General features: G+C 34.2%; 2 protein-coding genes across 2 annotated transcripts in view; both read left to right on the forward strand.

Annotated features, from left to right (window-relative positions):
- Positions 1 to 2,338: 2,338 nt before the first annotated feature.
- Positions 2,339 to 30,135, forward strand: LOC129230028 (protein arginine N-methyltransferase 9-like). Its single transcript, XM_054864413.1, has 11 exons — positions 2,339 to 2,372; positions 5,791 to 5,976; positions 7,824 to 7,950; positions 10,603 to 10,839; positions 17,676 to 17,837; positions 20,876 to 21,160; positions 21,867 to 22,032; positions 22,572 to 22,767; positions 25,098 to 25,584; positions 28,123 to 28,279; positions 29,695 to 30,135. The coding sequence occupies exons 2-11, from the start codon at positions 5,793 to 5,795 to the stop codon at positions 30,067 to 30,069; spliced, it is 2,376 nt and encodes a 791-aa protein (XP_054720388.1). The 5' UTR covers positions 2,339 to 2,372; positions 5,791 to 5,792; the 3' UTR covers positions 30,070 to 30,135.
- A 28,040-nt stretch (positions 30,136 to 58,175) lies between these two features.
- The window catches only part of LOC129229940 (sialin-like), a 22,894-nt gene continuing 8,980 nt past the window's right edge, over positions 58,176 to 72,089 (forward strand). Inside the window, exons 1-5 of the mRNA XM_054864322.1 lie at positions 58,176 to 58,240; positions 65,651 to 65,853; positions 67,929 to 68,159; positions 69,702 to 69,885; positions 71,966 to 72,089. The exon at positions 71,966 to 72,089 is cut by the window's right edge and continues 10 nt beyond it. Coding sequence (XP_054720297.1) covers positions 58,177 to 58,240; positions 65,651 to 65,853; positions 67,929 to 68,159; positions 69,702 to 69,885; positions 71,966 to 72,089 — 806 coding nt within the window. The 5' untranslated portion in view covers position 58,176. The remainder of the gene's footprint in view (positions 58,241 to 65,650; positions 65,854 to 67,928; positions 68,160 to 69,701; positions 69,886 to 71,965) is intronic.

Genomic DNA, 72,089 nt, shown 5'->3' on the forward strand with positions numbered 1-72,089 from the left:
ATTTTCAGGCTATTTGATAGTAACACAAGGAAAAGGGTTGTTTTGTGGACACTCCCCTAGATATTTTTGAAGCTTGAAAAACGCATTCGGGGCACCCCGGAAAATTTTGTTATTGAAGTTTTAAAACGCAATTTTGGGATAGATGTTAACATGTTAGGGGTGGAGGTGGTTGCTCTAACTCGGAAAATTTTCAAAGTTATAAGGTCTACGATTGATGACGCTGGGAGAGAAAAGAAATTCGGGGACTCTCAAATTTTGGACAATAAGATTAAAAACGCCATTGCAATTTTTTTTGGGTGAGTTTACGGGAAGGAGATGAAAATTCAGGAGTTTCCCTTCTTTAAACACATTCTAAAGTTCTGTTTGGGTAACGTTAGACAAGGGAAAAAGGTTCCCCAGGGAAAATTGTTTGCAATGGAAATCCAAGAAATATGATTTTTGATTATGTTTGGTACGAAGGTATAAGGGGCGGGTCAGCTGCTGTCCTCACGTAGATTTTCGAAATCAAAATTCTGAAAATGCAATTTTAAGTTACCTTTATAGTGATAGGGAGGATCATGATCCGACTCTCAGGGCCATTCCGAAGTCAAAAAATACATAGGAGAGGTGTATGAAATTGAAGGCTTCTTTTTTATATCAAATGTATCTTAAATACTGGAGCTTCTGCCCAAAAAAGTTTAAGGATTTGTAGTCTTGAAAATGCATTTTTGACGATCTTTGCTAATGTTAGAAGGAGAAGAGGTATGAGCGTATTTATATATCTCCAATCACTCGAATGTTAATAAAAGGGCGGTGCGAGAGCTCGCGAACGGTTTTTTTTTTTAAATTGTAGCTCTAAAAACGCAGTTTTAAAAGATTTTTGGTGATTTTAAGAAGAGGGGAGATTTCAGAACCCGACCCCGCAAATTTTCTTAATTTGTAGTTTAAAAAAATGCATTTTAGACAACTCTTCTTTAATGTAAAGAGAGGTTCAGAGCGCTCCCCCGGTCCTTTTTTGTAATTGTATATTTTATGCACCTATATTGTGCTACGGGAAGAGGGGTTCGGGGGCTCTCGGGGGGAAAATTTTAGAAATTATAGTTGCCAAAACGCAGTTTAAAGCGATCTTTGGTAATGTTAGGGAAAGAGAGATTCGGTGTCAATCCCCTGTAATTTTTTTGAATCTGAAATTTTCAGAATACGATTTGTAAGACCATAAGGGGACCGGCAATCTTTCCCAATTGAATTCATCGTAATTTTGGTTGACTTTTGATGATGTTAGGGGAAGAAGTTTTCAGAAACTCTCATCCGGAAAATTTTCGAAGTTTAAGCCATGAAAACTAATTTGAAAACAATTTTTAATGATTTTAGCAAGACAGAGAAGAGGGAGGGGGGGGGGGGCAGATAGACATTCCTTCAAAAAATTTTGAAGTTAGCTTTTAAATGCAGGTTTTAGAACAATCTTCGGTAATAGTAATATTTGTGGGAGGAGAGTTTTGGGAGCTCTTCTTCAGTAACTTTCGGGGCGCTTGAACGCGGAAATTTTTGAAATTGAAACGCTAAAAACGAAAGTTTAGACGACCTTTGATGATATTGGGGGGGGGGGGGGGGGAAACTTCAGTTTTTCCAAGTTGAAGGACGAAAAACGAAAATTTTGACAGCTTTTTTATAGCATGCAAGACTTTGAAAATTTCGGGGGCGGCGGCGGTTTTGACCCTCTCTGATCCCCCTTCTGGCTACGGCTTTGGGGGCATGGCGCAGACTGCGCCATTACGGTTCTTAAGGTGTGGGGGGAAGACTGTTTCCAGGGGATTTTTTTTTTATTGCTCCTGGTCTTTTGCGAAATGGGAAGTTTGAGAGCCTTCGATTGGGGGCACTGGGAACTGGGAACAATTCGAGACCGGACATACTGGGCGCCGGGCCGAGAACCCCCAGAGTTTTGACGAAATTTTCTTTTCCCCTGCCGTAATATATTTGAAACATGATTTCTCTATCAGGAAAATAAGCCTTATTTTCATACCGAAAGGGTCATATTGCCACCCCTTCCCCCCATGATGAGCCGCCGCTTTTGCCTCACCCTAACTACCCCATTGACTAATAAGATGTTACGTTCCGAAAAATCTAATCAAGACGGTTTCAAAGGATGTTTATTTTTCATTCTTTTTTTTTTTTTTTACAGGGAATCACTTCTTCGTGCATAGCCTTCCTAGTAGTAGCTAGCCTCCATATCTTCCGCTTCATTATTTTATGATTCTAAATGGCAACAGCTATTTAACTATTCGAAGCGGAAGGTGAAAGAAATCAAAACAAAATTATTGACATTGAAGAAAATTTTGCTGTGTCTCAGGTAGCGGCAGAATAAATATTTGAGATTTTACAACATAAAAAGTGAAGTAAGTTGTGCAGATAAAAAGTGTTGACTTCGGTTGCAATGTTTAAAAAATTTTCTCGAAATTTTTATATTAAACATTAATTATAAGGCAATTTAATTATTTAATGTTTTTCACTTATTATTGATCCTTCATGAAAGAAATAGGTATTGTAAGTTTTGATCACAACAACTTAAATTTGTATGAAAGCAAGTATAAATTTTCGCTTTTTCTTCTGTGAAATAATTTTTTACGACAATAGGTATTTAAGTTTTCATCTATTTCTAGCCCGAAATATATGAGCTTCGTAAGTTTTACATGTTACAGAGTTCAAAAAAATAATTGAAGAGAACTGATGTACAAACGTATTTTCATATCCATTAATGTCAGACTTTTCAAAAAATACTGCAGCGGAGCAGTTTGAAAATTTCGAAGCTGAAATTTGAAGTTTTCAACTTTTGAAGATAGTTTCCCTTCGTTAATTTCATAGGGTGTATTACCGCTCAAAAAACATAAGGTTCAAATTAATTTGAAAAAAAGGGAAATTTGAAGGAAAACATATTTATATGAATATTTAATAATATTACACCAAAATTAGGATTAAATATTTTTTATAGATATAACATCTTAGAATTTCTTTTTATAATGCTTTCCCATTTATAGTTTTGCTAACACAATGCACTTTAAACATTAGAATACATTTGTTCAAGTGTACAGGGTGTCCAAAAAGTCACGTTTTAAAAGCCCAGAGAAAAGCAAAAAATTGTGCTGTTTGCTCCATAATACTTCACTGGTTCAAGAATTTTTATGACATTGTATAAGAAAAAAGTTATTATGAGTAATTTTGCTGTGTCTTCACAGTAAATTCCTACTGTTGCGATACTGCGTTTAGCCGTTTACTTATAATTATCATATAATAGTATAGAATTAAAAAATCCATGTCGTTATAGGGGTGCCTAAGGCAACAAGAACTTTAAAATCTGCAAATTTGAAAGACACGTAAAAATGTGCCACGCCCCCTAAATTAAAAAATTTAATTTCCCAAAAACGGTAAGGCAGATAAAGCTCATATTTTGCACAAACATTACATTCATGATAAGGAACAACATTTGCAAAAATAAAGAAAATTAAAAATGTCAACAATCACAACCTGCCTGATCCTTACAGACAATGGCTCTTAAGCAAGGCAGAATTAAAAAAATGTCTTTAAATTTATCTCATGCCTTTATGTTCTAAACACATTGACTAATATTTAAATGAAACGACCTGATGTGTGTATCACATGACTTCCGTTTACTCCAATTTAATATCACTTTTCCATTACTGGCAATTTTAATGTGATTCATTAGTTTTCTCTCTAAATATCATCAACAGCGGCCAAATTGAAATAAGATTAAAAAAAAAAATTGCCAAGTTGCCGACAAAACTTGGCGATCAAAAGACTAGCGATATATTGCCAAGTGTCCTCCAAATTATAACACCACTTGAGTTTACATCGAAATTAATAATGATTTCCCTCCAAAAAGGAGCAAAAGATCAATTTAGAAACACCCGAATGCAACCAAAAGGGGATGTGCATAACTAGAGTCCACTAGGAGTAGTGATGTAAAATACCCGGGTATTTATTTTTAGGGATAAATACCCAGGGTATATACCCGGGTAAATACCCAAAATGGGTAAATACCCGGGTATTTGTTTCAAAAATTTATATTCAACTAAAATACTTTTCTGTATACAACCAACAATATACAAAACAATAAATTTTTGCCCAAAAATTGTATTTTGATCACATATTTAAAGAATTATTGTGTGAAACAGCTTAGCAATCTAATATGATATTCACATTAAATGTGTTGGATATGCCTGATCAATGTCGATAGCCAAATTTCAGACATAAAAAGCCATTCTACAAAAAGTAAAAAGATTAACTGGTTACAAAAAAAGCAAACATCAATTTTTTAAGGTCCTAGTCTTTTATAACGCAGTAATATGTCCCTGCATGACATCAAAATGTAACGAAATGTCGCTCAATTTATTATTACTATTTATTTACTTATATCTTATGCAGAAATTTCCTCCAAACTTAGTTCAATTGTTCAGGTGTATTCTGTATCACACACACACATAATATGCATAAACATTTAAAATTTTTAATCTTTTATTTTAGGATTTATGTTTAAAAAAGAAAATAGTCACCTTTTAATACCACCTAAATTTTTTTTGCAAAATGCGCAATTATTAGGGGATTTACCCTGCCTTCGGAAAAATACCCAAAAAAATATTTACCTTCCCACCCTACAGGGGAGCAAATGCAAATGAGCAAGGCAACAGAAAAGAATATTTTGCTTTTTTTTGCTTATTAATGTGAAAACTGTTTCTATATTTTCCATGTTATCACTTAAATATCAATAAAAAAAATAACACCATAGTGTCTTAATAACTTCTCAGTTTATTCTTCCAAACATCCCTCTTGCTTCCTTTTTTTTCATTTTGGATATGACTATCCTAGATTGTAATTTTGAAATCCTGAAGTTCATAATGAATTGCTTATACTTCTCCAATTATGACATTGAAAAGAAAGATTCTTTGGTTCACCATATGTTTCTTTCATGATTTCATCAAGTCTTTCAATAAAAAAATATTATAAACTGTGTAATACATATATGTATACACATATATGTATTACAGTTTTACCAATTATTTCACATTTAGATTTAAAAAAAAAATCCCATTCACTTTTTTGCAATTTTTGTAAAATACCCAGTTTTTGGGTATTTACCCAGGCTTTGGGTAAATACCCAAAAAATATTTACCTACCCGCTGGGTATTTACCCGATCCACATCACTAACTAGGAGTCTATGTACCAAATTTCAACTTTCTAGAACATACCGTTCTTGAGTTATGCAACATACGTAGGTACGTACAGACATCATGAGAAAACTCATTGTAATTAACTTGGGAATCTTCAAAATAAATATTTCGCACGTGTATATGTTCTTAGGCACTTATCCACGTGTGGTAGAGTTGAAAAAGAACTCAACATTCATTCGAGGGTGAGTAAAATGGAAATCAAGGGCGATTTTTGAGTGAAATTTTTTTCGCGAATACAATACTTCCTTTTTGTAAAAGGAAGTAAAAAATATTGATGGTTTTAGCTCCTCCCTTGATCTCTTTTCTTTCTGCCATTCAATTTACATAATTTGGAGATTGAGTGAATGGTGTATTCAAGTTACTTCATCTGATTTTATTGTTTTTTATTTAAAACTTTGGGTTTTTTATGTAGAAGAATTATATATTTTTGAATGTTAAAATTTTTGAAACTTCATGGGTCTTTCTGAATCTTGTATAAATATGTATAATTAAATATATTTGAAAAAATTATGTACCCGTCTAACCAATTTCACTTTCATTTATTTTATATCAAATTAATTTTTCATTCAGGTATGGATGCTGATTCAGAGCATTGGTCTTCTGGTCGACAACTTCTGCTTCAGCGCTGCAAGAGTCGTGCACTTTCTTGTCTAAATGAGCATGAATATAGTCGTGCATTTGCTCATTTTATTGTTGCTTTAACCGTTGAACCAGCTGTGAAGGGGGAATTGTTGAATGCTTTTATCTTTACCTTGGGTAAAAATTAAATTTTGGTTTATTTATTTTCATGTTCATAAAGTTAATTGCTTTAGTATAACTCTTTGGTTCTTTTTCATTTTGGTATGTAAAACTTCATGCCACTTTTTAAATCTCGGCAGTTATTTCTCATTTTATTTATTGTCACCATATTTAGTCAAAGTTACATAAATATTGCTTATTTTGCAATAAAATGCTTTGTATTTTTGGGGGACTTTTATACAAAACAAGCTTTGAAATAGGAATGAAAGTTTCATTAAAATGATAAATAATCCACCAACCATTTAATCCAATAAAAATGAGGTGACCTGCCGAATAGTAGTAATAAACAAGATTTTTAATTTTTAGCCCTATTAAAGTTAATTGTCTAAACGAACTTGAAATGCTCTATTAACATGTAATATTATAAGTAAAATGAATACAGTGAAACCTACGCTCCGTGAAAATTTGGCTGCTCAGAGGGGGTGGACACTCTTAAAGGGATTTAATTATTGAACATGAACTAAACTACTAATGATATAAATCATCGCTTTAAAATGATTTTTTAAGAAAATGAAATGCTTTATTTCATGATTTCTACTTTTTAGGAAAAAAATGATTCAGTTAGTGTTAGTATACAAATTTTTTTTATATACAACACAATAAACTACATGAAATACAATGCCAGCTCAGTCATTCCAGCTGAGGATTGCAGTTTCATGCTTATTAGCACTCATCAGCCCGGCATAGGAAGAGACTGAAGATTGAAGGCAAGGCTATTAATCTTGGAGTTGGAACCAAACCATTGTTTCGGTCACTCGTCTGGTCAGTGCTAATTCTATATTAGCAACCAGTGTTTGGCACTCTTGGCTTCCTTAAGAGGTTTTCCACCTCCAGCTCGGTCACTTCCTATGCTGGGCTGATGAGTGCTAATAAGCACGAAACTGCAGTCCTCCGCTGGAATGACTGAGCTGGCGGTGTATTTCATGTAATTCTGCCTTAGCCCTGGCTACAGGGCGGTAACTTACTGACAATAAACTATTTTTTTTTCCAAGTTTGTTTTTAACTTATGAATTTCGAATAGAGTCATCAGCTATGGCTTCCAAATTACCAATGATATTATTATTTTTTTCCAAGGTTTTGCTGTGTTGTAAACTTCACTTTTTGTTTGTTACAAACAATATTTAGGTGGAAACATCAATTGAGGCAGTGGAGAAGCAAAGGGATGTAAGTGGACATTTTCAAGTTTTGAGTAAAATGCGTATAAAAAATTACATCCTAGGTAGGCTTTCATTGAATTTTTTTTCTAAATCATGCTATACAGTAGCACCTACCAGGGCTACTAATATTATCTCTTGGCCCAAGACAGAGGAAGGGCTCACCTACCATTTGTACTGGTTATCTCCAAATTTTTAATTTTGCCACTTGCATCCCTTTGCTTCTCACTACCTCAATAGTTCTCAGAAATATTTGTGGTTAAAATTTTCTATTTCTTTTGATTTTTGCTGAAATATCCGCTCAGTAATAGAAAATTTTCTTGCTCTAACAGTTTTAAACTCCTTCAGTACAGTTCCATTTATGTCAATGAATTTCTGCTGTTGCATTCTCTTACCTGCAAAAATTCAAAGTTTTGTACTCTTTCAAAATTACACTTTTTACAGAAATTTTAATCTTTAGAAAATCATTCATTTTACTGAATAAAAAACTAATTACAATTGTATCATACATGAATGAACCTGTTTTGCCACAATTTTTCAGCGGTGCATCATATGAATTAAATGATAGGCTTAGTTGTAACTTTATTTTTCTGAAGTCAATGTTAATATGTGAAAATGTCTTACCTTTTCACGCTTTTAAATGTTTTTCAGAAAAAATTGCATCTGATTTGGAAAAAGAACAGCAAGTGAATGAAGTTCTTTTATGTTATCAGCAAGCTTTGGATGTTCTTCCAAATGATTCTCATGTCTTGCATGGTCTTGCTACTACTCTTTTCAGGTGTGTTAGTTTGTAATCGCCATAGAATATGTTTTCAATATTTTTCTCATAACTGGGTGATTCCACCGTGACGTGCGTGGGACATTTATACCCTATTTATTCTAATCTAAGTTCAGGTGCGCCCGTATGGGAGGGGCAAGTGGGGGCTCAAGCCTCCCCCTTAAAAATAAGAGCTTCCTTGCTTTTAGTACTTTTTCCTTTGCAAACATTTCTTTTCCGGCCATTAATAAATGGTTATTAGAAATGTCAAACTTTAATAACTCTAATCTGTACTGAAATCAGTTTCTATGGGAAAATATCTGGAGCCCCCCTTAATAGTCTGCATGTGAGCGCCCATGTCTAAGTTTGTTTTCATTAGCTCAGCATCAAAAAACCATGCATTGGTTAATATTATCTTGTTTTACAGTGTTGTATTAAATACAATTGCAGTAAACTCTGGATAGGGTGGCATGGTAACCGCGGATAAGAAAAAAATCACGTATAATCCGAATAATAGTTAAAAAACGATACTACTGTATACAATAGCTGAAAAATATGAGTAACACTCATACATACATTTAAATTATAGTTAAAAACATTGCTACATTCCATATACTAACTTTGAATATAAAAAATATACATATGTAAAAGCTGAAAATGAACAATAACACAATCGCAAGTTAAAAAACATTTAATGACTGTTAAAAGATATAGTGAAACCGCAGATAAGCCGAACCTCGGATAAACCAACTGCTGATAATTGGGAGTTTATTGTGCCTGCATCGTAAAATTATTCTCAGTTTTTTATAATTAATTATTAATAAACTTATAATGGGTGCAACAATTTTAGCTTTCAGCTGTCTCGCACATTACAGGTTTTATAAAATTAACTAGGTGCGTCCCCCGGCTTTGCATGGTCTGCCTCGAAAATAAAAGTTATGTCAAGTGACAGGTGTTCAACAATCAGGCTTGAATGAAAAAAAAAAACAAACAAAAAAACTAACACTTTGCAGCAGATTCCAGAAAAATATCCAAAAAGGAAACATTTTAAATCCCCCGATTGCAGGAAAAGCCTCAAAACAAAATCCAAAATTTTATTTGTTCATATTCGAGAAAAAAAACGGCAACAGATCTTTCATTTAATGATTTTCTTCATGCAACAAATTTTAATAAAAGTATTGTTATGGAAAGTTGAGATGAAGCACTGAACAATAATTTGAATGGAGGAAAGCCTTCAAAAAATAGGGATTTTACGTCGAAATCTAAGTATTATAATTAATAGTTTTTAATTGATATCTCCTCTAATTATTATGCGAGGATTATGTTAAATAGCCAAACATAAAGATGGGAATATTACGAATCCATCGATACCTGGTTCGATGGTCAGTTCATTGTTGTTCGGGAGAAGCAACTTGGACATACATATTTGCATAGGTACATATGCTCAGTTTTTAATTATATAAGATAATTAGTTATGAAAAACAGATTATATTGTGCATTCAATTGATTTATAAAAAGGTGTGAAATAAGATAAAATTAACCGTTGCTTGGTTTCCTAGATGCTGGGCTAATGGAAAAAACTTTGAATAGAATAAATAGTGTAAAAATGTCACACACATAATGGTGGAATCGCTCAAATATGAAAATTAACATAAAAACATCACATTATTTATTTAGTATTTAAATGAGACTAACATGCTGTTTTTGACAATATAATGTTGTAGAAACATTAATGCGCTTCTGGTGTGGATAAGTTTTAGTAAAATGACGAAATTAGGCATTTTCGTATGTATTTTGTTGTTTTTTCTCTGTAAAATATATTGACCACAGATCCTTTAAAAAATTTTGAAATGACATTCTTGTTTTCAAGGTGCAAAAAATCTGATTAAGGTTTAAATCTATTAAGATATATATTTTATTCAAAATATTTTTTACACATAGAAATAAATAAATACCTTTGTGCTATAAAGTTAAGTTAAAAACTATCCTTAAAAAAGCACAAATAAATTGAATTGGCTTTATTTGAATTTATTTACATCCATAAGCTCACATCTTGCATTGAAGCGGTAGTTCCTTGTAACCCCTAAACCAGTGTTTGCTCTTTTTACAAATTAATTTTTCTAACAGTTTTTTCTTTTTTGATGTATGTTTAGTTAATTTTCTGGCACATTCTTCAGCAATAATCTATAACAATTTATTTAATGAATTTGGCAGAAAAGTTATATGGTTATGTGCTTCCATAAAAATGTATTAACTTTCTGCAGCAGCTAATCCATGTTACACAATCACTTGTAAATAATTCTTATACACCATGACTAATATAGTTCAGAAAAGTAATTGTGTGGATTCATCTATTGTACGGAACATATTATGTTTATAAATGTAAAGTAATTAATATCTACAAATTTTTGAACATTTAAAAAAAAATTAAAAAATCTGATTTAGATAAAAAAAATCCGATTTAAATAAAAGAAATCCGACTTTTTCGATTTAAAAAATAAAAAAAAATAAAAAAAAATCATGAACCCTGATATAAAATCATGTCTATTTTTATCATTTTTGAATTAAACTCAAAGGGCAAATAATGTCCTTTGATGCTGATACATAATGTTTGTGTACTTTTCTAATATTTAAATATTGCTTAACATTTTCTAATGTTTTTCTCTCTTGCAGACTTGGATTTATTGAATGTGCTGCATCATATTTCTTAAAGTCCTACCAAGCAAACCCATTTTTCACCCCTTCACTTTACTGCATGGAAAATCTAAAAAATGCTTTAGTTGAGCGGTGGCATTTTGTTATGTTGAATGATTCTCATCGCAATATGGCCTATCACAGAGCCATAAAAAGAGCTGTGAAATCTGGATATAATCAAGTTCTTGACATCGGTGCTGGCACTGGTATCCTCAGGTAATTCGCTATAAAGAAATTCTAATGAGGGGAATTGTTAGATACAATGCAATGTAGGCGCAGATAAGTTTATCACTGTCATATTAGACAAGTCTCCTAAGGCCACATAAAGGGAGAAAATTCTCTTCATTGAAAACTTCTAATGGTGGCTGCCTATGTTTGCATATTAAATAGTAGAAAACCAGAAAAACTCCTAAGGGCAACTCAAAGATTTGGCCAGGGATTCAAACTAATTTTTTGGTTCCAGTTTTAAAAAAGATGAATCGGTTCAGTTCTGGGTTTCATCCTGCCAAAAATAATGATTTTGGTTCAGTTCTGAATGATCAATTTTATTTTAGCGATATTGTTATTTATTGGACTGCTGGTTTCTTAATTTGAAAAGTCTCTGCAAACATCCGTAAATGATCGCATGCTGTGATGTGAAAAATATAACTCAGAGTGATAATTTTCATAAATCATCTGTATTCCTTGTTCATTCAACTGAATTAAATCTGCTATGTACAAGTAGTTTCATGAAAATCCAAAAAATACTAGTAATCATGGAAACAGGAAATCAAGTAGCAATGTGCATGTAATGAATTGCATGATTGGCATTTAATTGGAAAATATTGAAAAGTTGGTTACAGAGCAAAATGACTGAATATGAGTCGTGTTGAAATAAACCGATATTTTTTTAATGGTTTAGTTCTGGTTTTTATTTGAACCAAAATAACGTTTTCTTTCTGGCTTTCATTTTATTTCTGGTTCAAAGCCCCGAGTTAGACAATGTGTGACAACAACCATCTCACCTCCATGTTTCTCAAAGCAGCAACTGCTGCTTTATGAACCTGAGACCTACTATTTTAATTTTTATGGGTAGTTAAGAAATGCATTTTTAAAATTACTGTTGAGTATTTAAAAATGAAAAAAAAATTTTTTTTTGAATGTTGACATCTTGAATTCAAATTATGTTTTTCGCAATCACGAGTGTGTGTATGTAGGCGTGTGTGTTTGTGTGTAGGGGATATGTGTATGTGTGTTTGTGTCTGTGTGCTGGCATAAGTGTGTGGGTAGTTGTGTGTATGAATGTGTGTGTGTGGGGGGGGGGTATGTGTGTGTAGGCATATGTGTTTGTGTCTGTGTGCAGGCATGAATGTGTGGGTAGTTGTGTGTATGTTTTTGTGTGTGTGTATGTGTAGGTGTCTGTGTGTGTATGTTTTTGTGTGTGTGTATGTGTAGGTGTCTGTGTGTGTATGTTTTTGTGTGTGTGTATGTGTAGGTGTCTGTATGTATGTGTGTGTGTAGGTGTGTGTGTGTGTGGGGAGGATATGGATGCAGCCTGGAAAGGGTTGTGTATGCACGTGTGTGTAGGACATGGATGCAACCTGGAGACGGCTTTCGTTATAGGAGCAGCATCATGAGGAGCCGGTCGACGGTGACGGTGCGGAGGGTGCTGGTGGGAAAATAAAATGATAGGATATCAAAAACAGTCAAGTGAGAACAATAAGCAATCATGATTGCTCAAAAACCTTTAAAAAAAAAAAAAAATTTTGAATTTTGACATCCTGAATTCAAATTATGTTTTTCGCAATCACGAGTGTGTGTATGTAGGCGTGTGTGTTTGTGTGTAGGGGATATGTGTATGTGTGTTTGTGTCTGTGTGCTGGCATAAGTGTGTGGGTAGTTGTGTGTATGAATGTGTGTGTGGGGGGGGGTATGTGTGTGTAGGCATATGTGTTTGTGTCTGTGTGCAGGCATGAATGTGTGGGTAGTTGTGTGTATGTTTTTGTGTGTGTGTATGTGTAGGTGTCTGTGTGTGTATGTTTTTGTGTGTGTGTATGTGTAGGTGTCTGTATGTATGTGTGTGTGTAGGTGTGTGTGTGTGTGGGGAGGACATGGATGCAACCTGGAAAGGGTTGTGTATGCGCGTGTGTGTAGGACATGGATGCAACCTGGAGACGGCTTTCGTTATAGGAGCAGCATCATGAGGAGCCGGTCGACGGTGACGGTGCGGAGGGTGCTGGTGGGAAAATAAAATGATAGCACGCCAAAAAACAGTCAAATGAAAGCAATAAGCAATCATGATTGCTCAAAAACCTTTAAAAAAAAAAAATTTTTTTTTGAATTTTGACATCCTGAATTCAAATTATGTTTTTCGCAATCAGGAGTGTGTGTATGTAGGCGTGTGTGTTTGTGTGTGGGAGGAATGTATGTTTGTGTGTAGGGGGTATGTGTATGTGTGTGTAGGCATGTGTGTTTGTGTCTGTGTGCTGGCATAAGTGTGTGGGTAGTTGTGTGTATGAATGTGTGTGTGGGGGGATATGTGTTTGTGTCTGTGTGTAGGCATATGTGTTTGTGTCTGTGTGCAGGCATGAATGTGTAGGTAGTTGTGTGTATGTGTAGGTGTTTGTATGTATGCGTGTGTGTTTGTGTATGTGTTTGTGTGTGTGTATGTATATGTTTGTGTGTGTAGGGGGTATGTGTATGTGTGTGTAGGCATGTGTGTTTGTGTCTGTGTGCTGGCATAAGTGTGTGGGTAGTTGTGTGTATGAATGTGTGTGTGGGGGGATATGTGTATGTGTGTGTAGGCATATGTGTTTGTGTCTGTGTGCAGGCATGAATGTGTGGGTAGTTGTGTGTATGTGTAGGTGTCTGTATGTATGCGTGTGTGTTTGTGTATGTGTTTGTGTGTGTAGATTACGGTGGCCCTTATTTTTCAACTTTCGAAAAAGTTAGCTCCCAACCCCCTATTTTGTTCCAATGGACAAAAAAATGATGTGTTCAAAATATTAGCTCAATCGGAAAAGTTTAAGGGGTGCCGCAACAAGCATGAAATTATCAAATTTTCTCCAAAAAAGGAATTTTTCAAATCTTTTCAAGTTAAAAAAAAAAAAAGCATCTCGTATATTTACATTTTTGACGTACCTATATCTTCTTATAGGTGTTATTTTGCTCTAACTGGTTTTTCAGAGACTTTCTATGTCTTTCCCCCTTTTTCCTCTGACGTCTTTTGTGGTATCAAAGCTTTTTGACCAAGACACCATTCACTACTCATGACGCGTTCTTGCTACTGCAATTGTTTCTACATCAATCTTATGAAAATTTCCCTGTCAACTTTTTAATTGAGTTATTTTTGTAGTCACTTAATTTTATGAGTAATTTTTAAACTAATTAAAAATATAATTTGAGTATTATCATATATATCAGGATTAGGACCATGATAGTAAATATAATGTTTGTATTATTAATCAAATCCTATTTTTTTTCCCAAATGATTGGATAAACTTAAATTAACTCTATTTTTATTATGTGCTTCGTTTGATTATTTTCTAACTAAGTATAACCTTGTCTTTGTTCATTACCATCATTACCATTCCATCGTTTATTATTCCAATACATGAAACAAATCAATTGTCGAGCCGAGAACATGTTTCATTTTTACGGTAGTTTGCTGCTTTGATATGATAAAGACTGCTGCTTTTTAATCCCAAGTTTTAAATAGAGTCACAATACATATGATCTACATCTATTTAGAAGAAAATTTGATGAATTGTACAAAATAAGAGTTCCAATTGAAACATCTTTTAGGCGAACATCAGTCCTCTCTCTGTCCAGTATATCTCCCATCCCCCTTAACCATTTCCCACCATCCCCTTCCGAAGAAGACCCCACATTTGGTCAGAGGTCAAAAGTCAAGCGGGGGTGAGAGACGACCTTGGGTGAGCGTGGGAGCAGCTGCCCACAATAGAGCCCCTAGGGGCCTTAGCCCCCAAGAGTGCTGCTGGTAACTTGCGCCTGACTTTCGTGTCATTATCAACTCCGACTTGCAAAATGGCATCAACGTCTTCCGGTAGCTCATTAAACAAGTTGAGAAAAGATTTCTACATTGATCTTGTTGGCAACATTTCTAATCAAATTGTTGGAGCAAAGCTACCATCGAATAGACAAGTCTTGAGCGTCTTTTTTTACAATATAAAAGTTGTAAATATGACAAAAAAAGAAAGTGCAACATTAGTGATTCAAGAAGTATCTGTTTTTTGGCAAAAGGCAAGAATTCCCACTAAAAGAACGGATCACTGCGTTGACAAGTTAGTCAAACTCCATGATGAATGGAAACATTTGCAGAAAAGTTTTTCGAGAACTTCAGGGAAAGCAAAAATGAGAAGAGATTCTTTTGAAGAAATTATGGACGATCTCTTCGATATTGCTCATGCAAATGCTTTAGAAGACATCAAAATTGAAGAAGATAGGAAATTTCTAATTCTTCAGCGCCAAAAAGGAAGACCGGGCTCCATGGTTGGTGTTGACCTAAAATTAACACAAAAAGAAGAAAGGAAATCAAAGAAAAACAGAACAGAAGTTGCCCGAAAGAAACGAACTTATGAAGAAATGGAACGACAATTAGTCGACACATCCTATGATATAGTTTCAAGCAACCCAAGCAGTGACGGTTTTGACGACAGTAGCAGTCCTTCTTCTGTCATTGATAAACAATTACCAGAAACTGATATAGACACACTTGAGAGTACGGACAGTACGACTTACGCAGAAACTAGAGGTACATTGCATTTTTTTACTCCTCGTCTATCTGAAGTTTTTGATAGATGTAAAATCACAGATAGAAATGGAATTTACATACTGGTAGCTGCTGCAGAAGCATTTGGACTTGATACTAAAGACCTGATCATTAATCGAACTTCTCTTCAACGCCTCCGAAAGAAATTTAGAGAAGAAAGACATGCGGAAATTCAGAAAAAATTTAATTTAAATGATTGCCAAGAGCTTGTCTTACACTGGGATGGAAAATTGCTCCCAACACTTGCAGGAGTCGAAAAAACTGACAGACTGGCAATAATAGTAACTTTCCAAGGCAAGGAGCAAATGTTGGGAGTTCCTGAAATCCCATCCTCATCAGGAGAAGAACAAGCCATGGCTATTTATGAAGCAGTTGAAAAGTGGGGATTAAACGGTAAAATTCAAGCACTTTGCTGAGATAAAACAGCCAGCAACACAGGCCGAATAAATGGTGCCTGTATTAATCTAGAAAAATTGTTTGATCGTGATCTGCTGTACCTTCCTTGTCGTCATCACATTTTTGAGTTAGTTTTAAAGGGATGTTTTGACTCTCTAATGAGTGCAACTTCTGGTCCAGACATGCCACTTTTCAAAAGATTTAAAGAAACTTGGACAAAACTCGACAAAAAAAATTATACCACTGGTAGCAGTGAAGTACCTCATGATATTCGTGCAACCATGCTCGAATTTCTTGATCAACACCTTTCAGCTCGGAAACAACAGCGCGATGATTACCGAGAACTGTTGGAATTAAGTATGATATTTCTTGGTGGGGATTCCAAAGTGTGGAATATCATTTCGTAAGCCAGGAGCTGTAAGTCATGCTAGGTGGATGTCGAAGTCCATTTATGCACTCAAGATTTACTTATTTCAGGATCAGTTTCCCTTATCTGAAAGGGAGAAGAACTCTTTAAGAAGAATATGTATTTTTCTTGCTCGAGTCTACGTTCGATCTTGGTTTCTCTCCCCGGAAGCAGTTAAAGCTCCATATCACGATTTCCTATTTATGCGTCAACTGATCGATTACCAGGATATTGATACAGAAATCAGTATTGTTGCTCTCAAAAAATTTTCAAAACATCTCCGGTACTTAGCTCCTGAAACTATGGCTCTATCCTTATTTGATGATAATGTTCCAAAATCGGTTAAGAGAAACATGGCACAAATTATGTTGGAAGCAGATAAAGATGAAGAATCGCAAGAAGCAGAAAACCAACAAAAGAGATACATTCCACATCAAAACAATTTTTCTAAGTTTATTAACAACGAATTTTCATCTTTTGTGACACCTGTTACAAAACATTTCCTCACCCGATTTTCTGTAAGTTCTGATTTTCTCAACAAAGACCCTTCAACTTGGAAAGATGACCCTGGTTACACAAGTGGAAAGGAAAAACTTGATAAAATAATTGTTGTGAATGATGCTGCAGAAAGAGGGGTCAAACTAATTCAGGAATACAACAATATTCTTACAAAAGATGAAAATGAAAAACAATTTGTTTTACAAATTGTTGCTGAAGATCGCAAAAGATACCCTACTGCTACTAAATCCCCACTTAGGAAAAAATAATGTTGAACATTCGCTTGTTCCCGCTGTGTTTTGGTTCTGTAGAAATTGTTTGTCATAATAAAATGTATTTATCCTCTAAAAGCTGTTGTGTTAGTAAAGAAAAATTAAATATTGTTAAAAAAGCACGAGATTTCTAGGATTTGCTGAACTTCAAGTCGTTTGCGGCACCCCTAGAAATTGTCCAAATGAAGAGAAATTTTACACAGCCTGCTTTATTATTCATTGGAACAAGATAAGAGGTTGGGAGCAATAAAATTTTAACTTTCGAAAAATACCCTATAGCTAAGGGCCACCCTAGTGTAGATGTATGTGTTTGTGTGTGTATGTATATGGGGGGGGGGGTTTGTGTGTGTGTATGTATGTGTGCGTGTAGGTATGCTCGTGGTGTGTAGGACAGGGATGCAACCTGGAGACGGCTTTCGCTATAGGTGCAGCATCGTGAGGAGTCGGTCGACGGTGATGGTGCGGAGGGTGGCGGTGGGAAAATAAAATGATAGGATATCAAAAACAGTCAAGTGAGAACAATAAGCAATCATGATTGCTCAAAAAAAAAAGGTTTCGACCTGAAGAATGCTTGAAAAAAATATAAATGCTCTTGCTGTTAAGCAATGCCATTATTATTGTTAGTATATTTGCTTTATGTATATTTTATTGTTTAAAGTGCTAGTTTGTTCATTGGTTTTGATTTATTCTAAAAGCATTTTTTTTCCAGCATGATGGCTGTTGATGCTGGGGCAGAAAAAGTATATGCATGTGAAGCAAGTGAAATCATGTCTGCTGTGCTTCAAAATGTTATTGAAACCAATAATAAGGACATTACAGCATTCTCAAAATTTTCAACTGATTTATGCGTGCCTGATGATTTACCTGAAAAGTAACTAACTATTGTTAAACTTAGAATATTAAGGTAAACACACCAGTAGTGGCCACTTCAAGGTTTATACTTGAAAAAATAGGATTCCACGTCTCTCATTGGGTAAATGCATCAAACGTGCAGGAGGTATTACCTCCTGTACGTTTAAATCCATTAGGAAACTCGAAATCCTGTTTTTTCAAATATAAACCTTGAAGTGATCACTACTGAAGCACTCTGAAGCACTGACCACTACTGAAGTGTTTGCCTTATGTATGAATCTTTTTTAAATAATGGTTTATAGCCTAAATCTGTTATCCGTAGTATATGTATTTTCAATTATTGTTCTCTATTTAAAATTTTAATTGTATTCAGTGTGACTGTATCAACCTCTCATAATTTTAAAGTGGGAGGCTTTAAGTCTATGAGTAGCCTTTCTTTCTATTATTCATGAGATAATTACAATACATGAGAGAAATTTTTAAAATCTTAATTTTAAGATTCAAAAATGCTCTTTTTGATGTTTAAATTATTATTTTTGTGCATAAAGTTAAAAGAATTTTTTTTAAATATTTTTTTCTCTTTAAAATGCCTAGTCTTTTAAAGAATTAAAATTGAAAGTAAGCATAAGGTGAATACTTAATCAGGGATAATGTTCAAACAGTTACAAAAATAAGCTTAGGTTGCTTTCAAGTTACTTTAAAAATGTCATTTTTTACAAAAGTTGAAAATAATGTCACTAGATGTAGAGAGGAATATATTGCATTGAGTTAAGGTCTTGGACACATCCTGAAAATGAAGTGTATGTCAAAATCATGGCATAAACTTAACTCCAATTTTAAAAAGTTAACATCTAAAAGGAAATATATTGATTTTTTTTTTTTTTGCCTTAAATAGCTTTTTAATGATGATTTAAGATTCAATTTCGAAAATATATAGTAGGGCAAGAGTCTCTCCATGCAAACTTCCATTAGGAGATTTTGGCATTCCATTGTTCTTTTTCCATATTTTATGATGGTTGATGGTGGAAAGTGGAAATTACTCATTTCCCAAATACATGCCTTGATTTACTGATTTGTTACTTTGCTTTTTGATTGAACTGCAAAATATTGATAAGGAAACTTTTAAACTCTTTTTACAAAATTTTAGTTATTAAATTGCTAATGGAATAAGGGCTCTTCAAATGTGAATGCAAATTGTTTGATAATTTATAACTATAGTTTTGTTTTCAAAGTGTATTAAAGTATTCTTTTTTTTTTTCTTTCAATACTTATTGATCTGAAAGTCATTAATTCTCTTTTTTATAAAACCACTAGCTGCATTGCCCGGCTTTGCGCAGTCTACCTCAAAAATGAAATTTTTTTTCAAGTGACGCACGTTCAACGATCAGACTTCAATTAGAGAAAACAAATACTGTAAAATTTCCCGTCAAAATAATCATTCTTAAAGAAAGAAAACAGCAAATCAAAAAATCCCAAACAAATTAAATGCAACTTTCCTAATTATCTTCTGCTGGCAGTACAAAAAAAAAGAAAAAGAAAGATAAATTACCAAATAATAATCAAAAGGGGAAGTTTTTACCTCAAAACAAAATTTTGTTTAGTCACAGTCAAGCAAAAAAAGTGGCAACCTTCTGAATGGTTTTATTTACGCTAATTTAAAATGAGATCCCACAAATGATAATTTTCTGACATCAAAATGCTGTTCCATATTAGACTTAAAAATGCTTTTAACTTTTTCCCCGGTGATTTTACAGCCTTGTTTCTTTTTTTTTTTACATTCGAAGGAAGAATATCAATTCAGGGGAATTTTTTGCGAGCACTATATTATCGAATGGTGCGCTAAAATTGAACTGTTCGGATAATTATTTCGGGTAGAAAGAGCCGTTTCATGCCATTTTTTTGGGCCTTAAAATTTTAATTCAAATGGTTTGGTACCTTTTTGGCATTCGAAAACCACCCTACGTTCCTTCTCAGGTGCCCAAGTACCTTCTTGCCAAATTTGGTCCAGATCTGACGAAAACTGGATTTGTATATGGAACATACATTTTTACACACAGTAGAACCTCCATTATCCGAATCTTGATCAACCGAAACTCTCCGTTAACCAAAGTCGGTTTCGTCTTCACTTTTTTTTCTTCACTTTCTATCATCCAAAATTTTCCCTTAACAAACACCCATTTAAGTTTTTTTCTTTGTCTCACATTCATTTTGTATGCAAGCCGTCCTTTCCAAACTAAGAGTGCAGATAACACTAAGACGAAATTAGCGAAAACTTTTGCCGAATTTTTCAACTAGCGAAGATGAAAATGCTACAGACGTTGTGAAAGATAGTGTTGCTGATTTATCAAGCCTTCCATCACAATGAAAGATTTTGAAAATTGTGAGGACAGATTGGTTGAATTATCTTCCTTCCAATTGCTCAATGAAGATGAATTAATAGCAGCAGCCCGAAATTTTCCAACAGAAGAAGATGATGTGGATGAAGATGATAGTGATTCCGGAGTAAATAAGATCATTAACAGTGATGCTTTTGAGTGTTTCTTAAACTGCCTTGTTTGGTTGGAACGAGAGGATCAGTGATTCCTCTGAACTCATGCTGTTAACAAAACTTTGGGATAGGACTACACAGCAGAAGGATGGCCAATTTATACCAGGTGAAGCTTCCATCGAAAGGATTGTAAATTTTTGTTTCAGAAATAAATTTATTATTAGTTATAATTTTAGTCTATTTAACAAAAAAATAGTCATAATAACAGTTCACACAAAGAGGATACTACATATTAAACTAGATTATAAAAGATGAATTCTCGATTATCTAAAAGTTTTGATTATCCGAAGTAGGTTTGGTCCCAATTACTTCGGATAATCTAGGTTCTGCTGTATATACACATATATTCTTTGTTTTATTAAAATATATATATATATATATATATATATATATATATATATATATATATATATATATATATATATATATATATATATATATATATACACATATATGTAGATTTACTTAGTGTTTACAAGTTTTATAATTAGTCCTGTCATCTTTTTCAGAGTTTCTTTGATAGTTACAGAAATATTTGACGCTGGTCTGTTTGGTGAACATGTTCTAGAGACCTTAAATCATGCTTGGGAGCATTTACTGGTATCAAATGCCAATTGTGTTACAAATATTAATGAAAAGGATGAAGCTGCTTCAAGCATTTCTTCATTGTGTTCTAATGTGGAAAATGCTGCAATGACACCAAACCGTGAGATTAACGTGGGGAAAATCATACCTTATTCTGCTACTGTATATGCTGTGCCAGTTGAAAGTAGGAGGCTTAGAAAAAACTTTGCGTAAGTAGAAATTTCATTATTCTTTTTTTGATATTTTCTCTTTGTATGCTTAAACTTGTTTTTGTGCGGTCCTTTTTTGTGCAATTTGTTGCGATTTTTTTTGTGTATTATATGAAAATTTGAATCAGATTGGGACTCATTTGACAAAATTATTTATAAAACGAGTGCAAGGTATGTAGTATCTTCAAGTGACGACAGGGACACCCCAGTTGGAAGTCACCATGACCTCTCAAAATTTTCCTTATTTGGGAAATTTTGTCCAACTATTCGGCTAAATTATCATCACTTGGTTAATTTTAATTTCATTTAAAGAAGCAATTTCTAGTTATTTCGTAAGTTTTTGGGTATTTTCTACCTGAGACTTTTTTATGCAGTTCCTATGCATAGCATTTTTTTTTTAAAACTGTGTTGTGAAAACAACTTTTTATAGCTACTTGTTAAGTTTTAAACAATTTTTTTATGCGGTTCCAATCCACTGCATAAAAACAGGTTTGGGTGTATTGTTTTTCCCCAAACTCGGGAAGGTAATAATGAAAGTGACAATCAGCATGTTCTTCTTGTTTGATTTTTCCTATGTTGCTGTCAATTATTTTTTTGAAATGGAAAATAATTTATTATATAAATATATTTCTCATTTGTGTGTATAGGAGGGGGGGGGGGTGTTTGGACAGTATTATGTAACCATAATAAAGAATTAATATTTTAGCTTGGACATGGAAATCATGGAAGCATTGAATATAAAGAATATGGTTGCTCCCCAGCTGTTAGATGAAGAGCCCTACTCCACAGAAAAGTTATATAATATTCCCGATGGATATAAACTATTGAGCAAACCTTCTGTTTTATTAGAAGTCAACTTCAATTCACCCCAGGTAATGTATTTATGATTTTAATTTTCTAATACATGTCATACTAACTCCTAAATTTACAAGTAACGTAGATATTTTGAAGTTTTGAAGGCTTTTATTTTTCATGCAATGTATTTGTTTCATGTAAAAATATCAAATTTACTTTTATATACACTGAGGCAACGAAAATCATTTGATACCTCCTAAAATTGTTTTGGGCCTCTTTTTGCTCGAAAAAATTGGGACAGCTCGATGTGGCAAAGAACTCAACAAATTGCTGGAAGTTCCCTTCAGAAATATTGAGCAATGTTACCCTATAGAGGTTCATGATTGCGAAAGTGTTGCTGTTGTAGGATTTTTTGCTTAAACTTATCTCTAAATTAGGTCCCATAATTGATTGATGTCTTATGTGTATGTACTTGCTTTTGCATATGTTCCTGCCTTCAGACATGCTACTCATAATCATTATTATTTGTTTATGTATTTTGTATTTTTCTTTTTTCTAAAAGTTCAAGGTAAGTTATCTCTATATTTCTGGATACTAATGCATTTACTTCTCATAGGATATCAAATCCCTTTTACAAGGAAAAGTCTTAAACATTAAACATGAGTGCACAGATAATGGCATGTTGGATGCGATGATTGTCTGGTTTGATCTTCATCTTGATGATGAAACTACAATATCTACTGCTCCAAATTCTGAAGTTGATAGCTGTTGGGAACAAGCTATATTTTTTGCACTTCCTCAGTGTTTAAAAGGTAAGACTTAATTTCAAAAATATTACCTGCACTCGATTGACATCTTTTTTAATTTTAAAAAGAAGTTATAGTGTGTTTGTGTGTGATTTTTTTTACTCGTTTCAGTAACATAAAAAAAAAGGTAATTTGGACAAACAATTGCATTCTTGGATTTAACTTGGTAATAAACTGTTTAACAGTATGTTATTGTAATTTTTTGCTATAGAGTAGCAAAATATCTTCTATTGGTAAAAGACTCCTCTGAATACTAGAATTTCTTTATCAAATTATAATACATTGCTCATTTGTTGAAAGATTATTTATGTTGTATGATGGAGTTATAATTGCTAAAATTATTTATGATAAGTAATTAATAACATGTATGAAGTTTTCTTGTGTTTTGATTGAAATTTGATAGCTGAATTCCAGTTTTAGAAGTATTATAAATGTAGTTTAAATAGGTTGTAGAGCAACTGTTTTATAAGAGTAGTTACTGTGCAAGTAAATGTGCTGCTTTTTTTTTTTTGTTTTAATCTAATCCCAACTAGCAACACTAGTCTTCAAACCTTCTTAAGAATCTTTAGACTTTGTTATTTCGAAGTTGGTTAATTTGATGTTCTTTTTAATTAGAAAATATCAGAAATGTCCTCTGAAATTGCATGTTGCTTATCTGAGTAACCAACCCTATAAATCTGATTTTAAACCACATTGGAATACCCTTTCTTAATGATTAAATAATCCTTGACTCCATACATGCATTTGCAAAAAATGAGTACACTGTACAGGGTGATAGAAGTAAATTGAATTTGTATTTCAGGGTATAATTTTGATAATATTTTCAATATCTGAATCAAATTTTGAACTTTATAAAAAGACATACGTTAACTATAACATAATCACATTTCTTCAAAATGACCACCTTTGGCATAATTTGAAACATTTTATAAATTTTCTGAAGCGGGCCACCACTTATTTATAGAAAGTTTGCCCCATTCCCTTTCAAAAAAATTTTTAGAGGTAAGAATTTTATAAGGTTTGATAGAAAGTCATTGCATGTAAGATGAGCTGTGTTGAGTAATTTAAAATGTTCAAACATGAGATTTAAGGTTACCTGTCTTGTATTGCAGGAATTTCTAAAACAAAGTCTCTCTTGAGTATCTTTTGCTTAGTGTTCTGGTGCAAATTCCTGGTGAAAGATTTATTAGTGATTTTTTGAAGGATATTTGCGGTCAAGGGAGCAGAAAACCTTTAAAAATGATCTCAAATATATTTTTCTTTTTAGTTATTTCTCCCCCAATAATGCCCGATTCAAAAAAAAAAAAAAAAAAAAAAAACAAGTGGCATTCTTCCACTAACACACATATCTATCCCCAAAGAGTAAGCCTGGATCTATAAATTTTGGGCCCCCCTTCAACAAAGTCTGAAGGGTCTTAATTTTAATGTAATACAAAAAAGCATGGGGGCTGTTTATCAGTTGTCTTGAATTTCTTCCATTTGTTGTCCAAGCAAAATTGTAAATAGACAGCACCCCACGCTTTTTTGTATTACATTAAAACTAAGTGATTGGTCAACTACTATCATCCAAAGATTATTTTCCACTTTTTAGTTAATTTTGCTACAAAAGCATGTTTTTTTAGTTTTTAAACTATTATTTTTTTGTATTATTTTTTAAAGTCAATTTTTTCCCTCAATACAGTTTACCAATGATTTATTTATATTTATCTAAGTTTATTTACAGTTTTTCATCTACTTTACTTACCCAAGGTAGTTTTTCCACAAACCCATTTTGTGTTGTGCCCATTGTTTGAATACCACCACAAAAAATTATTGTGTTCTTCATTGACTTGCTTTTACCAAAAGTTCTTCCATACTTAGATGTTTTGAGCTTATGTAGACCATTCTAGTTGGTTAGTTCTCATTCTTTCAGTTTTTTAGATGATATTATTATTTATTTATTTTTAAGTCATATTGATATTACCTACAGACTTTAGGTAACTGTATAACCTCATCGAAAAGAAGCGCATCCCTGGTACACTTGATACTGTAGTTTTGTCATGGGAATAAAGTGGCATGCTCTGTTGGTACTTATTTTTCTTTACTCTTAAGTGAAGTTTGATGATTCATTCACCATAATGTTTATGATTCATTTTAATACCCTTCCACAAATGAGTAAATATTAGTTCCTTATTATATTTTAATTTTATTATTTCTAAATCTTACCAAATCACGTTAAAGGTCTATGTATTATTTTATACAAGCAGCTGCCATTTAGAATCCACAGTAAGAGCACTGTTAAAACAAAAATAACTTTTACTTTTATTTGGATTTATATATATTTTCTCTTTGTTTAGGTTCATCACCGTTGTGTAGCATTGGTGACTGCATTGAAAGTGAATTTCTTTGTCAAGGGCATTTAACATTGAAAAGCATAAAAACAAGAGCCAATAATATTGAAAACAACTTTAATCAAACTTTAACCATGGATCCATCTTTAATCAATCTGCTGAATACATATAGTTCTGGAAATATCATTAATTTGAATTTGAGAGATATATATAATGTGGACAATGCTGCCATCTTGGACATTTCTACTTTTCCAACCTTGACCTTGAAAGCTCTGAAAGACAGTCCATTTACTGCAACTGTTTTGAAAACACAATATCAGTCTGAAGTGGAACAACTTCGAGATTTGTACCAAATATCAAAGGAACGCTTGGTTTTTAAATCTTATGAAGAGTTATATAAAAGTAAAATGCAGTGTGATTTTTTGATAGTTGATCCAGTTGAGCCTTGCGGTTTATTGAAGAAGAATTTATTGGAAGATATTACTATGTTAAGGTACAAATTATACATAAAATATATGACGCAGTGAGAAGCAAAGGGATGTTTGTAGACTTTTTAAAGTTTTGTGTAAAGCATGCTTATCGTTTAGATCTTAAACTTTCATTGGCAGACTTTTTCTAAATCATGACGTATAGCAGCACCTACCAGTGCTGTTAGTATCATCTCTCGCCCAAAAACAGAAGAGCGTCTCCTACCATTGGTACTGGTTATCGCCAAATTTTTAGGTTGGTCACTTATGCCTCTTTGCGTCTCACTGCCTCATAGTTGTTGCTTTCTTTTTGAGTTGTGCATGTTTTATTAAAATCATTTTGCTTTTTTGTTTTTAAATTTTTACTCTATTATGGAATAATAATAGTTTCTTTTTGATTATTTGTGTAAGAATGCTTTTTATGCAAAGCTTTTTAAAATGATATTCATTTATTGCATAGTTCAAAATTACTTTTGATGATCAATTATGATGTGTACAATTTATTTTTCAAATGTCTTGATATTCTTTAAAATAATTCATAGCATCGAATAAAATTAGTTTTTATTGTTAAGTTTAAAAATTATTACAAATTTGTTGTGGAATTAATCTAAAAGATTTCTTGAAGCTATCATTAAAGTTATTGAAACTAAAAATAAAGAGGAAATTTTAAAAAATTTAGTTATTCATCCTGAAAAATTGTTATTTAAGTTCATATGGGGTTTGGGAAAAATTATGTATATATTCTCTTTACTCTGAACACTCATGGGAATGAAAAAAGTGTTCAGTTGGGGGGGGGGGGTGTTCATTATAGAGGGATACTGAATAATGCATATGTATATTTGCCGAGACCCTCAAAATGTGTTCAGAATATTGATGTGTTCACATTAGAGAATATTCAGATAGATAGAATTCACTGCATCTCTACATAGTATAAAATGAAGTCTCCAAAAAGCATCTGTGTGTTTGAACTCGCCAATCTCGAGAACTACCCGGCCGATTTTGCTGAAATTTTCACAGTTTGTTCCTTTAAGTCCTGGGAAGGTTTGCAGATCAGTTAGAAAACAATTCGATGAATAGTTCTTTTTTTATTCCAATTTAGGCCCAATTTTCGCATTGAAAAATTACTTGCAAATAGTAATGTTATATATCGTTGGAAAGAGCAGAATTCCCCGCATTCTACGTAATTTGTTCCAATGCTCTAAATTAACTGCGGCGGGAGTTTTTTACGTTTATAGCTCGAATTTTTTTAGGCTTAGCTGAAATTTAGGCACTGCTTTCTTCACTAAATCCATCAATAAAAAGTGAAGGAATTGTCCCGCAGTTTTCTTTTTGACAGCAATGGAAAGAACTGCTTTTTTTACTCCAGATCTAACTCGACTTGTGGTCGAAAGTTTAACCCTCTATCTCCATTAGAAAAGAAGTTAGAAGCGATTAAAATGAAATTCAAAAATCAGTTCTCTATTCTAGTTTTTTACCATTTTATTTTGCGTTTCCAGGGTAATGCTTTTTGAATCCATTGTTTATTTCTATCTTTCTCATTTTCAATTCTTAAACTTATTTTATTTTGTGTTTCCATGGTTACGCCTTTTAAATCCATCTTTCTCACTTTATTTTAATTTCTTAAAAGTATTTTAGTATCTGTCGTCATTGTTTGGTGAGAAAATTTTGCATGATGGTTTTTTTCTTTCATTTAATCCTGGTTATTGAAGATACTTCACTTGACGCAATGGTTTTTTTCAAGGTAGACCGGGCAAAGCCGGGTAACGCAGCTAGTAGATTATATTTCTCAAACATGGTGTGTACATTTCAAATATGTATAATATATAGACTACAGCTGCTTCAAAGTGCTTGCTATAAGTGATGTGTTACAAAAGACTGTTTTAAGTGCTTAACTTTGAGTCAAAATTGTTTAAAAAATTTAGGTTTTTTTTTTACGAAAGTCATTAAAAGAAAAAAAGGAAATTATTCCCTCCCCCCCCCTTATTTTCTCAGTCATATCTTTCTCTCTCTCTCTCTCTCTTAAATATCAAAACCAGTTGTTTATTTCTTTCGCTGAAATTTCAATTAATAGTTAAGGAAAACTTTCCATCATAGTTGATGATTTCAATTCATTGAAATTTATTTATTTTTTTTTTTTTCAAAATTGGATTTTATTATTTGTAATTTCTCCTTTTTTAGTTTCTTTTGATGAAATTTAGGTTTATTGTAACGAAAATTACCCGTCTTTGTGATGATTTGATTGAACAGTTATTTTGATAATTACATACTGGCCAACTATTATGCCTGTGCTTAAAATTTACGCATTTTAGTTGATGACACAAAATGCTAAATAAGTTAATGAATGCCCTGTAAGAATGAAAAAACATTGTCCAGAGGATGAGTTACCTCAACCCTGGGTACAGCAATATAATCTTAGCTGATGAACTATCATATACTAAATAAAAGTATTGATTTTATGTTTATGGATTGATATTATTTTTGATTTTTTGTTATTGCATTTGAAATTACTTTTTTTATACCACTCAAAAGTAATGGGATTTATGTCAACAATTTTTTTTCTTCAGAATGCAGTCCCTTAAAGAAACAGGCATTGTAGTTCCTGGTGAAATTGAAATAATGGCCATACTGATTGAAAGCCCAGTCCTGAAGGAACATTCCAAAGTAATATCAGACGAAAGGACTGCAGGTTATAAAATATCCCAAGTAATGAATGCCTATCAGGTAATTGAAGTTTATTCTTTAATTATTTTAATTATTCTTTGAATGCAGTGATAAAATTTTCTGAAGTTCATTAATTGGTGAAATAAGCTAGTGGAACTGTTGCAAAAAATGATCGATAGTGTTTGTGCATCAATACTGTTTGTTCCTAATGGTGCTGTATATTTAGTTCCTCACCATTTGCAGACCTAGTGCATTCCTCAGGGGCTGGCATCCATTCTTTTATTTGGCCGCCACCATTGGAGGATAGCCACCACCACTTAAGAATTTTATAGCCCAGTTTCTCACCAACTGGTGGCACCTGGACGCTCATGATGTGTAACTGCAGTAGAAATTTAATTTTACTGGGAATATTCAAGTCAAATGGAATGCATAGGGAAGGGGGCATGTTCAAGGCTCAAATTACTGTGTAACATGGGTCAAACATCCACAAACTGGTGCCAAAATTGAACTCGGTATCTTGGCAATATTAGTTGGTGCAGTAAATTTTTTACAAAATTCTGTAAATTTCTGTAAATTTTTTACATTTTCTGTACAGTAAATTTTTTACAAAATTTACTGTACAGAATAGAATGTGCGAAGAGCTTCTAGTATTTTGAAATATACTACTATTCTTACTTTATTAATGCTTTTCTGCTACTATCAGGGCTGTTAGTAGCAGCGCCACATGGATACCTGGGGGGAGGGGGAGACAGGAAAAATACAGGAAATTCAAAAATCCACAAAGAAACAGAGAAAACCCTGTTTTTTTTTTTTTTTTTGAAAATTTTCTTAAAAACCTGGAAGATGCAGGGAATTTCAGGACTTTAAAAATGGAAGTTTCAAAAATAATGCCCAAATGTGTATAAACTACCAAAAAATAAATAAAAGTTAAAATTTAAAAAAATAAATTAATGGAAGAATTTGCTTTAACATTTTTTAAATCTTTTTTTGAATAAATATTAAAATGTCTATCAAAAAAACAAAAATTATTGAATGTTTTGTTTGACATGCATCCTGAATTTTTGTGCTAATTTAATTTAGAAAGCATGATATTAGTCATCAATATTTATTGTTCTGCTAATTTTTTTCCTTTTAAGGTCCAAGTAATGAATGGTTAAGAGAAGTTTTTTTTTTTTCAAATTAAAAGTTAAATAAATTCAATCACCATTCTCTTATTTACTTTCTTACTTACTTTATTTATATTTCCCCCCTGATGAAACTATCAGGATATTAATTCTCTTATGAAAATATCAGTGTTCACACATTTGTAATGCTGCATACTCATACAGCCCAGAATTGGGGGGTTTACCCAGAATTGAGTGGCAACCCTGACTATGTTATTAGTTATGTGTGTCAAAGATTATTTATGCAAAAGTAGAGCATGATTTTTTAAAAAATGTTCCTTATTTAATCTTTTATTTATATTTTACTCCCAGTGTCGCATACATCAAGATATTCAATATTCCATGCTTCCTTATACAAAGATCACTGAACCTGTGAAACTCTGCAGCATAAATTTGAACAGTAAATGTGAGAGAGAAAGAAAATCGCTTTTCAAAGATATGCATAGGACAACCGAAGTAGAAGCCATCAACAATGGCCAAGTCACTGCCATAATTTATTTCTTCGTTCTGAAGTATCATCAGAATTTTGTCGTGGACACTTCTGACCACGATGGACTCAGGAAGCAAGCTGCTTGTATATTAGACGAGGGCACCCACGTCCAAAAGGGAGAGAAGGTACATTTGCAATGGTGTCTGAAAAATGGCTGCATTCAAATTGGCATTTCTAATGGCACATCAACTACTTGAAGCATGTTTTTGCATTTAAAATCTATGGTAAGTGTTCAGCTGGGTAATGTCGTAGAAGCATTGGGTACAGATGTAGTATTAAGATACTATGTATCTATATTATTTAGCATTTGTTAAATTGCAATTTTAATAAAAGTCTATTATATAAGCATCTAAACCGTTTCATTTTCAAGCATGTAAAAGAGTCGATTAATCCAATGTGCATGTGCAGTAAAACCTTAAGTCTATGGTTCAGTGAAAGATTCTTGTAGATACTGTCCAACCATTGATTGTATGGAATTTTCAAGCGTTCAGATAAGACAAATCTATCTGAATAAGGGGGAAAAGTAAAAATTTAATGCGTGTATTCCGCACATTTGAATGAGACTCTCTGCTTCTGCAAAAGCTGGCACCACTAAAAAATAATAGATTGCTCCATTTCCGGCTGTAAAACGGATGTTTGTCTTTCCATACAATACGTGGTCAGACTATAGCTGTATTTTACAGCTATAGTCAAGTTTGAGTTTTTAGTCATAGTCACTTGAGTTTTTCAAATAAAGAATTTGAAAAACTCACATCTTTACTAGTGGTGCAACCAAAGTTTTTTTCTGAGAGGCATAGGGAGGGTTGATTATCCGAAAACTAAATGTATATAATTAATGAATTTATTTCAGAAAGTATAATACAATTGCAAAAGTGAGGAGTTAGCTGTATACTTTGAACTGGGCTGAGCAGTTCCTAGTCATTTTTAAAGATAAAGAGCTCGCTTAAAACTCTTCATCCCATTGTGAGAAATGACTCTGTTTCCAGTTAACTATTCCAAATGCCAACAATCCTATTGAAATGGTAATTATTCCTAATTTCAAAATCAGCTTGGAATTTGTGGAGTTTAAAACAATGACCCTTGTCTTCTGTGCAGAAATATATGCTCTCATCTGTGCAGAAATTTAGCCCTTCCACATCTTTCATTTTGTTAAATTAAGAAAACAGGATTATGCTCCTTCTCATGGCTTCAAAGGAGAAACTGGTTTGCAGAAGGCTATAAATATTAAGATTTTTTTACCGCTTAGGGGGAATCACATTCTTAATCTGAAAGTCTATAAAATAACCTAGTAGCCATCTTTTGAATTCTTCTTAATATGTTGATATTTTTATGAAAATCGTCCAAAACAGAATGGCATACTCCAAAGCAATTTAAGGTTATTTTATTATTTATTTGATAGTTATTTATACTGAGTAAACTTCTTGTATAGTAGGACGAACGCGCGGACTATTAATATTAGGGGACGAACGCGCGGACTATTTAACTTTTATTTCTACTTTGATTAAAAAAGAAGTATGTAAGCAATGTTTGGGATATTTACTCTGCCCCCTCACTCTCTGAACACATATCCTCATAAACACTGCTCATATACAGTAAAACCTCTCCTAACGGACACCCCTCAAAGCCGGACGCCTCTCTTATGCCGACAGTTTTTAATTCCCCAGTTCCAATGCAAATAACGTTATTAAACCCCTGTCCTGTGGACACTTCTCTATTGCGGACAAAAAAAAAAAAATTGTCCCATTAGTGTCCTCATTAGAGGAATTTTACTGTACCTTAATTATGACACTACCAACCTTCTAACCTGAACTGCACTTGCACATATGGCTGAAAGCATTTTGGTTTCTAATCTCAATTTCTCCAGCATTTTTGAATCTAAAGTACAGTAAAAAGTTACCTTTTTTGTGCTAAAATATTGAAAATCAACATTAAAAGCCAACAATTAAAATTGTAACTGCTCTATTATTTTGCACTTCTAGTGTTGATTTTCTAATGATCTTACATTGTACCATAGGGTTATTTGTAAAAATGCTCCAATTTATTAGTTTTTGATTAATTTCTTGATATCTTGTTCATTTTGATCTTCTATTTCACAAAAAATTTTGAAATGTAAGTTAGGTAGAAATAATAATTCTGGTACCAAGGAATACATCAAGAAAAACTCTTTTATACCAAATACTATTGAAAATTCCTGTTAATCTTTTTTTCTTTTTTTAAATTTTATAATTTGTCTCAGGAGGTTATGTGTAACCCCTTTCAGTGGTAACCAGAATTTATTCACTCACAATAATTATAAAACAAAACTATCTACAGCACTTATATTTGATCCTAGTTGAAATTAGCATTGTTGTCCAACCTGTGGGCTGGATACCCTGTAGGCAGGGAGTAGATTAAGTTAGGAGGGGGGGGGGGGGTGCATATTTTCTGCTATAGCCGCATTAAAGAATAAGTGCCTAACTCATTTGATGCTTGAAAAGAAATGAAAAATAGAGATAATAAGCTATAAGTTGATGTGTGTGTAGTAGAGATATTTGCAATGATGCAATAGTCAAAGAAACTTTTTCCAAAAAAGGAAGTCTAGTTTATATGAAGATAAATATTATTTTTATCAATAAATTGTTTTGCTAATTGACATATCTGTACCTCAGAGCCGGAAGGAGGTAAGTCACATTTTAGCAATTTTGCAGACAATACATTAGAGAGGAAAAACTTTTTTCTGGAACATGCAAAGAATGGGACTTGTGCTCTTTTAACGCTGGTAAAAATTTTAAAAGGATTTTTTAAAAAAGAATTACGTTCACATTTCTCGATGAAGAATAAGCTTCTACATACAATGCTCTAAAAAACTGAAAATCACAATTTTTGAACTTAATTCTGGCTCTGAGGTACAAATATATGACTTTGTCTTTCATTTGCCTTAAAATTGTAAAAAAAAAGTACAATGCTGAAAAATTTTTAAATGTCATCTCGAGAATTATTCTGAAATTTTAGATTGTCAGATTACTATACTATACACCTTATGTATACTGTACAACATGCTCAATACTATAGCACCAATTCTTAATTCTACCAATATAATGTTTCTTGTGTAGGTCAAACAAATAAAAGTTTTAATATGGTGTTATAGTGTGAGAACGTTTTAAGTATTCGTTAATGGAAATTCAGCATTTCTGTAAGAGTAAGGATCAAGTAAAAGCTCTGAAATGCTGCCTAAAAGTGTTTTTGAGCTTTATAAATATACCATCTTTATCTAAAAAAGTTGCAATCATGACGACACATTTTAGTGTTGAAATGAAATATATAAAACTAGTACATTATTGAAATAAAATGCCATCTCTGTGCAATGAATATTTATGGAGCTGAAATAAAATGCAAAACAGTTCTAAATAATAGAGGTATTAGATGGTATTCATATCCTAGTTGATCAACCTGTGTAGTTAGTTCCTTAATTAACCAATAAAATCATTTCAAATCTGTGATTTCCATCAATCGTCTGTAATAATTTGGATAGTTTACTTAGGCCTTGATTTCAATACATTGTTTCAGTAACACTGTCAACAGTAGATCCTCATTTTAGGCTGGGGTTAACATGCAGAAATACTGCATAGATCATCAAAATACCAAAAATTAAGGCGTAATATTAGTGTTATAATAGAGGGCTTTGGTTCCATAGATAAAAAGTACTTCATTCGAGTGATAAATATGCTATAAATTTAATATGCGGTTATTTCAATACACATGTATGACATGCATAAAGAAAATGGAATAAAATTACTGTCTATGAAAATGATGGTTTGTTAGCAGTCATTAATCATTTTTTTCTGTAGTTCTTTGTAGGGAACTGACACATCTACAATTTCTCTCCTCACTTACATAAATAATGGGATTTTCTTTCACTAATAAATCAGAAAGATCATTTGCCGTTGTCAAGGAATGACTCAAAACTTTCAATGTGTAAATTTTTGTTTGTTCGCCATTGGCGTTTATCCTTGTTGGTGGTTTAGTCCTCCTCTTGTCACATCTAAAAACTCCTTTTAAGTGAGCTCTGAATTGTGTGAGTTAAATAACTTTACTTCTGGAAAAAAGAGTTTTGGAAAGAGTCACAAAAAATATCTCCAGTGACTCAAGCTTGCTTATTGGCACTTCAAAATGCAGTTTGTTGCACCTTATCTGCAATCTCAGATGCTTGGATTTTGAAGAAGTGAAAATTTTTCATTTGCAATGCCACTTCCGCATAAAACCAAAACAAATCCTCATAAAACAAAATAAAGACATCAAATCTTAAATTATGTTTAACCGAATCCACGTAAAAGAAGGGTCTACTGTACTCTAATAGATAACTTACTGCATATATGAATACCAATAATAGTATTCTCTGGAAAAATTGCAGTACTTGTGGGAAATAAAAATTTAAAAAAGTGCTGTTAGCCATTGATATATATGATTATATGTGAAATGTGCTGTCTCTTTGTTGGTCAATGTCCTTCCAGTTTTGCTCATCATGTTGTGTAATGCTATGAAGTTATTCATTGCATTAAAAATTATTGTTGCTTTTAATGAATGTTTAGCAAAAATGTTGTGTTTTTAAAGTTGAAAATATTTACGTTTTATAATAAATTGAATCTGCATAGGTACTTTAATACAAGAAGTTTATTGATGTTAAAATTTAAAAAAGGGTGCTGTTTTTACAGGATTAAAGTCCAGGATTTAAAATTTTGAATCTCGTTTAGGGCAATTTTTTAACAGTTGGAAAATAGTGGCTTTTTTGCTAGAGGATTTTTTTACGTTTGTTCTCCACATGGGAAAATAAATAATAATAATAGTAAATAATAATTAATGTGTTGCAAATATGTTGAAAAAAAGTGTGACACTGTTTATAGACAGCCCCTAAGTTTGGTATCTTTTATGGCAAGTTCTTTAGGGTTCTTTTCCATGTATTGCAATTTTTCTTTGGCTTTCATATTGCCTACTTTGCCATTAGTTGATCTTACACAGTTTTTGGTTTAAAAACGCCTTATTTACACCGATTCTAACCTCTGTCAGATAAACGGACTGTCGATCAAATCCATCTTCAACCAATAGGAAAATCAGTCTGCGATTCGGGTGTCCAGCTCTGGTTTGAATCAACTGATGAAAATAAGACCTTACATAGATGTGTCTTGATACAGTTGGCTAGGCAGAAAATTCTTTATAAGGGCTGGTAGAAGAATGCGACAGAAGGGTTAAATTGTTCATAAAAGAAAAGTCTCAAATTTGGATTTGTTAAATTCATTGTTTTACCAAAATTTAAATGCAGGATAATATTAAGCACAGGATGAAAAGAGATGGAATATTTATTTTAAACAATTGTCATTCAAAATTACTTTCACTGGTATCCCTTCATTATAGTCGAGAGCTGTAGGTTCCATCTTTAGCGTTTGATTGCTGTATAACAATTTGGATTTAATGGATTTTTATAGTGTCTTAGCATGACCAGTATAACTAAGAACTGTTGTAATGCTTTAAGTATTTAATTCACAGTGAGTAAAAATAAGTTTAACATTTAAATGAAACGATACTTTAAAAAGACCCAGAAAGTGAAAGGATTTGTTGATAAAACATGTCACGTGAAAGAAGTAAACAAAACTCTAGCTCTGGGTGGAAAATCCCAGATGTGGTGAACATTGCCTCAAACTATTTTACAAATTTAAATCTGATATAAAGTATGGTATTCCAATGAATATGATGCTTGTTTTCATCATTTTATTCACTTCTTTTAAAGTTTATTTCAGTTATCAGTTTTTATACACCATTTAAAATTCAATTATGCTATAAAAAACTTAAATATAAAGCTTTGATGTGTGTATTAGACAACAGAACGTTTAATGCTAATTGTAAATGTGTCTGGATATGTGTGACTTGCAGTTTATTTTTTTGAAATTTAAATTATACCCAGCTGTGCAATATATAAAATTACTTGAAAAAAAAAGTCTTTCTTGTGTTCACTTTCAAAGCAATGCCTGACTGTGATAGATTGTTGTGCAATTGTAAAGTAAAATAAAATATGTTGTATCTCGAGTATTTTTATGTTTTAATTATTGTACAAACAACTTCAATATTTATGACTCTTGTTATGATGCAGTTTTTACCAGAAACTGGTACAGTAGCTCTGCTACAGTCATTCCATCATTTTCTTGAAATTAAGAGAGCACTACACACTAATTCAGACAAACTATTATACCAGCGACTGACGCTGTTGATAGACGGGAAAAATTCACACACATGTGCATTTAGGTTCAAAGTCAGTTCATGCGACCATGTTCGATTCATACCCATTAAGTTCCCCCCCCCCCCCAAAAAAAAAAAAAATTGAGCCACTTTTTGTCAGTCCTACTGCACCACTATTAAGTCAAATGGCTGTGTAGTTTTATGGCTTTGTCATATGGATCCGTAGTCCTGCTGATTGGGAAATACATAGTCATCCGGTTTTTAAACTCAAGAAAAAAAAAGGCTCGTTCTATGAAGTTCACCGGCAGTTTGCTGAAATCTATGGTAAAGACAGAAGGTGACTTTACCATAGAAATTTGCGACCAAGAAGAAACATGCTACTGGGGGAGGGGGGGGGGGGAATGTTTTAGTTGGTGAGAAAATTTTCTTTCATCAATATAGTTTCTTTTTCTTCATCCTTCAACAGTTCTAACTTCAAAAAACGGTCCTTATAACAAATTATGTAGGACTGCAAATTAAAAAATTGTTGCTTTATTGCATAGCTAAGGAATTTTTTTCAAAACCTTTTTTACGTATTTTTTAAGTGAATTTAACCTGTCACCATGCAGGACACAGTCGTGGACATCAGTGCTTAGAATTCTCTATTCTAAAAAAATATCCATATATCCATATCAATTGTTACTATTGTTGCATATTTTTTTAGTGTGGACTTCGTCTTTCTACTAATTATTTTTTAGTACTCTGTAAAAAAAAAGAAAGAAAGAAAAGACCAATTGTGGGTAGTTTCACAGAAAATCAGACATTTTTTCCTGCAAGTGGCAGCTCAGCTCCATATTTTATTTCAAAAGTAATCTTTAAAAAATGTAATAAGCAAAAGTGCCTAAGAAACCACACGTGTGATTTAGGCTTAAGTCATTGTTAATTACTCGTTTAAAAATATATATAACACTATCACAAAAGTACTTGTTTACTGAAATTTGCTGTTTACTATGTAACTAGCAAAAAGTAATGGAAGTACAGTGAAACCTCCGAATAGCGGACAGTCAAGGGAGAAGAAGTTTTGTCCGTTATTGGGAGGTGTCCGCTATTAGGAGGAACTACTTAATTTACTTTTTTCAAAATGGGCTGTTGTTTCCTTTGTAGAACACAATCGAAATGATTGCGAAAGGTTTACTACATTTTACGTCAAGAGTAATTAATCTGTTTTTTCTTAATAAAGGTATACTGACAACACACACTTGTCTTAAAAAGCATTTAATCAATTAAAATAATCAGTTAAAACAGTTTGACATCTCTTTTTTGCATTACAAGCCTGTTTCTCAATATAAATATTTAAATCATTTACCTTAGCAAGTCTTTCAGTGTCCCCTTTGCTCAGGAAAGTTTTTCAATTCTTTACTGTATTTCAGTGCTTCCGAAAATTCTCTACTTTATATGGTTAATTTATTTATTTTATCTGGAGTATAACTATTGCATTATTGACAGTTGGCAATATGACCTTGAATATGGGCAAATCTTTTTCATGTCTAAAAATTAAACAACCCAACGAAACCACGGCGCCATAAAGCCGACTACTACCGGCGCCGGTCTGTTCAATTGCATCTCCCGAGAGCCCCAGTTAGAAAAAGCACCCAGTTTCCCCTTTTTTATCTTAACTTTTGAATAGTTATTGTGTACAAAATTCATTAAAATCTTAAGAAAAACGTACGTTAATTGTTGCACTGACATCAGTTTTCATTTATCTGCTTCAATACTCTCAAAACTAGCCGTAACAAAATTATGACTTTTTTTTTCTTTTTCATTTTTTGCTGCTTGCAAAAAGTACCATGTCTTTTAATTCTTTTTTTTCTGCCCCCAACTTTTAAGCCCCAATCGCTGTTTCTGCCCATTACCACCCTTTTAATTCCAAGAAACAGTGATAGGGAATTAAGGGGGGGATATCAGTTTTGGAGGATGAAAAGCTTAATAAGGCAAGCAGTTACTAAGATATTCTGTGAAAAGAAAAAATAACCGGAAGTGCTACGATCGCAAGTGAAATTTTTTTTGTGAAATAACTGTCCGTTATTCAGAGTGAATTACATGGAATGGCCTATATTGAGGGACTGGGACTTGCAAAAACGTCCGTTAATTAGAGGTGTCCATTATTCGGGAGTGTCCGTTAAGGGAGGTTTCACTGTATCTTGATTTTATAACGAAAATAATTAAATTTTAGACCTTCAATTTCGTATTATTTTAGTTATATAGGCTACTATTTTGCTTTTATTCTTGACCTGGCTTCTATTGTGGCAACTGTTTTTTAACTGGAAAGATAGTTAAACATACACTTTTTAATATCTATCAAAATAGAAATCCTGTTCAATTACTAAAAGTCCTCTCTAAGATAAATATATAGTCCCTGCAAATATATCAAGATATGGATTCCGTTCCAGAGTCCCATCGAAGTTCCATTACGATAAGACAGTCCCTAAAAGTTTTATTTGGAAAATGAAAGTATCTTAGTATCATGTAGGATAAAGTCAACAGTCCTTAAATTGAGTGGTGTTCAAAATTATAAGGACAAAAGGAAAAAACCACCCTATCTTCGCTTCGAAGTCATTCTATTTTTAATCATCCCGCTAGGTAAAAACCATAAAAGAAATTGAGAAATGGAAAGTGGTTCGCCTGATAAAATTCACGATTTACTGTACGTTAAGTTGCAACAAATTTGAGTAGAGATTGTCATTTAGAACTTTTTCAAAAATGCCGGCAAATAATGTCGACAAAGACGAAAAGTTAGGAAATCTGTTTCTGTGTGTGTGAAAATAATGATGGATAAGACGAACTTGTTCCAAAAAACAAACATCAAGAGATAGTTGGGAATTCAAGTTACGATGCAGTTCTTGAAATGTTCAACATCTTTTACAAAATGAGAAAAAGTTTCGTCATGTGAAACTAATGTCATGACAGACTCGTAAAAAAGTTCATAACAGACCAAGGGTTGAGCTTGTCAAAAAATGAGTTGTTGTGGGTAAGTGGGATAATGTGATGTTTTCCAATGAGAAAAAGTTTAACTAAGATGGACTAGTTGGTTTTTACTACTTCTGGTACTATCTCTGTGAAGGGAAAAAAAATCTCAAAGCGTGCATTTGGAGGCGGTTCAGTAAACGTCTGAGGAGGTTTCACAACGGACGGAAACTATACCAATATTTTTTGTGCAGAGCAGAATGAATTCTGAGAGCAATGTTGATGTACTGAGCGATATTATTTTAACCAAAATCACCGTTAAATACGAGTTAAACTATTTGTTGCAGCAGAATAATGCCTACTTGTTTCGCGAAACCTCAAAATCATTGCTTGATACTTATTTCGTGAAATTACTGTCCTGCCCGGACAAAAGGCTCGATCCAAGTTTAATGGAAACTTAGAGGCAATCTAGCTCCCAAAGTAAGAAAAAATGGTACTCAATATCGAAACAAGCAAGAACTCATTTTCTCCGTCGAAGCAGCCAGGATAAAAGTTTCCAAGAACGTTCTTCATCTTCCATGACATCAAGATTGATAAAAGTGATTGTAAACAAGGGAGATATTATTGATTACTAGGGTTTTTCAAGGCAAAAACGCTCGTTGTCCTAAAATTTTGTCCAGTTTAAACAATGACATTAAAAAAAATAATCACGGCAAAACATTTCGTATTTCCCAATGTTCTGCATTCCACAATGATTTCTAGCATAAAAAAGCACAATGGGAAAAAATTTCACTGAATTAGTTCGTTTTTTTTCTTTTTCCTTTTTTTTGTGCAATTTTTCTGCTGTCCTTATAATTCTGACCACCACTTTATCAGCTAAGAAAAGACGGCTTGAAAGAAAAGCCGTAAACCTGCAAATGCTGTTGTATTACGTTTCCATCATAAATTTTAATTTTCATCGAATACAAAAAAATATTCCGTGTCACTAGCGCAATCAGAATTGTGTTGGGGGAGGGAGAGAAGGAATAATAACTGTGCGTATGTGTGTAAAGTATCATTTTAGAATTTTCTATATAGCTTAAAAACAAGGGTTCTGGGCTCTTATGATGCCCGATCCTCAACTGCTCCTTCTTGCCTCTGTTCCGAGTACATTGAAATAATTCAAATGTTACGAATATACCAACACAAGAATGCTGTAGAAATACGAGTGTAATAAAGGGTTAAAACATAAAGTACATTATCCTTGTTTGACAAGCTCGCTAGCACAGAGCTACATACCGCGCAATTTTGAACTTGCCGGTTGGAAGGGTTAACCTACGTATTTGATTAATCCATAATTGAATAATTGATTTAATACGGCATTCGAAAAAAAAAGGACCGAGTAACTTAATGTAAACACCTCAGTTTCAACACTTTTTATTCATTTCCCCTCATATTTCTGCAATTGTACACTTCAGAAAACGTGCCAAAAAATTTCGTTTAAAGTGCCGACGATTATGATATTACTCTATTCGGCTGTTGATAGCGCTGTTTCTGGGGTAATTCAAAGAGCTGCTTGTCATTTAGATATATTGACTCCAGTGAACACTGGTGAGACATTTAATTTCTTATCATCTGCTGATAGTTATAACTTTGACTGTTATCGAAAACCATTGTTTTAGTGGAAACTTGGAATTATGTAATTTTTAAAGTGTTTAATGTAAATCGAATTTGGAGCTCGGTCGTATCCTTAATTGATTAATTGAATTGCATTCAGAACGACAGCAGAGGACCCGGGTATGAAGCAAAAATTTAAGAAGGTATAAAGAAAAAGGGATCTGAATTTAACAGTTCTTCACTGCTGCGTTTTCGTGAAACTTGCAGAATCTTGAAAAATAAATGTCTTTATTCTGAAATTTAAAAGATGATTAAAATGCACTGATTTGCAAATTAATCGTAGTCACGAGTTTTATGACACCCGACAAAACATTTTGTCGCATTCCTTTTCATCCATAAGATCAATTTTCTTGCATTGAAAAAAGAGTACAGAAAAACCTGTGAAGTTAGCCACCTATCTAAGTCGACCGCATTTTTCAGGTACAGAATTAGTCCTATTATCATATAAATCAACCTCTATAAGTTGACCACTTACTTACACAGGTTTCACTGCACCCTGTAACTAGTTCTGTAGTTAAGAATAAATGTTTGAGGGTACTCACCAAAACAAAAAGTGTTTAAACCGATTTGCATTATCTTTTTAGTAATAAACCAAATAAATAAGGGGACAGCGCCCCCCTTGTAACCACGAACCACGCAAATGCAGTTCATTTGCAAATTTGTACTACATCACGTTGTTCTAGTTCTCTTTTGTTTGCACAAGATGGTTTGGATGATACATAATGTTTCGTTAAAAAATTGATAACGAACTATACGATAGTCTTTACGGAAATAGCTTTAGTTAGATTAACTCTGAATTGATTTCGTGTTGGTGTGCTCTTCATTTGTTTGATAATTTTGTGATTAATAGTCCAAGACCCTCAATGGGCTAGAAAACGCGAAACGAAGTTTTTTTCTACTAGTGGTACCCGCACGACTTTGCCCGCAGTAGAAAATTAAAAGGTCATTTGGTTCGCCTGCATATTTGCAAATAATGGATGATGAATTTCTCGCCAATTGGCTATGTTCATTTGCTCTCCCATGTTACGGTTCCACGTTATGATAATTTCATAATTTACTCGTCATCTTGATGGTAATTTTGCTCGGGACAATGTTCTTAAAATTGGAATAGAAAAAGAACAAAATCGAATTTTCGAAAAATCGCTTCGAGGTACACACCCATATGCTACAAACTAATTCTGTGCCAAATTTCGTGAAATTTGCCGAACGGTCTAGGTGCTATGCGCGTCACAGAGATCCAGACATCTTCCAGACATACAGACATAGAGACTTCCAGCTTTATTATTAGTAAAGATCACAGAACTATGTAAAATATTCATCATGTGCATTGTTTGCATTCTTCTCCCAAATGCGATGTGATAAATCCGTCAGTTGTTATCAAATTGACATTTCTGTCCAGATCTTTTAACTGCGATTGTCACTCATGCAGAGCTTTATTTTCATGGTCTTAGTTTTAAAACTTTTGAAGTAAGACATTAGTATATATTCTGCTGCTTCTACTTTGCTGTAGAAATTATCTACTTGGGACAAAACACTTTAAAATAGTTATTTGCATGATAAGCAAAAAATACTTCGTTGTTTGGGTATTTATCAATTTGTATGAATAATAACAGTGAAATCTGTTCAAAAAATCTGACCAATAATCTCGTTTTACTCTGTTTCAGCTTCATTTTAATCTGATTTCAATTTTTTTTTAAAAACTTTCTCATTTGATTTTCATCTGAAATAACGCTATCAAAGTCATTTATTTTTCTCAGTTTCTCCGCATTTTTATGGTGTGCTACGATGCCATCTATTAAATCAACTGTGTCGTGATGGCCTGATCGGTAACTCATTGGACTCGTGTCCAGAGGATCCCAGGTTCGATCCTAGCCGGTAGAAGATCCAACGTCTTCATTAACGGTGACCGGGGGGACTTTAAATATGTTCGTGGTCACAAAGTCCTCCAAGTGAAATGATACCTCTAGGGCTGCCGGACCAGGGATTGCTCGGTTTCTGGTGCAGATCAAAAAATCAGAGTAGTCTTCAGGGTCTCATCCAACTGGTTAAACCATAAATAGTGGTAGGTACGGCGGATTCTAGAGTGAAAAGTATCTTAAATCAACTTCAATTCTCTGCATTTAAATTAAAAGCTGGTTAACAGTGGTTGTAACAGCGTTTTCGGTGCAAAAGTACCTTTAAATATGTTTTTCCATATCTTTAAAAATAGCAATTTCAAGTTGTATTTGTTGCTGCATTTTAATTTATATCTTAAACGAGATTCAAGCATCTTTGAAAATTAGAAAATCCGACTTTAATGTAAAAAAATAATCTGATTTAAGTTAAAGCTCCGATTTTTTTGAATAAAAAAATATCATCTTTTTAACGCTCTGATGCCACGTGTAGATAACTCGTGAAAATTGTTATTATTCGCATATTTTCAGTTATTATCATTTATTAATCAACCTTATCACCTTATCATATTCCGTTTTTTTTTCTCTTCAATTTCCTCCGTTGCGTTTATAATAACGAAACCTTACTCTTATTTGAAGGATTAACTTTTATCTTTTTTTCTATTTTCCCAAAGAGAAGTTATTTTTAAACCAAACAGGAAATATTGAGACCATTACCATGGGAAAAACAGATGTAGATGTAACAAAATATTAGTTTAAACGAGTTTAACTAACATTTTGATTTAGAATAAATCAAGTTCCTGTTTCAGAGGACTAAAAATATATAATTTAATTGGTTTTGTCAAAACATTCTTAAAATAGAATCTGCGTGTGGAAAACTTCATTCTACTTTTATATTTTTAGTTTGCTATAATATACAAGGGGTAGAAGTGATAAGGGGGATTAATAGAGCTAACAAATTCGTCACTAAACGTCAGTTTCATACTCATCTGCTTAGGTCGAAGTAACAAAAAGGAAAAAAGTCTCTTTGATTGAAATGACTGTTTGTAATGCTTTTTAATTCTAAATTGCCAAAAAGTTTTTAGGAAGAAGAAATTCAACTGCAAATTATCTTCAAAATGCATGCCAACAAGGTCAGCACCAGAGACGCCATGTGAACTTTGGAATGGATAACGGCCACATTTAAGCTATAAGAATTTTTTTGTATGTAAAGCATATTTATGTATCCACAAACAGTAACGAAAACTTGATGAAAAAACTAGAGAAGGATTTTTTTCAGGATATGCTTTGAGAAGAGAAGGCTATTATACACACATGGAAGAAAATAAGTGGTATTGGGAACAGTTAAGTTTTCTGAATATATATAGGAGGCTAAAGAACAGTCAGAAGATTATTGCATACTGGATTATCAATCTGAATTTTAATCTTCCACTTCGAATGAAGTGATTTTTTTTTTTTTTTTGAAAATCGAGAAAAGGAAAAAAAAAAAAAAACTAAATGACGGAGTTGAAGAAATTGAGGAAGAAGAAAAAATTTCGGACAAAATCAAGCAGAAAAACAAAAAGGATTCCACAACAGAGATATTACTGTCCATTTCCTGACCGATTAAACGATTTAATTTGTTGAAATTGGGGTGAGGAAAAACGGCTTAAGAACTTGCGGATTTAGTTAGCAGTGTTATTGCCCATTTGGCGAACAATATAATTCAGGAAAGAAGTAGCAAGTGGTACAGGATTTTCTCGCCAATAAAAGTGTTGCAATGATAGGCCAACTCTGCGCCTAACAATTCCTCTTCTTACTGATTGCTCTCCCTTGAAAGAAATGGACTTGCTCACAAGACCATAGCTCAACTTCTCAAATATGAACAGTGCTTTACAGTATTCCAATCCCTTTATTTCAAAGTTTTCTAATTGGGAGGGGCAAATGCTTTTTTTTTCTGATGAAATGAAATTTCCTCCATCAATGCTACTGGCATTGATGGAGGTGGGACGTCACTTTTGAAATTGATGGACACCACCTCCGAATCCGAATTTTTTCTTTTTTTTCTTGGAAGGGTTGAATCACGCCTTTGTGTAAGGAGTGTTCCGGTTCTATCGTTTAGAGCGATGCACCAATGGGACCAATGCATTAAAAATGTATATTTTCTCAATAACAATACATTCAAAAGGGAAAAATCAACAACAAAATACATGAAAGTAAAATTACATTATACTTTTTAAATCCAACGGGGGGGGGGAGCAACCCCCTCCCCCCGATCAAATATGCATTGCAACAATTCGAACCTGGCTGTCTTGGATAACGGCAATAACATTCAGCAAAGCAAAATGCGTTCGTCTTATAGAAATGACAAAAAATTTACTTCAGATGGAAAATTTCTTTAGAGAGAGATAACAAAGTTCAGTTCTTAACAGCATCTCATAGAAACGTAGTTTCCACAATTTCTTGTCACTCGACAATCGATCATCTTGTGCATTTTCTCTCTATGGAGCGAGATTCGAATCCTAACCCATCTGTAGCAGCACTGTACAGTCTACGAGATCCTATTCGTTTATGACTCAAGCGCAGGACTGCAGAGTCGGAGTCGTACTGATTTTGGGGAAAAGTAGTCGGTGTCGAAGGTTTCAAGTTCCAAGAGTCGGAGTCAGTCATTTTCCCTCAAAGTCTGCAACTGTGCCTGTGCTTGCGGAGTCGGAGTCGGACTGATTTTGGGGTAAATGAGTTGGAGGCGAAAGTTCTAAAAATTCCAGAGTTGGAGCCGGAGTTGGTCACCCTCCGACTCCGCAGCCCTACTCAATTGGCCCTCGCCTAGCTAGAGAGAGAGAGAGAGTTGATTCCGTAATCTTTTTTTGCTGCAGATCACCACACGTTGTAAATTTTTCTCTGTTAGATATGATTAATCATGCTCTCTCATCTAAGGAAAGAACGCTGTTGGAAAACTTAAAGTCAAAAAAATTGCCTCGACCCAAAAAAGTTTGGGAACCACTACTTTGAGGAATAGCTGCCTTCTTGGAAGACAATAAAGGGATGCCCGCTTTTGAAATTTCCGTAGGAGAAATCGACTGGGCGAAAGCTCTTATCAGTCAACTTAAGCGTGTGCAACAACTTGTTAACAATCAGGGCTGCAGAGTTGGAGGAAAAATGTCCGACTTCGATTGTTGGAATTTTAAAGCCTCCAACTCTGAGTCCTGGTTACAATACCCCATCCTATTATAGTTTCAAATCTTCAACGCCTGACATTTAACTGTAGACTATCTGATTCATAACCAAATACATTACTACTAGCCACGAGTAGAGAGAATTTTCGTTTTTGGTTCTAGAAAAGTCCCCCCCCCCTCCATTCTAATGGGATGCTATTGTTATAGGTTTTATCCTTGAGCAGACCTTGTCTAAACTTTCCTGCGCGACATTAAGGCGTGGATATCAATGGCACAGAGAATTTCAACGCCAAGTTTCCCACCAGATGGAGGCACTTGTGCTTTCCTCGATGCAAAACTGCCCTAGGGATTTTAATTTTGCCGATTATATTCAAAGCCAAACATATAGCCAAAGGATCTTTTGCATGCCGCATAATTACACGACGCGGGAGCTGACAATTTTCTGCATCTCGAAAATCTGCTGACTGTTCACTTGGACCTCGGATCAGAACCCGGGACCAAAGGTGTAGGAGGTTAACACCTTACCACTACGCCACACAACTGACTGGTTCTAGAATTCAGTAATAGATAGAGAGAAAGAGAGAGAGAGAGAGAGAGAGAACTGACCTGGAGATTGTTTTTATTTTTCGATTACATCTTCTTAGAACCTAAAGGCTTGATCCTTGGTAACAAAACACAAACACTTCTCAATCAAAATGAGGTTGTAATTGCTCTAGAATAAAAACTTTGAATTAAAAAAAAGACAAGAGCTATCGACCTATTTATCTATTTCTTATTGTTTATGATTGCATAAATTCCTTCTTGACCAAGACTCAAGAAAAGATTTGGAACTTTCTCCTTGGGTCTCAAATCTTATCCATCGAATGAGTAAGGCACTTTAAAGAACTATTTCGGATCTTTTGTCTGCGATGTTCATTACGTAATTAAACTACAGCGATATTTTTATCTTTATTATTTTAATCTCGCAGATTCTCTGATAAACCCTTTATCTTCAGTGTCAAGAGCTCTAGCATTAGCTCGAATTGTTTAGAAAGGATTTAGTTTTTATTTTGAATTTTACGGCTAACGTTGGCAATGGCTCAATTTTAAGCGTTCTAATCGTTTTTTGTGCTAAAATGGCTAAAAACCTCGTTGGAGAGAAGTCTTTGCTGGAAAAGAGTTCTTCAAAATTTTCATGTAAGTGACAGATTATTTTACTTTCTGTAATTGCACCAATTTTTGGAAATAGAGTTGTTAATTACTATAGTTGATGAGCCCAAAATAGCAATATATAATGTGACACACAGAACTCGCCAACTCGAGTATCTAGAAAACCAAAATTTGGAACATTAATCTATCCGCTGAAGCAATCGAAACAAAATTTCAGACATAGATACTTGTTTGTATTTTTGCATAATTTAAGCGCTGGAGATTGGGCTAATTTAAAAAAAGGGGAAAAAAAAAAAAAAAAAAAAACCGGAGTACTCACAGTTGCGATTATAGGGAGAGAATTCTGAAACTTGCAGACGGCAATACGAACTTTTTTCGACGCGCAAATTCATCAGCGTATTGGAAAACAACGAATAGCGTTGAAACGGCTGGTGGGTGACCAAAATTGTTCTTTGGTACATTCACACACCTGACTGAAGAAACATTTTTTCCTAACTGCTTATTAAAGTTTTTATTTCCCACCAGCAATGCTTTGTACATGGTGTTCTGTGATTGGTGCTTCTACTACTATCTAACCCTATGAATTTTACATAGTTAGTCAAAGCTCTTCCTCTCTCGTGAATGCTCTTCTTTGCAAAAGCTTCAAGAATGCAATTTTTATCAGTCCTTTCTGAAGCAATCGATTCGAATGTTTTACTCAGTTCTATAATAGACAAACGGGCTCCAAAATCTTCAAATCCGTCACTGCATGCATTGGTGACATCATTCTTCAGAATGGTAACTATGGACAACCATGTATGATGGATAACCATTATGAGGATTACCATATATTAGAAAAGGACTCTCTGATTTCAAAACTAAATATCTCGAAAACAAAAGCCGATATTGGAATAAAACAAACGGTATGTTTATTGTGAAACCCATAAAAATCATGTACAGAAACTTGAATTAGTAACAAAAATTGCCAACAGGGGACGCTGTACGCTGAAATTGCATTAGAAATCCCCATAATTTTTTAAATTTTGCCACTAACATCATGCTTCTGCTTCTCACTGCCTTATATGATACAAAAGGTGCCCTGAAATTGACTGTTTTCAAAAATTTATAACAGGAAAACGAAGAATGATGAAAAAAAATTCCTGGGATATTCATATGGTGGGCTGTAAATTTTTTCTTTCCGGAGTTGCTCATTTTATTTCAAAAGGTTTTCAAAAGATGGCGCTGCAGATAGCAAGCCTTTCAATGAAAGAATGATACAAAATTACATCATAATTTTTCGAAAAAAATTGTTAATGGACACAATTACATAACAATATTTTCAAAATGTCTACGGTCGGTTACAATTACATGTCGCAATCGGAGTAAAAAACCGGTGAATTTCAATTTTTCCTTTTTGATTTACGGGCATACAATCTAAAGCGCCATCTGTTGGAAGAATTTTGAACTAAACCTTGGAACTCATTGGGAAAAAATTTACGGCTCATCACATGAATTTTCTGCAAGAATTTTCTTTTTATAATTAACTGTTTTCCTGTTATACCTATTTGAAAACAGTCAATCTATTTCAGGACACCCTAGTCTATGGGCCGAGTGCAAATATCGTTCAAATTCGTTTACCAATCTTAGGGACTACATGAACTTGCTTGAAATCTATTATAAATGATGAACTAAATAGAAAAATACAATGTTCACACGCTGGAATTGTCTCATTAAGTTTAAATTAGTAATTGAAATAGGAACTATGTTCCATGGACTGTTAGCACTTATACAAAAAAATTTGTCTCTAGATGGCGCTATTAAACACAATATTTATAGTCTAAAAATTTAATAAACAGTCTTTCAACTGAAATTTTACTGTTTTGCTCAATTTTTCGTTGCAAAATATATAAATACGTTTTAATTTACTTACTTTCGCTTAGTAATTTTGTAACTAAAAGGAAATCAAAAATTGTATCAATCCGCAGCTCTGAATGATCTTCATCTGAAGATTTCGTCTATTACACCAGAGCCAGCGCACATAGACATTGTTAAGTACAAAAAATTAGAAGGCACTTTACTTCACAAAAAAGATATTAACGAATCACCGAATAGAGCAATAATTGACCTACAAAATCTTAAGAACATAAACAACTCTAACAGATGCCAATAGATGTTTAAAAAATATTATAAAATTAAACATTAGCAGTCGATAAATTGAAAACTAAAAAGTATATTTCATATCACGATGTTTTATCTTTTCCTTTTTAAATAATATTGCTTTCTGATCACAGACGATATTTTGAGCTCATTTTTAGTCTACTTTCTCGTCAAAGTAGTGTAAAATAAACGAGCTGATGTGTGCATCACATGACTTCCTTTTACTCCAATTTAATGTCATTTTCCCATTATTGGCAATTTTAATGTGATTCAATAGTTTACTCTCTAAATATCACCTCCAGTGGCCGAACTAAAACCAGATTAAAAAAAAAATCGCCAAATTTGTCGTCAAGTTGGCGACAAAACTTGGCGACCAAAAGACTGGCGATATATCGCCAAGTGTCTTCTAAATTATAACAACACTTGAGTATACATCGAAATTAACAATGATTTCCCCCAAAAAAGGGGCAAAAGACCCCTTTAGAAACACCCGAATGCAACCAAAAGAGAAGGTGCACAACTAGACCCCACTAGGAGTCTACGTACCAAATTTTAACTTTCTAGGACTTACCGTTCTTGAGTTATGCGACATACATACGCACATACGCATATAGCCCTGGTTTCCTAGAAGCGAAATCACCGAGCTTTGACGTCGCTGCTCGGCGTGACGCTGAAATCAAAGTCAAGTGATTCCGGCGTGCCACTCACAACGTCGGTTTTGGTTGGGCGCGCATGGGCAGAAGAATCAAGTTTTCCTCTCGGCGAGAAGCGACGCCGAAGGTCGGCGATTCCCTCCTAGGAAACCAATGCTTATCCGCACATACATACCTACATACGGACGTCACGAGAAAAGTCGTTGTAATTAACTCGGGGAATGTCAAAATGGATATTTCGAGTGTTTATACGTTCTTAGGCACTTATCCGCATGTGGTCGGGTTAAAAAAAAACTCAGCATTAATTCGGGGTTGAGCAATATGGAAATTAAGGCCGAATTTTGAGTGAAATTTTTTTCGCGAATACAATACTTCCTTTTCTGTAAAAGGAAGTAAAAACGAAAGTTATTAATAAATATAGAAATACCATATCTCATAGACTTAGCATTGACGAAAATCAGAGATTAATATGACTGAATCAAAATGAATTAAAAGCGCAAATGTTTTTACCAGGGCTGCGGAACTGGAGTGAAAAAGAACCAATTCCGGACTGTGACTCTTACCCTGTCCCCTCGTTTGTGCACTAACTATCAAGCAAATATTCATTGCTGATGCTTGAATAATTTAATCCAGTGGTGAATAATTTTTTTTTTAACCTGCGGACCACAACTCACATTAATAGGAATCTCGTGAATCAGAACAAATATCAGATTTATTTATATGGTTTAAGTTTTTCTAGATAGCATGGGAAAACAAGGGAAACGAAAGACAATTACAAATCAAAATTGCTGTCTTAATTACTACATGCTTATTTTATTGCATCTGTGTTTCAGAAATCCATTTATGACTACTTGACTTCAAAATTCATAACATCGAAAGAAGATTACTAGTATTTTTGGAAGGTTTTAAAATATATTTTTCGTTTTTTAACACTGCATACAACGACGGGGCACATGGGTCATCATTTGATCCGCGGGCTGTAGGTTGAGCACCACTGATTTAATCCATGCTCCCAATTCATCAGAACATTGGATAGACTAAAAATGCGGGCAGTATTGAAATACAATGGAGCACTATTTCCATTGCACCAGATAATGTTCAAAAACTAGTCTCCTGTGCATGCCCGAAAACTCGGTGTTCTTCGAAGAGATGCAGTACATGCAAGACGTAAAATTGTTCATTCACATAATTTTCCTCTAGTGACTGTAGCTGTATAAACTCTCAGGAGGAAAATAACTCTATACGCAAAAACAGGATAGATGAATTCAGTGATTCTGACGATGATACTTTAGAATGAAGAGTTTGCTTCTTGAAAAAAAACTATTTTTTGATGTACATGCATAATGTTTTTAACGTACATGCATAATGTTTTTAACGTACATGCATAACATTTTAAATGTATATGTACAATATTTTTTATGTATTTAAAATTTGTCTGCCTCTTGCTTGTCAGTTTCACTCCTTTTCATGTATCTATAATGGTCGGTAAAAAAATTATGAGACACTATTTTTTTGTGAACATTAGGTTTTTTTCACCTGTAGACACTAAGGGTTCAGAAAAATATCACTTTTTGTAGTCCCCGAAGTTGGCAAACGAAACCATGTTTTTAAGCATCTTTTATGCCTTCGTCCCACAGCCTACCCTGTATGTGTTTGTATTCGATGCAAGCGCCACCGAAAATAGTCATTCATAAAAATGGTATCACGTTCTTTTGAATCGATTGAGGCTTATCGTGAAAGAAATATTTCGTCCATTCCGTTACATTACGTTCCTCAGAATTTTTCTAACACTTCGAATTAGGGATGCACCAATATGCAAATTAGCCGATTACCGATTAATCGGCTGTTGATAAACTGCCGATTAATCGGTTCTGGCCGATTGATGATCATACTGATTGCTTTTAATGCTAAAAATTACTCCGTCACTTTTTTTTCTTTTCTTTTTGACTTTAGAAATAGTTAACAGTTTCTTTCTTAAAGACGATTTTTCTCCGCTTTCCTAATTTTCCAAAAATAATATGAAAATTTCATGCAATTTCTTTCAGACCATTTTCTTGTTAATGTTAATAAAATAACATAATGTTAGCTATACATGAAAATTTAAAAATATTAGGGGCAGCCTGTGGTCAGCAGGCAAATTAAGAAGCATTTTGTAATTTAAATTTATTTTCGAATTATTAGTAGCCATTTAATAAAAAGTTTTTTGTTCATTTAAAACATATATAGGGTTATCTAAAAACACTATTCTAATGGGGAAAAGTATCGACTCATGAAACAAGTAAAGTATGTACAGTACATATTTTTTTTACATCAGATAATATTTAAAAAAATATTTTTTTTGAATCAAAAATTAATAATTTAAATTGTAAGTTGCATGATGTAATCATATGTGTAGTTACAAGGAACAAAATGATTGAAAAAATAATCAAGTTGTGTCACCAAAAGCTGGGGTTCGGGTATCATCGTAAGCTTTAGGAAATGATCTTGATTTTCTATAAGAAATAAAACAAAAGCATTTGAAAGTTTTTTCTTTTACTTTGGGTAGAGTTAACGGGAGGTTCCAGTGGGATCTTAAACATTTGTTTATTTCTGTTACATTTCTGTCCTTCAAAAGATAAATAGAAATATCATTACTAGCATAAAAATTCCAATTTAAAAAATCCATTAATTTAATTATTCTTTGCCGTGTCGTGTGAATTTCAGCTGAGAGAATTATTCTAAAATATTTCATTCAGTTTGACACACTTTCTAAACTTTTTGTTTTTACTCTGTACATTTTCATACTGCAGTTCTAAAATAAGGTTTGCAGCAAATTCCGTATGTTCATTGTTCATAAATGTATTCACCATCGTTTCTTATTGAAGGAATATTTAAAAATATTTATTTTGAAAAATATTTTTTCTTCCGCCTATTAATCGGCAAAATTTGGCCGATTATAAATTGGCCTTCAAAGTGCCCGATTATGGCCGATTAATCGGAGCATCCCTACTTTGAATGTCATTTTACTACTGTTCAGGTGTCAAATGCTAACCACGTTGGTGATAAACGTGATGTATTTTCAGTGTAGCCTTTTTATCTGATTAGTGCTTTTAATCTTCAGAGGGATCCACACAGTTATCTGTTTTAAACTATTTTTCTGGTGTTTGCTCGTCTGTAACCCAATATCCGCCTTTCAATTTTTAAACTGCAAAGTGATCAAAATGTCTTGCCTATTTTGAAGAAAGGAAGAAAAATACTGTTAATATTTCGGTGAATCGAAATAAGATTTCCCTGACATGGAACTTGATCTAGATTTAAAAGAAAAAGTGTTGTTTTTGAGTGTCACCAATGTTGGTTTACTAAAATCAGAGAAAGCGACAAAAGACAGCAAGTTTTCGGTTTTAAGCTTTGTTGTGAAAATCTTCACCAGCTGATCCGCTTTTAATTTTACATATCAATGTTACAAATGACAAAGTAATTATCTTCAATAATCCTTCCCAATTAATTATTTTCAGACTTTCTTAGTCATCAATAATCAATTTTTTTTTTTTTTTTTTTTTTTTTTTTTTTTTTTTTTTTTACCGGGAAGTGAAGTAAACCGGCCGGGACATCGGGATTTTGTCTGAAAACCGGGACTGTCCTGATCAAACCAGGAAGTCTGGCATGCGTGTGTATTGAGTAACGCAAATCCTTAAATAAGCAGACTTACAATTTCAACAAAAAACCTATTTTGGGTCAAAATTAAGTAGAATTGTTTAAAAGAAATGTAATAATACATTTAATTGAAATGAAAAATGAATGTTTGGCGCACTTGTATAGTTGCGTTCTTACTACCATAATTTAAAATGTTTTAATGAATATATTTTTTTTTCACAAATTTGATCCGGATGTACGAGGTCCAGATAAATGAGGTGTTGCTGTACATACACTATGTCACCAAAAGTACTGGGACACTTCAAAAAATTTAGTTTTCTCGAGGAATAAGAGCTGTTCTGTAACTTTCGTCACACAAAAGTATTCTGGCTGTCATTTTATAAAAAAAAAAAAAATCTTTATCTTTATCTTTACTAATAATAAAGCTGAAAGTCTCCCTGTCTGTCAGGATCTCTCTCTGTCCGGATTTCTGTTTGTCAGGATCCCTGCGACGCGCATAGCGCCTAGACCGTTCGGCCGATTTTCATGAAACTTGGCACAAAGTAAGTTTGTAGCATGGGGTGTGCACCTCGAAGCGATTTTTTGAAAATTCGATGTGGTTCTTTTTCTATTCCAATTTTAAGAACAAAATTATCATAAGATGGACGAGTAAATTACGAAATTATCATAACGTGGAACCGTAACATGGGCACAAGCCAATTGGCGAGATACGAAATTATTATAACGTGGAACCGTAACATGGGTACAAGCCAATTAGCGAGAAAATTCACCATACATTATTTGTAAATATACAGACGAACCAAACGACCTTTTAATTTTTCTATTACGGGCAAAGCCGTGCGGGTACTACTAGTAAATAAATAAATCACCCATGCATTTAGAAGACCAGCAACAAGTTAATGAAACCAAAAACATTTTTTGATCCCACTTCATCGCAAATAGCTGTGAATAAGCTGTTAATTTCAGCACTTGGTTTATTTACTGTGTACAATAGTTGTATTTATTTTTGTGAAAGTATTACTTATATTCACGGACATATAAGCACTTCTTTGAAAAATATCAAAATTTTTAGCATGTTTTTGGCTCCTAACACGCATTTTGGCTTATAACACGCGCACAGAGTTTTCCGTCATTGCTTACCAAACTGCCAGAAAATTTGACAGCATGCAAGAAAAGTATAGTACTAAAATTTAAAATTAAAATTTTGAAAATTTGATGAAATATGAACGCTTAAAGCAATTACTTTTTCACTGCTCATGCGTTTTAGATAGCAATTTTTAACCGGAATAATTTAAAACTCTAGTAGATCCCCAAACTCCTAGTAAAATTCCAGCTCAGTTTCCTAGAAACTTAAGAAAGATATCAGCGATCTACTGAGCTGAATTTCAGTAATTCTTAAAAGTCGACGAATCGTAAGGGGTCGTTCGAAAATTTTTAACACGTGCCTGCAATCGTTTGATGTGATTCATGATGAAACAGATTATTTGCGAGCGATCCCTCATAATTTTTCGCATATACAAGAAATATTGAAATTCGTTTCATTAGATCGCTGATATCCTTCCGAATTCTTAAGACATTGAACTGGAATTTATTGCGAGTTAAGGGATCAACATGGTTTTTAAATTACGAAGGTTATAAATTGCTATCTTTCGCGCATGCGCAGTGAAAAATTAATCGCTTTAAACATTTATATTTAACCAAATTTTCAATATTTTAGTTTCAATTTTCAGCGTTACACTTCTCTTGTATGTTGTCAAATTTTCTGAAAGTTTGGTAAGCCAAGACGGAAAACTGCGTGATATAAGTCAAAAACATGCTAAAAAATTTTATATTTTTAAAAGAAATGCTTATATTTTCGTGAATATAAGTGATACTTTCATGAAAATGAACAAAATGATTGTACTTTGTAAGTAAATTTACAGTTTAATCACAGCTTTTTACGATGAAGGATGAGCAAAAATGTTTTTGGTTTCATCAAATTGTTGTTGGTTCCCTATATGCATGGGTGATTTAATTTTTATTGGAAAATGACAGTCAGAGCATATCTTTCGTGAGACGAAAGTTACAGAGCAACTGGTCTCTTAATTCTCGAGAAATGTGTTAAAATGTGAATTTTCGAAAACGTCGCAATACTTTTGGTGATATATTGCTTACAGATTTTACTTCCAGTATTCTGCATCGACTTTTTATGCATAAAGATAAACTAACACTTTATATCCTGTCAGACATTACCACCTTTAATGTTTACTATATCATTATCAATCCAGGCCTTGGACGCGACTGCAGTTTTGAAATGTTTGGCGAGATTGCGTGATCAACACATGGGAACTAAAAATGTGTTGCAAGCCAGACTTTGGGCCGTGCAGAGATTAAAAAATATTTTAGATTTTTTTTCCCTGTTTTCTTCTATCAGGTTCTCACACCTGAGGGAAAGTAATTGTTTTAATTTTAGTCAGCAATTGGATGCATGAAAAGTTAATTAATTTAATTCTTACATTTAATGAAAGTTTTTCCTTATCTCTTTTTTTTTCATTTTGGTTTTTTAAAGGCTTTATAGCCTACAACGCACCAGGCAAAACGTAGTTTCTTCATCATTTTTTTATGCAACTTCGTAACCACGAAAGATTGTATTCCAGGAGGTCTTCTAATCTGAGAACCACGTGAATGGTATACTAAAGAAAAAAATGAATGTGTAGAAGTTGAAAGAGCATAGTGCGATGTGTTTTTTCACGCTTAAATCATTTGCCCTCGTCTCCCCGTCGTTGAAGCATGACGACATTTTAAGAAACGTTCCCAAATTTAGCGCGGAATGAAAGATTCTGAGAAAAGTGATCAGCATGTTAGTATGTTTGAATGTTAACAAAGCTACAGCGACAGTTTAAGTGTCCATTTCTAGCTAAATTTGGCGAATTTTTAAAAGTGTAGCCAACTTTATAACTTGGCAACTATAACTTGGCCAGACTATAACTATATAACTTGGCAACTATAACTATAACTATAACTTGGCCTTATATTTCTATAACGGTGGGCGAGGGCAAATGATTTACGCGTCAAAAATCGTATCCGTCAATCACAGAACAGCATATGATGATTTAAACCACTGATGATTTTCCATAAGTAATGTAGAGCATTAGAGAAAAACCTTTAATGAAAGTAGTGGGACGAGAGCATTGAGAACAGATAAAATGGAGGGAGTGAAGACTTTCATTCGTGAAACCAAGATCCCAAATCACGTGATAGATTTTAAAACAAAGCATTGGAATAAATCGGGTTTCTTTCGCTTGTATCACGCAAAACGTGCCAACCATTCGGTGTTTTTAAGTCACGTGACTTGAGGTCTTTGGGTTAGCTTTTGCTTAGCCAATGATTGGACTTGCTCCCTCCATTTATAATTCCTGCTCTAAAGGCGAGAGTGTTTCTTGAGTCAGGGGTTCTTCGTATTCTTCGGATCAGCAGGAGTTAATCATCCCAACATCTGTCGCTCAGTAATTATTTCTTTATTCTGATTACGGTATTTTTGAATCCATATTTAATGTTTTTTTAAAAATTAACTACCTTTTTCCATTTTATTCTGCAAGGGTCCGGCAGCATAACTTTTTTGAAATTCAAAACGTAAAATAAAACCCATTTTATGAATAAAAATGTTTTTCTTTTGAATAGCGTTAGTGCAAATGCAAATGCAAAAAAAAAAAAAAAAAAAAAGCATAGTTTACAGCATTACATCAGGTATGTGGCGTCCTCCATTGTCCATACACTGAATAAGCTAATTCCTGGCGCTTCTCATGACTCCTACAAGCATAACAACGGTGCATATGCAATTTCTGATCGCATGTTAACCTTCAGGTCTTATATGGCCCTTAGATGATTGTCATGAAAGCGGGATTTTGAAAGCTCCCACAAAAAATCGCAAGGAGCCAGATTGGGGAAGAGGGCGGAACACTCTGTCCCTTATTGAGAAAAAGCGGTCCAGAAAGCGAGCCCTCGTAATAGCATTTATGCCCTTGGACTGTGAACCGTTTTCCGTCCCGTTAAAGCAAAATGTCCTCTATGTAAAATTCACCAAATCGTGTGGAGAAGAAGGGGTTCTTTAGTAAATGGACGTCACCACCCTGATGCGAGTTTTGCTCATGATAGCTTGATCGGTAACGCGTTGGGCTCGTAACCGAAAGATCACGGGTTCGGTGCTAGCCGGTCGAAGGTACTCCGTGTGCGTTAATGGTCACTGGGGTACACTAAGTATGTCGTGGTCACAAAGTCCTCAGAGTGAATGAATGCTTCTGGGGTAGCTGAACCAAGGATTGCTCGGTTTTTGGTTCTGGGACGGAAAAAAAAAGAAAAAAAAAAGAGAGCTGCCTTTAGCACCCGATTTAAACGGCTAAACCACAAACAGTGAATTAGTGGCAGGTACAGTGGACCCCGGAGTGTGATGTGATGATATGATTTTCAAAACTCTGTAAAATAAAACCTTCACTATCCATCTACATTATAAAAAACAACATTCTGATTCATGCAATGGATTTATTGCGGTTCGGAATTATGAAAGTTATATTGCGGGTCTCTGTTCATGTAAAAAAAGTATATACATTGATAGGTTTTGTATTCTGATGCTTATTGAGGAACAAAAGGGAGAATGTTTTCATACCTGCAATTCGGCAGGTTATCATTCTTATATCGAATTCCGACCTGCGTTTAAAGACCGGCCTCGTCAATGACCTGCGTCGCCGTTCGTTTTTTTATCAATAGACTTTGAGAAACACGGGATCGCATCGTTTTTTCTTTCCATTTCTAGAAGCGAATTCGTTCAATGGCAAAGAGATAAGCAGAAGAATTAGTCCCTTGTATAAAAGATTAGTTTCATTTTGAAACCCGCTGTCGGGAAAATGTTTATGGTCAAAGAACTTTGCCGATTCTTTTGCAGCAGCGTGTTCGGGCCACCTATACAAGGTATTTGGAAAGTTAATTTTTTGGAACGATACTTTGTGTTTTTTGATGGGTATATAGATCGTTATCTAAAGATTTCATTATTTAATCGTTACCTTATATGTCAGGGGTTCTCAAACTTTTTCGACTCACGGCACCCTTTGACGAATTAGAATTCTTCTGTAATAACTTTTGCTACATTGTTGCCAAAACATTGTTGTCAAAAACTGCTAGTTGAAAAAACGTAATCATCAGTCAGGCTTTGTGATGACTATGAAGACGATATAGCGAATTTTTATCATGCAACATCAAAAAATAGGGGGGATGATTATATACATGGCTTTATTTGGCTAACAAACCTAACATACTATACATGGATACAGTGGACACTTCGCGGAACATCTTGCCTCTTCTTACGGCACCTCAGGGCGCACCCAGTTTGAGAACCCTTGTTATGTGTAGTTCATCAAAGAAAAATTGTTTTGCATTATGTTTTACAACGCAAGGAATATGGGTATTATTAAAATTTCTAATTGCGTGCTCCACTTTCTTCTTGCTAACTTCTAGAGATACTAAATCTCTACAATCGCTATGCACAGTATTAGCGGGACTGGAGAATAAAAAATGACGTTTTTTTCCCAAGTAAATAAGTTTTTTTTTTAATTTTTCCTTTTTAACCAACGATGTAACTACCCCCGTTATTAACATTCTTTGGTCATTTAGTACGTAAATTTTCAATCCCGGATACATGAATGTTCATTGATTTTTGGAGCAAAATATCTGGGTATTGCATCTTGAATGCAAACCAAATTTTCAGGTTTTTGGAAAACCTGAAGAACTTCATAGAAAGTGTTTTAGCGATCGGACGAAAGAGAAGTCAAATGGTGTAATTTGTGGCGAGAATATTTCCATTATTATCAGCAGAAAAGGAGTGATCCTGAAACGTGATAATGCAAGACCACACTGTTCAAGGTAAACCTTTAAAAAATTATTGAGCTGAGGTGGGTTGCTTCACCCGCCATACTTACCTCATATTTCCTTTTATTCCGATTCTATATGTGAGTCAAACGATGGTTATGGATGCGACGTTCACACAACTTCAGTTGCTCATATTTTATTCAAAAATGCAGTTTAAGTTTTGATGAAAACAAGGAATGATAAAGTTTACACCCAACATATTTATCACCTAATATTAGTTTAAGATAAAAAGTGGAAGTTGTAGAAAAATCTAGAAAATGTGTGGTTACGGTTGTGCCAAAAAAAAAAAAAAAAAATGGTTTTTTGAATGTCATGAAACAATGCAAATTTTCTGTGAATCTATTGTACGTATGATCTGGATTTTTAAAACAATTTCTTAAACTAAGCATTTTTAATAAAAAAAATTTGAATTTTTTGAATGTTTGATTGCGGTTACGGTGTGACATCTACAACCTTTTTCAAAATATATTGATGCTGAAAAGTAAGTGCATATATGTTTAAATCTATTACTAGACATATAAGCTCTAATCATGAAGTTTTTTGCAGAACGGTTTTCCGATAAGTTTATTTGAAGGTTAAGTGTCTTCTCAGGTTGATCATTGTAGACTGTAGAATATTCCAAATCAATTTGAATTTTGATTTCCCACAAAATTTCTTCACAAGAAGCCTACCTTTTCTTGCCACTTTAAATATTTCAGCTCCAATGAATCCTTATCCTCATCTGTGACTTGGGCGCTGTATTTCTTCTGTTTTTATTGATAGTATATTTGTATAGAGAAATTTCTACAAAATTGCTTACATTCAAAATATTATCAGTAACAGACCCCTTTAGTAAACTTTCGCAAACGACATAAAGTTTTTTGCTGTTCCTTATGTTTTGAACTCTAAGTTTTGAGGCAGCCATGTTTTTCTTTAACTCACTTCTTTTTTCCGAATCACATACTTTTTCCTTCTCGAAATTTTGCCTGTATTTGACTAATGTTGCTTTTCATTTGTCGCGAAACTTAGCAAATTTTTTTTTGGATGTCAACGGCATTGTAACCTGCAATTATTTCATTTAATACTAGCTGCGTTGCCATCGTTGCACGGTCTACCTCGAAAATGAAAGTTGTGTCAAATGACGCTTGTTCAACAATCTGACTTGAAAAGAAAAATAAATTTGTGTAAAATTTCCTGTCAACGTGGAGAAGAGAGGAATTTTATTTCTCAAAATTTTAGTTTGTGTAGACCTCTTATTTTTATTGTTTTTTTATTTCAAAAATTTAGTCATTGTTATTCATCGGCGTAATTATACCGTTGCACGGATTTTTTGCCTAATATCCCTTATGTGAGTTCCTGAGTATCAAAAGGCCTCTGTGCCGAATTTTCCATGGGAACTGTGCTCGTAGTCACTAAGTCCTCAAAGTGAAACGATAACTATAAGGGTGTTGGACCAGTGATTGCTCGGTTTCTGGTTTAGATCAAAAAATCAGATCTGTCACCAGGGTCCCTTGCAAATGATTAAACCGCAAACAGTGGTAGGTACGGGGCACCCTGGAGTGCAAAAAGCCAACATTTGCGAAGATTCGAAGAAACTGAGAGTTTGTTTAAAGCAAGTGTCCTATGGGCGTTAAACCCTCTCCCATAGGGGGTGAAAACCCCCAATTCCTGAATATCAAATGACCTCTGTGCCAAATTTGGAAAAGATCTGACAAAAACAGGGATTTGGACCTAAAACATGTCACACCGTACCCAACATAACTCATAAACTAAAAGGTTTCTTAATTGAATAAATAGAGTGCGCTGTTAGAATGCTTGAGCTCATTGTAAAATTAAAATGTTGAACTTCTACAACAAATATATATTGTTACATAATTGCATATAGCTGTTTTTGGTAACGGGTATGACAAAGGTTTTGAGATAATTATACTTACCTGTAATTAAAAAATCTGCAATCTACAAAAAAGTTGATTAGTGGAAAATGAGAGTGGGTGCTCTCTCACTACAACACTATAGAATAGTATCTTCCAAATTGGGCAAAATGTTACCACATCTTATGCTAAAAACTTGATAGTTTTTAAAACGAAAAAAATGAGTTAGAAAAGAAACTGCTTTTTGAAACTTCTATTTACCGTATGAACTGAGATATTTCACATATTGAATTGGGAAACTATGCTTTCTTGTGAATGAAGTGACATATAACATGATGGTATAAAGTAGGTTTTATGTTTAAATTCGGATGTTCAATTTTCCATGAATTGGTTCCTTGTGACAAAAAAAAGAAGCTATTTTTTATTAATTTGCTCAATAACCGTCTACTTTCTATCTATCCGGGATTGAAAATTTGTGTTTTTCACAACAAAAGGTTAATGAGGTTAATTACATCGTTGATTAAAAATAAAAACTTTTGAAAATTATATTGCCATAGTGTCTCTCAACAACAATGTTAGGGTTACTTTCTCTCAATAACTGATATTACACATACCAGTGTCTATCAATAACAATTAAGGGATATTGTCTCGCAACCATTGAAATTACACATAGCGTCTCTCAGCAACAATTAAGGGTTACTGTCTCTCAATAACTGATACTACACCTAGTCTCTCCCAACAACAATTAAGGGTTACTGTCTCTCAACAAATGATATTACACAATGTGTTGCAAGTGTTGTCCTATCAACAAGTGAGGGTCCAGCCCTCTTAATGAGACGCTTCAACCATGCCAATATCAATGCATATTAACGTAAAAAAGCAAATTATATTACAAAAATATTTTTAATCAAAATCATGCTCCATATTTTAGCAATTCTTTTATTTATAAATTTTTAAATTTGAGACAATTTCTACTGCAAAAAAGAATTGAAAGCATTTACGGAATCCGCTCTAAAAAGGCAAAGGAATCGGATAGCAAAGGCTAAAAAACATGAAGAAGGCTTATGTCATTGATAATTCAATGGAATAACAATGCTAATTGTTTCCTAATAAAGGGCAATGTTCCACGTGTATACAATGTCTGAAATCAGGAAGCTTTTCATACTGAACATTTGTTTACGAAAATTTAGAATACTATTTACATGAAAAATGATATTTCCAAAACTATCCGTTATAAGCTATTCTTTATAATCTTATCACTGGCGTGATAACAAAAGGATAATTTTACGCTCCTTACAATCTGGGATTTATCTCGTTCCACGGGCTACAATGCTCCGTAATTTTGAAAACTCTTAGCTGCTCCCAAAGTTGTTCATACCACCCTACATTGGTGTGCAAAAATTAAGGACGAGACGGTTTTTTCAATATAACTTTGTACAAAAGCTTTCCAAATCAACACATTTAATACCGTAAGATCCCCAATACGTAAGGACATGTGTAATGTAAGCAACACTTACTAAAAGAGAAATCAGAGGGATAAAAAGAAGCTTTATTGAAAAAGTAGCATGGAGCGCAATGCGACTGAAGGCCGAAACATCCCTGTGATATGTGTCCAGCAAGAAACATCCGGTCATTAGTAGGGGATATGATCTCCCCCGACTGCTAGGCAGGTTTCGCAGCGTCTGCCCATGCTGAGAATGAGGGTGTCAATGAGTTGTTGAGGTGTTGCTGCCCATTCGTCTTGCAGCGCCAATCGAAGCTCCCGAATCGTTACTGGTGGTAAGGTACGAGCTGCCAAGCGTCTGCCTAGAAAATCCCATACATGCTCGATGGGATTGAGATCCGGAGATCGTGCCGGCCAATCCATACGTTCAATATCCTCACTCTCTAAGAGCTGTTCGGCAGCTACTGTGCGATGACATGGTGCATTGTCGTCCATGAAAAGGAACTGCGGACCCATAGCGCCTCTAAAAAGACGCACATATGGAATAAGAATCTCGTTACAATAACGGGTCCCGTTGACTCAACCCGCGTCGAAGATGTGAAGGTCTGTACGACTACCAAGCATGATGCCTCCCCAAACGAGAACACCGCGACCTCCATACCTGTCCCTTTCAATAATGTTCGAGGGATGATTGCGGCTTCCCCGCTCTCTCCAGATGAGTATGCGATGAGAATCGCTACTCAGACTGAATCTGCTCTTATCTGTAAAGAGTGCTCGTCCCCATTCATTGTCTCTCCAATTCCAGTGTTCCCGGCACTACAGAGAACGCCTTCTCCGATGGGCAGGCGTTAAAGGTACACACCGTATAGGGCGTCGTGCAAACAGACCACCACTGTGCAGTCTTCTGGCCACGGTAAAACGCGATATCGGTCGTCCAGTCACCTGTGTCGTGTGTCTAGCGATTTCTCCCGCTGTCTGCCGCCTGTTTCTTCTGGCCTGTAAGACATTATACCGGTCATCTGCGGGTGTGGTTCTTCGTGGACGACCACTACTGAACCCCCGGATAGCTGTTCCAGTAGTTTGAAATTGTCTCCAAAGTTGTGAAACGATGCTGTGAGCAATTCCGAACTCTGCAGCCACACTTGTCACACTGCGGCCTTCCTCCAACTTCCCAATGATTCGATCTCGGGTAAAAGCATCCAGATGTCGTCTAACAGATTGATTATTCACCATTTCTCGCTGAAGCAGCAACTCGGTGTGATTTTAACTGCTATACGGCGTGCAATCTCTTTGCCAGAAATACTGATCTTACACCGACAACATGCTTTATACTACTCAGACACCCCCCCCATTACATCTGCCTGCATATCTGCGCATGTGCTACCGTACATCACCTTACTTAATCTCCAGATTCGTCTTTCTGTCCGCTCTGCCTCTTCGTTCAGCTGATATGCTAATTTTTCGACTTCGTCCTTAATTTTTGCACACCAGTGTATTTCGAAGTTGATTCTCGTGTGCTTTTTTGAAACTACAGGAAGCAGATTTATTTCGCACGGAAAACAACCCGGAGGGTGTAAGAAATATGATGTTCAAAGCCACACCAAATTTAAAATTAATTTTATAATAGGTTTCATTCAATAGATGTACATAGCATTAACTAAATACACAACGAGAAACCGTGGTTCCATGGGCAACTGAGCCCTTCTAGTAGACGGGCAAGCGTCCAAAAAGTGCATGCGTGTGTCTTAGCGCATGCGCAAACAACTTTTGCCGTAACCAGATAAGATGCAAATATCGTTTCATCCTCGTAGGCTAAGCTTTTGCTCTTTTACTTCAAGTTTCGCCCGTTTAATAAACTGAAAATAGATTTTACGAAGATGTATTTATTGTATTTCAATCAATTGTGAAACTTTTCAAAAAAAAAAAAAAAAAACTTCCTCGGAGCCAATTTTAAACAGGTGCAAGAAAAAAAAAAAAAAAAAACGTGACAAAAATGCACATGATGATGTGAAGTCAAACATTGATTTTTTAATATTTTGTATGAAGTAATTGATTCAGTTTCGAATGAAATAAACACAAGATTTGGTGATAATTATTTTTCTGTATGGTTGGCTCTGTATTATCTGGATTGGATTTTGAAAACGAAAAATAAAATGTTTCAATTATGAGTAAGATTTTTTGCATGAGGCAAGAAAAATTACAAGCAATATACACACATACAGGTTATCACACCCAGAGACTGCAGTTTCGTCCTTGTTATGGACTCATCACTCTGGAATAGTGAATAACAGAGCTGGAGGTAGATGACATCTCATTGAAGCTGATAGCGCCGACGAGACTAGATTATTCAATGATGAAAAATTAAGCCCCTCACAATTTTTGAAGTTGCCAGAGTGATTCTGAAGAGCAAGATATAAAAAGTGTTTTCATACACAACTTTGTTACTTCAATTATTTTTTAACTATTCCAATCAGCTCCTAGTAGAGAAAGATTTTTTTATGTCTCAGGAGGTTAGAGAATTATATTTTCAAAGTACAATGGGAAAAAAACTTTTCTATTTAGCTGTACTGGCAAAACAGCTCGACACTGGGCACTGATAAATTAGTAACACGATTCCCTGCTCTTCCATTTTTCCAAAAATCAAGCATTAAAATTCTTCCAAAAAGTATAAAAACTTAAGTATCGAGATATTTTGTATGATAACTAATTAGAAAACGAATCAAAATTTTAATTGTTTCTAAACACTAATTTTTATTCTAAACCGATTTTATGAGCACTTCCTGTTAGCTAATGTGTGTTTGGTACTGCACTGTGGTAATACATATTTAAGAAACTCGACCCCCCAAATGAAATGCTGAAATGCCGCCCCTGCCTAGAACCAATGACGCAATGCAAATTCAGTTCTTCAACTTTCATCTCCATATTGCTCCTTCACGAAAATGATCATTTCTGAAACAAGGCGGAGTCAAGGGTCAAATCTTCGCAGTCAGACTTTTTCCATTTTAACTTCTTTCATTATTAAACTCTTCGTGTAATTTCCTGAAGCGAAAGTTTCCTGAGTCCGCCGGACCATCGATTGAGAATCGCTACACTAAACCGTTGAAATAAAAAACTCTCACCTTCGATGGGATCCTACTGAAATAATTTTGATGTTTTCATTAGGTTACTTACCAGCTCGCTATGTGCTATCCATTCTCCTGTTCTGGGCGATGAGTCTGGAGTTCGCCCACAGGGTTTGCCTGAGTGTTACTATCGTTGCCATGGTGAACCACACAGCTCTCAACAAGGTCAACAGTTCTGGAAGCGCAGACGATGAAAGCTGCCCGGACCTCATCAGCCCCAACAGCACCTCTTCTGATTTACTGGTAAGTATTGAATCGAATTTCATCGAAGTAGTGTTGTGAAATATCTAGACACATTTCAAGAGAGCAATTGTTTTTTCTCCAAGCGACTAGCGATATAAAGCATTCAGAAAGCGCATATTGCATCTGAAAAGTTAAATAAAATTATTTAAAATCATGTCTAATCGAGATTAATTGAATCTTATCGAGATGTATTAAAAATTTTACATCCTTTATTAACATTTATTTATTTATTTGCTGGCATGAACCCGTTTGGAAATTTTGGAATTTAAGTTACACCACTTGGTGCAGAAAATGTATTTAGTGCATCTGATAGTTTAGTTTCATTCTACACTGAGAAAAATGAAGTTTTCTCAAATGAGTACATCCATGCTTGAAACGTTTCGTTTCAAATATGAGAACTCATGTTTTCAAATAGTGTGCTGAATTATTTCATACGCAAAAATGAGTACATAATACTCAGTTTTGAAATTATTACATATTCAAATATAAGCACAAATACCTTGAAAATGAGCACCCATGTTGATTTGAATACTTGATGAGCATTTGAATGTTTGAAATTTGAACACCACGTAGTCGGTGCCATTTTGACTCGTGATATGTTCAAATTTGAGGACTTTTTCGTCATTTTTGAAATAGTTGTTTATAGAGTGAATACATCAGTCAATATTATATGTAGAGGAAAGTGCATCCCATTCTTCGTTTTTTGCATCAATCGAACAAATTTTAAATTCGTGTGTAGCGGAATATTAGTAATAACGAGACAGAATTTTTATAATTCAAGCAAAATATTTTTGATTCAATTTTTATGTACCGTAATGGAATAATGTACATAAATTAATATATAGCTTGGACGTCAAAAAACGATCTGTTAGTCAGTCTATTATTTTTTTTTATTGAAATATTTCTTTTACGAACGGTGATTGGAATTTTTTGAAAAATCTCAAAAACATTCAAAACAAATCATAACGTGAGAATAATTATGCTGGTGCAAAATTTGGATAAAATGCTTTCAAAAAAAAAAAAAAAAAAAAAGGCCAGTCAATAGTTAATGTGAACTCTCTTATAATCTTTGAGAATCTAACATTAAGAATCCTAAATTTTACAATTAGTTGAATAGAGTACTGTACAGCCTTATAAAAACGTTATCCAGCAAGAAAAAATAATTAATTATCTTACTAAAACCCTATAAAAAAAACTAGTAGCATCCTAAAAACTTTTATACTTTCTAAATGATCAATAAAATTCTGTCGAGTTCTTTAAAAAGTCCTGCAATTCATTAATAGAACCTAATAGTACTCAAAATAAATCCCATTGAGTAAGATCTCCTTTACTCGAGGCAACTTAGTTGAAACAACTTTCGAACTTTTGGTTATAAGGATGCGCCCGGCACCATGTAGCGCTACCATTTTATTCCCAATGATCGTAATAAACATTTTAGTTGATTCAACTTATCGGGACATGGCCAAGTGCTCGCTCTACACAAGAGTATTGTCCTTTTCTCACGAGAAAGCACTTCGCCCTGCCTTCTCGAACGCAAAGTTCAATGTTACGCGGGGGTGATCGGTAAACATGTCCCAGCGATTGTAAATGAGACAGCCAGACAACTTTAACTTTGGCGTGCATTTTAATGTGCAAAATAATCAGTGTCTTTAACATAACTTGCTTCACTTGTCTGTAGCTACTTTCGTTATTCTTACATTTGATGGAATCAAGTGCCTTCTCGCGGATTACGGACAATAAACTAGTTGAGTCGGTTTAATTTGAACAACGTTGTGAAGTAACTGCTCCAATAGATTCGACTTATAAGAAGAAAAGTTGATTGAACTAAGTTGCCTCGTATTAAGACAATGAAAAATGCAAGTCAACTTGTAGACAGCAAATTTTTCGAAAGTTGATTCAACTATGTTGCCACGTTTGAAGACAACGAAAAACACCAGTCAACTGGTAAACAGACAACTTTTTCAAAAGTTGCCCCGTGTGTAGTAGACTTTAGTTAATGAAGTACATTTCCTGAAAATCGACTAGAAGTGGAGCGTTTAACGTTTAAAAAGAAAATAAAAATTGGTTTTCTTTAGGGGGAGTACGTATGGACGCCGTCCATCCAAGGAATCATTTTGGGAGCTTATTTCTATGGTTACGTCTGCACTCAAGCGGTTGGAGGACGATTTGCCGAATTAGCCGGGGGCAAGTGGCCTTTGGGGCTATCCATCCTCTTTGCCTCGCTGCTAACCGTCTTCACTCCTATTGCGGCTGATCTGGGGGTTTTAGTCATTGTGCTGGTCAGAGTCCTCATGGGGCTGATCCATGTAAGTAGCAAGTTTACTCTTTTTTTTTTTTTTTAAATCTGTGAGCGATTATAGCTCTTGTATACTCGCCAAATTCAAGTTCAAATTTAGCCTAACATTGGCATTTCATACTTCAGGGAGAGTCCATCTTTCATCAACAGAGTCGATCAAATTTTATTATCTTTTCTTGAACCTTTTCAAGACAATAATATAACATTATTTTCAGAGTATTAAAACTACCATCGAATGGCTTCGTGACTGGAGGGGTTAGATTGTGTGCTAAACACATTGTGGTACATATGCATATCCATAAAAGTTAGGATACTGATTTTTTTTTTTAAATTTTATAACAGGTGAAAGGTTGGTAACGAACTACAATCCTTATCTTTTGCATAACTTAATGAAACTCTTTGTATTAGTAAAGGTACATATCAGGAGGCACAATCTCACCCTATTGGACGGTAGTGAATTTGGCGAGTGTGCTGTTTAGTATGATATCGTTACCAACTGTGTCAACAACGTTATTGAGAATACATGCAACAATGATTGTTTCCGGTACTTTTATACATCACCAGCAGTACTATGCTCATTACTATATTGCACGATGATGTAATAGCTAAGAGTCTAAACGAACTCAAGCAAAATAAGAACATAAAGTTTTCCCGCCATTTTCAACAGCAGTCTCTCAAAACCTTCAAATCTCTAAAATTCCTTATTACAATATGGACAGCAATTCTTAAAAATGCATTTCAAAAAGAATAAATTCCTAATTGACGCGATTTTTCCTCCAATAATCTAGGTCGACAAGAGGCCATGTCAACCTAGTCGGAAACTAGGGGCCCGTCCCATTAGGGGACCTGGCACGGAATTGGAGCAGTATAAATTTGACAAGTTTTAGGGGGATGGGGGGCCCAGCAACCAAATTGACAAGGGGCCCGCCTTGTTTCTTGGCGGTCTTGCCAATAATCTACGTCGGAAGCAGGAAAACTGTTTCTGTTTGAGATTTAGTGGTAAAACTATACAAAACGGAAACACTATGGCTGCACTCATTGGATAGGTCGAGAGCTTTCCTAGTTCTAACCCCTTACGAAAATATACAGAACATGGAATAACACCATGACTCTGTCAAAATCACATTTGCATTGCTAATTTATATAGGTAGCGTTTTTATGTCTATCTTTGCAGTGCATTTTATTTTACAAAAGTTTTACTTATTTCTCGTTAGCCTTTTATTGCCTATAAAATCATTTTTTATTGCTTTCATAATTAATTTATATAATTTTGTTGCGAAGTTTAAATTTAAATTAAGGTTAAGTTTTCAATTTAGTTCAACGATCTTTCGAGCTCAGTGTTTCTTCTAGCCATGATGGCCACCATGAATCCTAGAAACAAACTAGCTTCAAATACTTTTGCGCATCCAAGTAACGCTTAAACGTTTTATAAACATTTCAAAATGATTGTCACAACGTTAACAACCGTTTTACTACGTTTATTGAACGCAGTGTCTACCGTAGAAACTTTCAGCAAACGCAATTAATGTTGAGACTCATTTCAAATTATTAGGGTATTTGCTTGCCCACAGCATTCGCCCTCTTCGCCCACTGGGCCCCGGTGGAAGAGAGGAGCACCATGGTGGCGCTGTGCCTGATTGGCGATCACGTGGGCACCGTAGTTGCCATGCCACTTGCTGGATACCTGTGCGAGTATGGATTCGATGGTGGATGGCCCTCAGTTTTCTATATACTAGGTGGGTGAGATTTTTTTTGTCTCAATTTTAAAAGCATTTTGTTTGGTAGCAAAAAGATGGATTACTCATCAAAGGTTTAAAAAAAAAAAAAGAAAGTCAGTGGTAATTCAAAAATCCTTTTTTTCCCCCATTGAAATATGACATTTTATGGCCATAAAGGAGCTTGAACCCACGTTTTTGACGTTATTTGCACGACGCTCTAATCACCTTCTGATGTGTTTCCGTCTCGGGTTGCTATACAATAACTTAAGTGATTACAAGATAACAAAATAAATTGAATTTGATGTCTCTACGTGCAGTACAACCGATAGCCCGGTTATCACATTCAGAGACTGCAGTTTCGTCTTTGTTAAGGACTCATAAGTCTGGAATAGTGATTAACCAAGCTGGAGGCAGATGCTCTCTACTGAAGCAGAGTGCCATCAAATTGGTGGCTAACGTAAAGTTTTTTCACCAAAGAGAGTTCGCAGCCATGATGCGATTCAACTCAAACTTGGGTATTAAGCAGTAAGTTACCGCCCCTAAGCCAGGGCTAAGGCAGAACTACATGCAATATACCGGCGCCCCGATTACCACATGTAGAGACTGCAGTTTAGTCCTTTCCTTTATTTCCTTTATATTCCTTTTATTTCCATTGACTCATTAGTCTTGAATAGTGACACCTACGTCCTGCTCAATTAGTCACTATTCCAGACTAAATATTCCATAACAAGGTCAAAACTGTAGCCTCTATAGGTGATAACCGAACTGTCGTTATATTACCTGTAGTTCAGCCTTAGTAATGGACTGAATGAAAGCGGTAGTTATCTTGCTGTTTAGTGGATGCTTCTATTTAAAAAAAAAAAAAAAAAAAAAAAAAAAAATTAAAAGTTATATTGCAACTTACCATAATAAAATAAGTATTTTCTTTTCCGATTTTATAGCAATGACTTAACTGTGGTTCAGAATCTTGCAATATACATCGATTGTGCTTGCTTTTGTGCATGATAGCAGTATTTTATGTTGAATAACACAGCATACTTTGAAATATCGTAAAGATTCAGTTCTTTATGAGAAAGGGGTAATATAAAGTTAAGAAATGGATTAAAACAGTTTAAGGGGTGTTAACAAAGGTCTAAAATAATTTGGTATGTTTATAAAAAGTTCGTTATTTATACCTTTTTCTACATGATTTACGCGATGGGTCTTGAAATGCATTCCTCGCGTAATTTGAGATTCGACTGTATACCGGCAGCCCAGTTATAACATCCAGATATTGCAGTTCCATCCTTGTTACGGACTCATTAGTCTGGAATAGCCAATAACCGAGCTGGAGGCAGATGTCATCACATTGAAGCTGAGAGTGTTCCTCTTTTGCTCTGGGGTTAAAGAGATATTCGTAAGCAACTTCCCTGTGCAAATTGCTGTCCATAAATGATGTCATACTATTTTCGACATATTTGACCCCTCCCTCCTTTGCCCCAAAGTGTCGTACTCAGAGCCCGACTAACTAAAAGTGAGGCCCAAGGCCCACAATAATTTTGAGGCCCCCTGAAGGCTATTATTTTAAAAATGTGATTATTTTTTTGTATAGTTGTAATGTTATGCAAAATTAACTTTAAATTTTAGTAATTTGGGGCCCCTTAGGAAGAGAGGGCCCCAGGCCCAGGCCTAGTAGGCCTGTGCGGTAATCAGGCCCTGGTCGTACTTCGCCATGCCCCTTCTCATCCTCCTGTCACATGTCATGGTGAAAAACAAAAGCACTTTGTTATAAAAACGTTTCTATTTAACCAAAATGTGTGTCACACTTACTACCTTCTCCCTCCCCCTTGTCACAATTTCATGAATCCCCGCTCTCCCTTCAAAACGTGACATCATTTGTGAGCGACCCCAACCGGATGTTTTCTCTCGTGGTAAGTAAGGTTTGAAAGAAAACAGTTCTTACATTCAAATTTATTTATGTACTAATATTGGCAATATGGCTTAAAGCCAGGACTTGGCCCTCAGCCACACCTGGTACGCTCGTGAGCGGAATATACAGTGCTTATTTACTTATTATTCAAGCTGTAAGTTGTTTACTATTATAAGTATTTTGTCTTAGGACTCCTGGGTTGTGTTTGGTTCGTCTTCTGGCTCTGTTTGGCTTACAACACGCCTTCAGATCACCCTAGAATTTCCAAACATGAGTTAGATTACATTCAAAAAGGACATGTACAGATGGGTGC

Source organism: Uloborus diversus, chromosome 9 (assembly GCF_026930045.1).
Source record: "Uloborus diversus isolate 005 chromosome 9, Udiv.v.3.1, whole genome shotgun sequence".
NCBI classification, from domain to species: Eukaryota; Metazoa; Arthropoda; class Arachnida; order Araneae; family Uloboridae; genus Uloborus; species Uloborus diversus.

Excerpts from the sequence above, each read along its gene's own strand:
- LOC129230028 (XM_054864413.1), top strand. The coding sequence starts at position 5,793 with ATGGATGCTGATTCAGAGCATTGGTCTTCTGGTCGACAACTTCTGCTT. Across the intron at positions 10,840-17,675 it reads GCTGGCACTGGTATCCTCAG|CATGATGGCTGTTGATGCTG; the intron begins GTAATTCGCTAT and ends TTTTTTTTCCAG. Across the intron at positions 22,768-25,097 it reads ACTTCCTCAGTGTTTAAAAG|GTTCATCACCGTTGTGTAGC; the intron begins GTAAGACTTAAT and ends CTCTTTGTTTAG.